This window comes from Plectropomus leopardus, chromosome 12, assembly GCF_026936395.1.
Source record: "Plectropomus leopardus strain MGB_pleo_1.0 chromosome 12, ASM2693639v1, whole genome shotgun sequence".
NCBI classification, from domain to species: domain Eukaryota; kingdom Metazoa; phylum Chordata; class Actinopteri; order Perciformes; family Serranidae; genus Plectropomus; species Plectropomus leopardus.
In genome coordinates, this window is record NC_142187.1 from 11,943,758 (window position 1) to 12,012,500 (window position 68,743).

The window sequence follows — 68,743 nt, forward strand, 5'->3', positions numbered from 1 at the left end:
GTTAATTGCTTGCTGTGTAAAATGCTAGATAAGATTAAAAAGTGTTCATAACAATTTGCTAGAGCCCAAGGATGTCTTCAACAGAAACCCAAATATATTAACTTTACTTTATCAGACAAGGAAGCAAATTCTTACCATTTATAAACTTGACTGTTTTTCTTGGAAAAATTACAATTAATTGATTATCAAAACGGTTTATTTTTCCCTAAATGTGTTTATTGAACAATTGGAATTTATTTGTATTAATTTACATATGGCTTTATTTTTGACAATGCTCATTAAGAAGTTAAGCTATCAACACTTAAAAGTCTAAAATCAACAAATGTTTCAAGACTTAAATGTAAGACAGTTGATTTTTTATTGATTCTCTAAATAAATATACATTCAAATCAGAAGCAGAGGTAAATCATTCAAGTTGCAAACTCGTGACAGGCCATGCCCGGCCTGAGTTACATGAGAAGCTTAGTGCAAAAAGTGGGCATGAGGAAGTCACACACACATTAGTGCCTGTCTAAGTAGCACGTGTCAATCTACTGTATTAGGCAGCTGCTGATTTCTTATTGCTGAGTTGTTGCAGAATCACACAGGGGTCCTCAGGGTTTAGTCTCTGAGTCGGAGCTTTTCCCAGCTTTGGTTTGAGGATTCACCATCTTCTCCAGGGCAGCGTAGCCTTGCACGGCTCGCTCGTACACGGAGTCTCCGGTTGACTTTGCGATGGCCGCAGCTCGCTCCGGGTAGTACAGGGAGGCGCTCACGGTCATCAGGCCCGCCGGGTAGATGAGCTTTTTAAGCCTGGAGCCTCTGCCAAGAAATAGTCCCAGGACACCGGTGAAGCCAATAACTCCTGCCCGGGGATAGAAGTCCTTCGGCGGGTTCTTCAAGTAGGCATAGGTGTCATCCCCCCACTTGACAGCGCTTTGAACTTTGGGTTTAATTTTGTTATAGGCGCCCTGACACCAATCCGTGTATGGCTCTGTGAGCTTCCTGAGAGAGGCGACACTCTGCTCCAGCTGACCCGCCTCGGGCTCCACATGCCGGAACTTCTGCTGAGGAGCGCTGTACAGCGACAGCTCGTCCCGGAGCAAAGGGGCGGTCGTCTCTGTCTCCCCGTCACCGGCAGCAGCAACCACGGTGATCGGCAACAAACTCACAGCTCCCGGCATTGCACTACCTGTCACCTTCAACATGATCCCTGCGGGCCATGCATTCGCTACGGTGTCTGAGGAGGGACACGACTAGTACTCGAAGCGGTAATCACTTCGCCTTTCAGCCGACTTTGGACAAACGCTTTACAGTACCCTTAAAAACAACATCAGGGCCAACCTATATCAAAGATAGATAGACATATAGATAGATAGATTTTATTTATAGCTGATCGTTCATTAAGTATATGTAATAGGCTACGTATTAAGTCGGATTGTTATTTAATTAAATGCGGTTATTTGATAGGCACTTGTTGTTCCTATGGGAACTCGTGTTATTGTGGAGTACCTTAATATATTCCTAATTATACTGAATCAAGGAAAAAATAGAGCACAGAAGCCTAAAATCTGCCACATGTTTATGCATCAGTAAGTATATTCTTCTTGTTTGGAAAAAAAAAACAGTTTTGGAAAGGCGTTTGCGGTTATCTAAATATATTTTTTAATTCAAAACTTCTCGTTCAAAAAGTATATTGTTTAATCGATTCGAATTTTTACAAGGCCAACATTTGCTTTAAGTACGAGACGTCCTCCACAACTGAAAGTAAGATTTTCTATTTATTTATGCCTATTTATTTATTTATGTATTTATTACTGCACTATTAAGACTTGCTTATTACACTTAGTCTATGTTAATAACATAGCTGTGATTTTTTTGTCGAGTGTAGCGACCTTGTTCAAAACTATCTGCCTCTCTACTTTTCGTTCATTCATTTGATCGAGGGTTCATCTTCGTCAGTGACGTCACTGGTTCCCATGGCAGCCTGGTCGTCTCCAGGGAAACGGAAAGCGTCAACAGGAACAGTCCAAACGTTCAATTAGCGATAGCTTTGTTTTTTACATATTCATGCTTATGTTATTTTGTACTGAATGGTTTGGGTTTTGTTTTGTTTTTTTCCAGTTTTTTACGTTTAGAGGGAGTAGCCTAGTTGTTCTTTGGGGATAAAGGAAACTTGTGCTGTCTTGAATGGAGTGTTTTGGAGTATCATCCGCTCACAACCTTCAGGCTCTGTCTGCTTTGTTATCACCTCAGCAGGATGATGATGATGAAGACTGTACAGTAAGATATTGATATTGTACACACGAATCACTCATCTAGTTTGCACAGATTTCGATAGTGCGTTTACTTCATTTGGTCATGGTAAATGTTAATACTCTTGCTACTGTGTGCGTGTCTCAAAAAAATATAAAGAATCTTTAACCCTTTAGAAACTAGATCAAAATCAGTTTTTCTTTTTTCAGTTTTTTAAAATGTATTTATTTATTTCTTGGTGCTGTATTCTGAGCATTTAAAAGCATTTAAACTGATGTAACCTAACAAAAACTGGTTTGATTTCTTTTGAAAACACGAGGGAAAAGAAAACAAGCAACTTGGTTAAAAAAAAGTCCTGCAAATTGGAAGAAAAAAATAGTAACGTGTGACAAGAAATTACTTGTAAATAAACTGTGAGGAGATTATTAGATGTTATACGAAAAAAGAAAAATGTCCAGAAAATTATATTTAGCATTTTTATCATATTTACAGAAAAAAATATTCTATATATAAAGGTAATTTTCTTGACTTAGTTTATATATATATATATATAGTTTTCTTTTATTTTAACTTTTCTTGGTCATTTTTGGGCCATTTTTGCTTATTGCCTTCTCCCCATGTTTTGAAAGAAATAAAGCCAATTTGCTCTGGTTTCAAAGAGTTAAAGGAAGACAAAAACTAGTGCTTTTCTGAATTTCCTTCTGGTTAGTTAACAGTTTGTTTGTATTGTTTTTTTCCTTGTATAACTGTCTTGAAGTGAGTCTGCAAAGACTGGATGACTTTAGTGTTTATTTGAACTAAAGCTTTAAGTCTGTGTTGGCTTACAATAACATCAGTTTATTTCAACAGAATGTGGCTGCTTGTGCACAGCTGGGTCCTGGACATATCGGGCCCCCACCCACAAAAGATATAGAAGGTAGGCTTTGTATTTCTTGTACATAACTCCTAAAAAATACCCTAACCCCTAAGTCATTAACTCAGATGGCTTGATGAAATATAAAGACAAACTTTGCTTGTGTATTGCTGTTTATTCAGTGTCATCTGCCTACGTGAAGAAGAACAGCAAAGACATCTGGAGCGAGGAGGAGGTGGCTGAGGCTTCCCAGTACGACGATCTTGCTGACCTGCGGCCACGACCAGAGTAAGACCACAGGGCAGAAAGAAACACGTGAACGGTTTACTGATGTATGAAGGGGTCAAACACTAAAAGCAGACATTTTCCACTTAGTTCTTTTTTTCACTCATTCCCTCCATCCAGACTGCACCTTTCATCAACCTTACTTCTTGAGTTCTTTTGATTCATTTGCTTTTATATTGATATCATATGCTTTTAACCTGGATCAACATCACTTTTCTTGTGCTGTATTCAGACATCTTGACAAGTATTTAAACCTTTGAACAAATTTGTTTGATTTCTTTCAAAAACACGGGGGGAAGGCAAAGAGCAACTTGTCCTGCAAATTGCAAAGAAAAAAAAGTACATTTAAAAAAATGGAAAAATGTCCAGAGAAGTATATGTTTATTATTTACTATAATTATATATATTTAAATTATTTTACAGAATTATTGCAATTTTTAAAGCAGTTTTTTCAGATCATTTCCTAGTTCTGTGTTTTTGTTTTTAATCATTTATTATTAATGTTCACATTTTTTGTTTTTGTTGTTCGGTTTTTCGTTTATTTATTCATTTAATTTTAAGTTGCTCATTGCCTTCTTCGCATGATTTTAAAAGAATGCAATCCAATTTGCCCAGATTTAAAAGGGTTAGCTCATACCTTTCTCATTATGAAACTTTGTATAATTATTACTTAATGCTCACCTCACTTACCCTTGTTCTATAAACTAATTTTAAAAATACAAGGGAAAGCAAGACTGCCTGTAGGCTACAGAAGTATTAATCACAAATACAGACCACATTTTCCACTCTCTGTTTACCTCAGCTGACACTCACATCTGCCTGCTTCTTTCTGTTTGTTGTTTGCTATTAATTCTGTCTAGTGTTTGAAGTGTGTGCATAACCTTTGTGTTCAGGTATGAAATCATCCTGAAGCAGAGTGTGGGGACAGAGGATCTGTTCTTGGGCTTAAACAGAAAGGACCCGTCTTCCATGTGCTGTGAAGCCATGCTGGTAACTTATGAAATGCCAACAGACCCCCCTTCCCCGTTTTTGATACTGAAAGAATTAATGCGACCAGGACAGCAAGAGAAGACAAGATTAGTGTTGGGTAGTTTCAGATAATTAAATGCAAGAAGTAGATCATTTCAGGCATAATAAAGAAATAAGCATTTTGAAACTGTTTATGAGCAGTGTAATAATGTTATAAGGCATAAAATCAAAAAGTTAAGCAACACAGATAAGGCAGAGGAAGTGTAACTATAAAGGAAATCAAAGCAGAGGTAAATAAAGAGTATACATTTTTTTGTTTTCCCATACAGAGACAGAATCCAGTCAGAGAGGAAATTGTTAGAGCAAATTGGTCAGTTTCTCTCAAAAACACGGGGGGAAAAAGGCAATGAGCAACAGATTTTTCCACTAATGGTAAGAAATTAGAGGACTTAGAAAATTACTTTTTTTTTAAAAAAAAAGCAAGGGAAAAAATATATTTATACCTATTAAAATTAGATATTTAAAACGATGTCTCAGAATCATTTTAATTTTAAGCACTTTTTTTCCAGGTCTTGTTAGCCTTTTTTTAACTTTCTTTTTCATATTTTTGTATTGTTTTGTTCGTTATACTAATTTGAGTTTTTTTTTATTTGTTCTTTTTATTACTTTCTTTGGGTCAATTTTTGGGTCATTTCTTCTTTTGTTGACTATGCAGCCACCTTGTATTTTTGGAAGAAATCAAGCCAGTTTGCTCAGGTTTCAAAGGGTTAAACTGTGAACAGTCAGTGTACAATAATAAAGATGCTGACTTTTTTTCCCTTCACTTTTAGGTGAAAATCAAACTACCAGAAACGAAAGCAACAGATGTGGTCCTGGATGTAAAAGAAAAGTTCCTTGATCTGCGGACACCAAAATAGTAAGGGATGCTTTGAAAATGTTCTCTTTCATTTTTAATCCCCTCAAGACGGAGCAGCGGCGGTTTTGACCAAAAGCTCCAGACATTTCCTTCTAATCAGAGGTTCACATCATGATCTGAGCTTTGATTGCTGTTTCACACCGCTCTTAATATCCTCCTCTCTCAGATGCACACTCTCTCCCCTGTGCTCTCTCCATCATCTCTTTAACCTGTCTCCCTTCCCTCTCTCCTCAGCAAACTGGGTCTTCATCTCCCACATCCGACCCACAGCCACGGGGGGAAAGCTCAGTTCTTCAGCGAGAGGGGGGAACTGGAGGTGACTCTGCTAATGAAGCGGCCCTTAGATTTTATCAACATGCACTGAGGAAGAATGATAAGAGACAAGTATTCAAAAGACACAGAGCAGATCTAAAACCAGCATACAGTAGAGAAGATGCGTTAAAGAAAGAGATGGTTAAAAATGTTCTGTGAATGCTGATTTTATGGTATTTTTCACGTCTGTCCCCTCTAATTCCATGAGTATTAAAATATGGTTTTCTAGTCTGATTAAGTGATTGCTTTATCAATAACCATAGATGGCAAACTCAAGTAAGCTTTGCCCATAATACACATAATAGGTGCCATTTAGAACTGTGGGCATTTAACCCTTTAACAGTCACACTAAGAAATACTTTTGCAAAAAATGAAACAACATTATAGACCGTAGAATATTCTAACAAAAAGCATCAATTTATTGAGAAAAAAAAACATTTTCCTAGTATAATGCATTGTAAAAGGTGTGGAATATAATAGAAATCTGAAAATAAAATATAAACATATTAACATAAATAATAAATAAACATATTAAAATAAATAAAGAGATGCAAATAAAAATGAGTCTAGTAAAAAAAAATCTGTATAGAATGTATGGTAAAAAATGTATGTAATTACTGACTGACTACTTACTGATTACTGATTATATCATATAGGCAACAAAAGTCACTGCAAAACAGTGACTTAAAATAGGCCAGTTGATGCAAATTTGCATCCAATTTTGAAGAAAAACGTATGATTCTAAAAAAATTTTAATCAAACCTCATCAACAGATGTTTCTTACAGTTTACTTAGCCTTAAAACATGCAATTGTGTTCATATATGTGTGTATATAGGCCTATAGTATATAGTAAATCATGCTCTTTCAGTGTGATGTGTCTTAAACATTTAAATTGCTTTCTATTCTTTAAAACAATGTTGAGGGTTTTTATTTTATATTTTTTTTTTAAATAATTTTGAGTTTGGGAGTGTTTTCTAACTGTTTATTATTATTATTATTATTATTATTATTATTATTATTATTATTATTATTATTATTATTATTATTATTATTAGATAATTGCCTTTTGGGATGTTAGGTCTAGTTTTTTTGTTTTGTATTTTTTTTTTTAAATTTTGTGTTTTTTGGGTTGTGTTTTTAATATATCATTTTGAGTTTTTCAGGATTTCTTTTTAGGTTATTATTTTTTTTCTGCATTGGTTATCTTTAATACCTAGCATACCTTTTCCTGATTTTACTCAGGCTACTAACTTTTTCCCTAAGTAGCCTACCATTTTTCTTTACAGGACCTTTACTTGTAAAAAGTATTTTCACAGGGTGGTATTAGTATTTTTACTAAGGCTAAGTAAATGATCTGAATACATCTTCCACCACTGCTCCCTAATGCTTAAAAAAATATTTGAAGTGCCTCCCCCGTTTTGCACCACCCCCTCCCCTATCATAAATAACGAACAGTCCCTAAATTAAATCTGAGGAGTTCAAATAAAGGTTGCTGAGTTTAAAAGTCAGACATCACTGGGGATGTTGGACAGTCATTAACACATTTCACAGGTACATTAACACATATTTATTGTCCAGGGAGCATCCCTGGCTGAGCAGTGCCACACCTCCGGGCTCCGTTACCGCAGCAGCGGTGGTGTGATCATGTGACGCCTGCATTTCCGACACAACAATACAACCCCGTATTGGTCTGCATTCACGCTCCCACTTTCCCCCCTCCCCACGTCTGGCTCTCGGTATGGCGGACGGCGAGAGGTCCCCGTTACTATCAGATCTGGGAGATGGTGCTCTTGGCAGCGGTAACGGTGGGGTGTCTCCCGGTGCAGCGCCTTACGGTGTGCCCAACAAACCACCTAGTGAGTATCCATGGTGCTCTCTCCTCCACCCGACTCCAGCCTCAGTTAGCCTAGCTTACATTAGCCTCCACTGACAGGGCATTCCTGTTAGCCTGCTAGCTCAGCTGGGGACGAGTATGTCGTGGCTGTGTTTGTGCAGGATGTAATATAAGCTCCTTAAGTCTGTCTTTATGATTATCTAACGGAGGACAAATGTGCTGTTTTGCTCTAATGCTGTGAAGCTGAAGGGAATCATCATTGTGCTAGCAAGCTAACCTAGCAACCTTTATATGTTAGCTTGCTAGCTAGTTGTGCTTAACACCGGCAAACCACGCGCAAAGCTTCGTGTTTGCAACTCAGAAATGTTATCAATAAAACAAAATTTTTATACATATGTTCAAACAAATTATTGCATGTATTTAAACATCCAAATGGTATCCACTGTGCTCGCAAGCTTGATAACTGTACCGCTTAGCTAGCTAGCATCCGAGAAACACCTGATTTGATTGACATATGAGAAAGCCATTACGGAGGCTGCTGAGGGATGCTGCAAGACAGAGCTGCGACCAATGGCAGCTCACACAGGGAGGGACCGTGTTTAAATGGAGTAATGGAAAAGCATGAGATATGGTTTCTAATTGTGTTTTGCTACCACAACCTGCTGCAAACACTCACTCTGCTTGCTAGAAACGTAGAGCAGACAGTAAGTGCTTTATGTGGCATCTGATTTCTGGATTAAACTTCCTTCGCCCATGAAACTAAATTACCCATTCTTTCTCAGATTTTCCTCAGTCTCTCACTAATACCTCTTATTTGTTGAAATTAACCCTGCTCAGCATTCCAGAAGTGTTTTTCTTCTAAAGCTCCTTTCACTTCACCTCGAGACCAAATCTTATTATCTTGTTAATCGTAACGGAAGAGGTTACTTGTCATGGGAATTGGGCTTTTTTTTTTCCCAGTCCATTGCACAACTCTTGTGAATGTGTTTCCTCAACAATCCATTCATTTGTCACTGGTCATACTACTTTTGTATTCACCGTTCTTTCCCTTCCTTGTCTCCCTGTACAGGCTTCCCTCCGTTTCCTAGCCCCACTCAGCCCTCGGTGCTCCTAGGGGAGGATCCTCCGCCCTACTCCCCTCTCACCTCCCCGGAGAGTGGCAGTGCACCTGTTATCAGCTGCAGGGTGTGCCAGAGCTTGATCTCTGTGGAGGGAAAGATCCATCAACACGTGGTGAAGTGTGGGGTTTGCAATGAAGCTACGGTAGGTTTTTTGTGTACCTGTACCACACGTAACACAACCAATCTGATTATACACTGTATGCTGTTGCGACATACACATGCACAAATACTTGACCAGTATTTTCTATTAAAAGGTTGTTTCACACAGAAAATATTTTCTTTCATAAATCTTTAGTGACTTCTATAGAAGTCACGAGGGTATACCCTCATGAAACTTTTGGTTTTATGTAACCCAAACTCTTACAGAGTTTTCCAGACATTTAATTTATTTGTCGTGGCCCACCACAATTAAAACATCTGCTGCCATGTATTCATTTTAAATGTTTGTAGCTGGACCGTTCATCAGGAGCACTATTAAAATATATATACACTTAAGTTGTTCTTTGTTCCACACTTTGTACTCTGGGCACAGATGGAGCAGCAGAACATCAGGCACAGTGAGAGTGGAACTTAATGGTTCATTGATTGATAGATCAGTTATCCACCCTGCCTCTCAATCACCTCAAACGACGGAAACTAAATAGAATTCATGTCGAGTTCTGGCAGCACTGCATTCACGCACCCCCAAAAGGATCCACAGAATGATTCAAAAAAACAGGACTCACATACAAGATAAAATGTGAAGTTTCCTGCACAAATGTTCTTAGGTCAAAATTGTTTTAATAAAACAGTTTTTTAATTGTTATTAGGGTGAGCTAACCATGTAAACGTACTGTGCATAGTATTCAATCATCACAAAAACATCTATAAATCATGTTATAAAGTTAGGCAGTCTCTGTAAGATTCCACTTTGAACAATGCCCACCTTAGACTGTATACAGAAATTTATTTGACATGTACTGTGAGTTTTTAGTTTGGCCCATGTCCCATCACTAACATGGCGGCAGTGGGCTTTATGACCTATACTGCAGCCAGCCACCAGGGGGCGATGGAGATATTTAAGCTTCACTGTCATGAAGCTTAAATGTCATGAAGGGAACTGTCATGTTGTCCATCTTTACATACAGTCTGTGATGCCCACCAAGTAGGATGTGCAGAAAATCAATTGGTCAGCCTGGTATAAAACAAGTTATTATCCACAATATCTGAGGACTCTTAACCGGTGTAATTTGGTTCATCCAAAACCTTGAGCACTTTCTTAATTAATTCAGTGAGTTTTGCCAGGTGAGTGCATTGTCATTTGAACTTGCATGTGCACTGAACAATCACAGTGAGTCTTATTTTAGAGTTGCTATATGTCCTCTTCCAAATTATGAAGTTCAGCTATTGAGCGCAGTGTAGACACATCACAGGATATATTATATGAATATTTAACACAAGCTAAACGTGTATCTTCTGATCTGTCAGGCCTGTTTGACAGTAGGTCTTCTTTGATATTATGAAGTCTAGTCACAGCCTTGTTTGATGTTATACTCAACAAATATTTTGTAAGCTTCTTGTGAGTCAATCAGCCAGACAATATTCAGGCTAAAAGCACATGTAAGAGTTTGATTTATTATCATCCTTGGTCACGTTCAATTGGATTTTAATTCACCCATGTCATTAAATTCAATAAAAAGTCAGTATAACAGGTCACTTGCTATAATTGAGCTACCTCTTAGTTCATATGACATGTTTACCATGAAGTTTTTTTTTCTCTGAAGTCTAAAATCAAAGAACCAGATTTAGTTATTTGTTTTACTGAGGCTTAGTGGAACACTAATTGAAAAATCAGGAGGAAAGGGGCCAAGTGTTGGTCCTAAAAGTGTTCCAACATTTCAAAACCTCAAGAATCAACTTCATCAAAGGCAGTACATGGAGTTTATTATATTACTGCAGGCATTGCAATTAATTTGATACAATAAATGATACAATGAAGTTTGAATACACTGTTACTGGTTGGGTCTGGCAAGACACATCAAATTACAAGACGCACAACTGCACTTCCTTATTCATGGAAAGCTGAACACACGTGATTTAATAATTAGGTTTTTATAACCTCATTGAGGAGAATGAAAAAATGCTGAATGATTGGATCAAGTGGAGAGTGAAAATAACAGCAACTGTGAGACTGACATGTACAAGGGGCTCCACAAATGTACATCAATAAAGATGCAGATCTGTGCACAGATGGAAGTTGAAATATGAAATGTGTCCAATACGAGCAATTCACAGATGGAGGGAGCATATGTGCATGTACAGGAATACGTCCCCAAGGTGTGCAAATATAGATTGTTGGACACAACCTTATAAAACATACAGATAAAGCTTCATTAAGACTGAAAGAAGAGTAAAGCATGCATTGTTAGCATTACAGATCGAAGCTGCATCATACAGACACAAAGTTAAGACCAAAATATTGGCAATCAAAAAAAAAACAAAAAAAAAAATCCAAAAATGTGTACAGGAATTTGTACAGGAGGCAAACGTATGTTTGATCTACAGCGTCTTCATTGGTTTTAATGGGGCTCTCTTCATGCCAGTCTCTAATTGTTTATTAGCCTGATAAATAGGACATATTACAACGCAACAATATTATCTAGCCCAGCTTTAATTTGACAGTACGGGTGGAATGACAATCAAGATAAGTAGTTGCAAGAAAACGGTATTATTTCACTGCCACTGATTTGTGTTGCAAAAACGGCCTTCATCGCAGTTAATGGTTATAATCATGAGGCCTTTTCTTTTCCAGTCACTCAGTAGCGACACAGGATTGTGGAAGAAATGGATATATATTAAGGCCTTAGAAACAAACGTTGTATGACTTGTTAAATTTCAAAGAACCGCATATATTTACATAGTGAAAAAGAGGTAAACTTGCTGTAAATACCTTTTTTTTAAAAATTTAAATTAAGAGATTGTGTTAAAAAGAGGGTGAATAATAGTTTCAACATTTAATTTATCAAATGAACCACAATTACAAAAACAGCTCTTAATGAAAATCTTGGGTCTCAAGCTTGATCCAGCAATGCTAATTAAATATTTATCACAAAATGAGAATGTAACATTAATAAAATATAAAATAATGTAATAAAATATATGTATCATAGAAACACCAACATCAGTATAATGTTACAGTTACAACAGTAGCACAAACTGCAACCCTCAAAATGACCATGGAGCTCAGTCAGCACCTCTCTAAATTATTTTTTGCCAAACACTGAACATAGCTTTAATGAGGGCAGGATTTATTGCAGGGCTGTTTTATTAGGCTTCATTAAAGTATTATAAATGATAACACTGACGCACGTATAAATGACAATAATTTTAATAACTAAAGGCAACTCAAATCAGACCATCCGTCGTATAATTATTACTTGTGATATTTGTTTTTACTCCCTATCATTACCTCCCTCCCTACAGTGCAGATACAAACTAGACTCCCACAGCCATCGGAAGTGAAATTCACGATGAGGCAGGAAACTAACAGGACTCAATCTGATCTGGTTAGTCAGACTTTAATAACACAGCGGAAAGAGCCATCAGCAGGACAGACAGCAGGATATTTTATTAAGTCCAGAGGAAGGCGGGTCAGTGGTATAGTTGTAGTCGAAGTTGAAGTTGAAGTTTCCATTCTCTGCGTGAGCTCAGAAAATGTCCTTGACAACCGATATTGACCTGCGGTATTATGTTTAGGCTGCACCGAAAAGACACGCACTTGTCTGGTTGTTTGAAGAATATACTCGTACAGTATGTACTTTATAACAAAATAATTGGATGATTGCGCATAAATACAGCCAGGTGTATTGAGATATTATTTAGCTCATGTGAATTTTAAGCATAAAGCAATGAGAAAATATTCCAAAAATACTGTAGGAGCTGACATTTTTGGACTAGATCTGATCAAGTCTGTGGCCAAAACAGTTTTGAAGTCTTGCTCTGTATATCCCTTTGTATTGGTAGCAAATAAGAAGCAATGCTCGATAAATCTGCGGCTTTCTTAACAATAAATGTGTTTTTGATTGTAACAAGTCTTATATAACAAGTCTTAAATCAACTATGTAAATTAAAAAAGAATTTTATGATTATGAGTGTTTATGTAATTTCAACAGCAACAAGCAGCTCCCAAAAATAAAAGGTTAGGGAACATGAAGCACACGTCCAAGGACAACGAAACGCAGTTTAGCATTTACCCAAAAGTTCCACAAAGTAGCAGATTGCAGAGTAATTTGCAGAAGTTTCCAGATGAAATAAAGGATAAATAAAAAGCGGAATAAACAGAATCGGGTATGAAAACACTAAATACATGAAGTATCAACAATATTAACATTGGTGTGAATAGGCTACAATATATACACAGGGTTCCCATGGTCATATAAAACCTGGAAAGGAATTCCATAATCTTATATTTCAGGCCTGGAAAAAGTCATTGAATCAGTAAAATTCTTGAAAGTTATGGAATTTTGCTTTTTGTAGTAAAAAAAATTGTTACGATAATATTCTTTGATAACATTCCACGTTATGTAACATAAAGGCAAATGTATTTTCTGCAGCTTTTGATGTTGCGTTTCTGTGTATGCGTCGATCGTGACAACATTTTGTTTACTATTATGTACATTTCATTTTCTCCTTGCATTGTGTTTCTTCCTCCATATATGCCAGCTAGCTTGAATTATTTTAAAAATAGAGTTTGAATCTTATATGTTCTTATCTTGTAATGCCAGGAATGTGGAGAAAAAAAATGTTGAAAAGTCATGGAAAGGTTTTAAATTTTGCCCATGAAATGTGTGGGAACCCTGTGCACAGTAAAACATAATATTGAAGGAAAGTTTTTTTTAAAAAGTGTCAAAAGTGTACGTACATGTTGCAGAGATTGGGTTCAAGTCATTGTTTTGCAAGTCACTAGCAAGTCTCAAGTCTTTGCACTCAAGTCCCAAGACAAGTTCAATGAAAAACATTATCTTTGGTATAATTTTTTACAACTGGAGCTCAACTTGGTTCAAATTAAGCACTGGGAATTTATGGCATTACATGAGCTGATTCAAGAACTTAAGGGAATTCAGTTGAACAACATTGTTTAATCTTTTAGCTGAAGGGAGTTATCAAGTATTTTTAGGTCAAAAGGCTGAATAAAGTCACAAGTCTTTGGTGATAAAGTCCACGTCAAGTTGCAAGTCTTTCTTATTTTGTCAACCTTAGTCTGAAGTTATCAAATTTGTGACTTGAGTCCAAGTCATGTGACTGGAGTCCCCACCTCTGGCTAATAGAATGATGATGTATCTTGAATGTATCGTCCCACGGGTTCCTTACCTGCGACTGCGGTACGGCCCCTTCCAATATCTCCCAGAGTGCCTCTCTCCCTCGTGTAATATTGGTTAAGACTCGTCCGTCAAGAATAATTGGCTTGTTATCTACTCCTATTCTAATTCGTTGTTCTGCTGTCTTCTTATCTCTTCCTCCTGTGTGTCTCTGTCTCCCTCTGCAGCCCATTAAGAATGCCCCAGCAGGGAAGAAGTACGTTCGCTGCCCCTGCAACTGTCTGCTCATCTGCAAAGTCACTTCCCAGAGGATCGCCTGTCCCCGGCCCTATTGGTGAGAAATTCTTTCCAAATGTGTGTGTCTGTGTGTGTGTGTGATTTCGGCGGTGATGCTGTAGGAACACTGTGTGTCTGTGTGAGAGAGAGAAGTGAAGCAGAGGAAACAAGGTGCAGTGGGAGCAGCAGTCCCTCAATTAAGGCTGTGCTCCCAGCGCAGTTTACATGCAGTGCTCAGCGAGCCGGATGAGGAAATAACAGCCTCATTAGAAGAGCCACATCATGTGTTTCACCTCTGCATATTGTGAATTATGAACGAGGTATCTGTACGGGTAATATGCGGTTTGTATTTTGTGTTATGTTGGGCCAAATATGATTCCGAAATGGGAATTATGTTGAGGTTTGATTTTCAATCTGCGCCTTGCAGCTAAAAAAAAAAGCTGCTTTAATTATGCACTAAATTCCTGCAGACTAAATGCACACCTAGCACATTCACTCATGTTATAATATCAGAGCACAAAATGAGTGCAGAAGTCTTTTAGAGACAGGCGAAAGTAAACTGGGAAAAAGTTCCATGAGTTATTGTAAATGTCACTTATATGGATTTGGGTTTTTTTCCATTTTCCAGTGCATAAAGAAAAGTGGTTAGCTGAAAGTTCAAATACAGTTTGAGAAAGAAACGTTTCAGTGCCTCCTGTCAAGAAATTAGCTAAACCAAAAGATGCCTATATGTTTTTTTTTGTTTTTTTTTTTAAACAGAAGGCTGATTCAGTCAGTGAAAATGAACAACTTTGGCAGCTCATGTGAACCATGCTGCTGCAGCCGAGTGTAATTGGTACGCAAGATAAGATTCCTTGTTTCATGCCCAAGGCATAAAATGTGCAAGAGCAACATTTTTAGCCATCTTTTTTTTGGGGGGGGGTTCTGCTGCTGTGTAAATATGTCTAATTTTAAACTGTTCATCAAATGATCTGTTGTCATAAAGATCTGAAACACATAAATCAGGCTCAGTACAGATCTGAATATAAGGCTGAAGGCTAATTAGGGTTTGCATGTTCAGATATTTTGTCATGAATGCAAAAGGTCAAAAAAAAAAATTTTGTTTTTTAAACCACGTCCTCATCTTTAAAATAAAAATATTCCAGTTAGTTGCTTTGAAATTATTGCACATTTTTACTCTTTGGAAACAAAGGGGAGAATCCTGCTCCTGAAATGAGTTTCTCTTTGAACCTTCTTTGAAAAAAAAGCTGTGAATTTTAATTAAACTAAGATGTTGAATTTGTTTTTATAAAAAATTAAAAAATAAAAACAACTTGGGATTTTGTGTGGTTCTGACATAACTGTTCACATTCCTGGTTTTATTACAATTGACCAAAGGAAACCCATTTAGTTTAAGTGATGTGAAAAGGTTGTATGTATTCCTCAGGGGCCACTTTTCCTGCATTAAATAGCTCGGGAGAGTTTACCTCCACTGCTACTGTTTTGCATTCAAGCCAGACATGCTGAGTAAACCAGACACATCTCTGTGCAGCTGTCTGATCACTGAGCCTGAGCGACTGTAGTTGTCTGAGGAAGTTGGTTGTAGAAAAGCACTGTTAGTGTTAATGATAGAATTGGCTGCTAATGGGAAAAAAACATGAAATAATCATCAGCCTTTCCAAACCGTCAGAATGAGACGCCTCCTCTGGATCAGGCAATAATGATTCGTTTGAATTCATTCTGAATGATATGTGTTATTTGTGATGTGAATGCTGACTTTGTCTTATTTTGTGTCCCTGTCCCTTTCCAGTAAGAGGATAATTAATCTGGGTCCAGTTCATCCTGGTCCAGCCAGTCCTGACCCTCAGCCAGCTGGGGCCCGGGTCTCCTGTGGACACTGCAGCAACACCTTCCTGGTACTACACTCTCTCTTCTGATGAAACATGATTATTTTTTCATACTTGTGACTTTGAATAAATATCCAAATGATTTAGAATCCCAACACAATCACAGTTTTAGTAAATTTCCCAGTTAAAGGAATAGTTAGTGTTTGGGACATTTGCTTTTCTGCTGAGAGTTAGGGCTCATTCACCCTTCAGTTATAGATAGGTCCATTTCAGTTGTTGTAATTGTCACTTTCTTTATACTTCATGTATTCTTTGTGATGGCATAGAGCCATTAGATGGTACTATAGGGCAGAGACAAAAGTTTCACTCAATAACAAATGAGGTGACAGTGGAGGAGATCTTAATAATGTACCTTAAAACGGAGGCTGCATGGGAAAAGGGTGACAAGCAACTTAACAAGATATGGCCCGAAAAATAGCAGGAAATTATTTTAAAAGTTACAAGAAAATAATCAGGAAAAAGAGTAAAAATCAAACAAAAAACAAGAAAATGGCCTCAAAAAAGTGCTAAAACAATTTTTTTCTGTCACATAATTTTAATAGTTTTAGATTTATAAAGATAGTTTTTGGTCATACCCCCCAAATAATATCCAATACTCCCTAGCTAGTTTCCAGATCATTTCCTTGTCAACTTTTACTGAATTTTTGCAATTTGTGGAACATTTCTTGCCAAGTTTGCTCATGATGTGTTTTTTTTCCTGTGTTTTTGAAAGAAATCAAACCAATTTTCTCAGGTTTCAGAGGTTTAAATGCTAGTGAAAGGCATCTGAATGCAGCACAAGAAAGCTGATGTCGATCTCGGTGTTGAACATCTAAATGGTTTCCTGTTGTCTCGCTTGAACTTTGCTACACCTTCCCCACAATTTCCTGTGCTGCTGCTCCGATTTGTCTGTATTTGCAAGCTTTCAGAAGGTGTTCATGAAATAAGTGCAGAATACGGACAGAGGACTCCATTTGTGTCCATTTACATATCTAATGTTAAGCACAAATTGAGCATTTGTTTAATTATACATACAAAAGCTGACGTCTAAAAAAGACATGGAGTTGTACATGCCATAACGTACCAGGCTATTCCTTGGATGGGAACAGTAGCTTCTCAAAGTCACTACAAGTCGCTTCTCCTGGACAAGAAATAGACAGGCACATAATACCCTTAAAACTACAGTGGTTCTTGGCAAAAAATTCCCGACATGCTGAACCTTCGCTGTAGGGCTAAAAGATTCCCTAGCGGTTTGTAAACAAAATGTAATTCTTAGAGGAAGGTAGTTAATTCTCGTTCCAGTAGCGATTGTGGCAATAAAAAGTGCTATAATCGGAGTGCTGTCCTGATATCGACTGCATTGATATTCACTTTGAGGATTCAGCACCCAGTCTCAGAAAGTTTAATTGCGGGGGAGCTCGTTGTGTCGGATTTTTACACTAGATGTAACAAAATAGTCTGAACTCAAAGGTCAGCTTCCTAGCTTTTTGAGTCTTCAATCACATCCCACACTCGTCATTCAGCAAATGGAGCTGGCCAAAGCATCAGTCACATGACAAATTTTCACTCCTAAGGCAGCTCAGGAACTCGATCTTGGTTTATTTCTTTTTAAAAAAATGGAATGATTTTTCTTTTTACCCTCTGTATATGTCTGCTAAATGTCATAGGATTTATATGATGTGAAGTTCTTTTGAAGATATATTGCCTGTAAAAGCAAACAAAAAAAAAAAATAGCCCTGTGATAGTCTGGCGCCTGTCTAGGATGTGAATATTCATAAATACAGAAAAGATGTATAATTTTCTGAGTATTGTTTATCATCAATGGCCTTTGTTGCATAGGTTTTATTTAAAAAGCCATTCACTGATTACCCTTATCAGTCTCTTTGACAACCAATAGGAATTGCAGCATCAGTTCAGCCACTGTTATTGAGTCGCTGGCACAGGTCCACACCTCTCAGGTTTCTTTGAATGACATATAAGACACAACTAATAAAATCACATTCCCTACAGAGAGCCAAGATCCAATAAAAGTGTTTATGAAGACGTGATACATTACAATGCACAATAGCTCAATAATAAAACTGCTTTGGCGTTTGCTTTTTTTTGGCTCTCTACTGGAGCTTTTATTTGTAGCTGAAATAACTTGTGACAGCTTCAGTAGACCTGCAAGGTTTTTGTTGTGAAATGTACTGTAGCACAGCCCCAACAGTGAATTATTGAAGAGCCAAAAACAACGTTTGCACCAGGCCAAGTAAATGTTGAGTTATTGGTGTAGATCAATAACCCCATCAAGTGTGCGCTGATATATTCGGGCTATTTTGTGCTAAAGGGTGAGGTAGAATTTTAACTCACTGCTGTTTAACAATGTGTGGGACAGGGAGAGATGGTTTGGATATTTGTTGAAAAAGGGGAGGGCTGCGGAGTCAGAGAACGAGAAGAATAGAGTTGGAGGTTAGATGGATGGTTCAGGGTGTTTAACATTCAGTTGGACCTTTCCTGCCTGCTTAAAGACAGGGAGACTGAATGAAAATACAAATCTGTGCCCTGGGTGGCGTCGCAGTGATGCTTTTGTCACAGATGTAGTGATAACGTCCTCTGTGCCTCCAATACAGAGTGTTTTTTTTTGTTATTTTAAAAGACGAATGCACAGCATGCTCAGTGTATTCTGCTCTGCAGGGTTTACAAATGTATCTCACCTCAGCGTTAGGGAGGGAATAAATGTCTACACCCTGAGAGAAGACATTTTATCTTTCTCATTTTTTGGGGGGATGGTGTGCCGCACCTGTTTGCGAGAGCTGGGATGGTTGTGTTACATTTCTTAAAGCATGTCATCAATCCGTGCAGCAGCAAGCATATTTAAATCAGACGTCTGTAATTCGACAAGGAATTTAAGGTTGTACATTGCCTCCACGAGACATTTATTTGCAGTCAAAGCACCAGCCCCATCAGCGCAGATTTGCATTCGCATCAATTTGCGTGTAGTGCTGAGTCGAATTGTCATTTAATGGATTGGTCAATCAACCAGAAACGTATCAGCACTAGATCATTAAGTCATTTATCAAGCAAAAATGCCAAGACTTGCTGTTCAAATTTGAGGATTGTTGCTTTTTTTTCAATTTTATATCATTGCAAGTTGAATATCTTGTATTTTTGATTGTAGGTCCAAAAAAAAAACAACCAATTGAAAGCAGGGCTGCTTATAACAATAACTGTCGTTACTGGTTAACCTGGGTTTTATTTTTTTGATTGTGTAGGCCAGGCATGTCCAAAGTCAGGCCCGTGGACCAGTTGTGGCCCATGGACTGATTTGAAGTGGCCCGCTGCTTTTCAAAATATACTACGTGACCCTTCACACAAAATTGGTTAATCATCAAGTTAATTTAGCATTTTTTCCATTTAATTCATGATATTTTATAGTTCGCAGACATGCACCACATAGCTGTGATGCAGGTGGAGCTGTTGTGTTTTCACAAACAGATGATATACAAACAAGCAAACAAACCGATAGTAAACAGCAGACATTTCTTGCTAGGTTCCAGACATCGTCAAAGCAAAAAAGCGTCAACAGTGAGGGCTGCTGCTTCTTATCGAAAGTTAAATACATTTTCAATAAAAGATGAAACAGTAAAAAATAGCTGACCCGGAGGTATTTTCATATTTTCTAATCTGGTCCCAAATTTTAAAGCCATGGCAGCCATGGTTTTTTCTATTAAAAGTCCTAAAATTGAGAAAAATGCTTATTACAATTTCCGACTCACTTCTTTTGTCCAGCCAACAGTCCAAAACCCAAAGACTATTATACATTTACTACCTCACACATCATCTGCTTTTACAAATGGCAAAGAAAAGCATCAGATTCTTATGTTTAAGAAGCTACAACGAGCAAATATTGGACATTTTTTTGCTTAAACGTAAATGAAACAATCAATTATCAAAAAGTTTGCGAATTTTATGAATTTTCCTTCAGTCAGCTGATCAATAAATGAATTTTCTTTCAATAAACTCAATGAACTAATCATTGCAGTTGTAGATGGAAATGGGATGGGCTTTTTTTCTTTATACTCATGCTGCAGTAAAGCAACAGATTTATACACAATAAATCTATTAGTCCGTGGCTTTGCTGCAGTATGCAGGTTTGATCTCTACTCCCAGTCAGTTAGACGGCAAATGAACCTCATCATACAGGGCCCTCAACATCCCCTCCATAAGTCAATCAGGTCACTAATATAGAAACCTCCTGGCGAGGACAAGCACATTTTTAAAAAATCACTCACTCCAAATGCCAGCGCATTACAAACAAGCAGTGAAGGACTTTGCACTTTTAACACCTGCACATATTTGCACTTTTCCATTTCCTGCATAACCATATTTCCCTTAATTGTTCTTTTCAATCTGATGTGTGTTTGTTAATGTGAGCAATGTCAAAAACAAATTTACATTGCCTTCTGATAGAAAAAAAAACATTTTCTGGTTCTGAATGTCAGCAGCAGCTTAAACACTGGTATTTTATATTAGAATAGAGGTCAGTGATAATTGTAGTGAATGTAAACGTGTTACTTAAGTGATAATTTGTCATATGTGTATACTGTTTTTTTGTTTTTTTATGGCTGAAGGTGACATGTCTTTGTAATTTCAGTGGACAGAGTTCACAGACCGGACGCTGGCCAGGTGCCCACACTGCAGGAAAGTGTAAGTAGCTCTTAGCAATTCATCCATCACATCCCTTCATTCTCACTGTACTTTTACATAGTGGATTTACATCCTCAGGCATTTAGCTGAAGCTTTTACTCAGTGAAACCTAAACAGAGTGAGCAGATGCTGTCTTCAGGGCCTGCATCTCATTTTCCTCCCAAACGTCAGAGTGTTGATATGTGTCTAATAATATCACTAGGTTTCTGATCTCTGGGATTTAGCTCAATGTGTGTTCTGCAGGTCAGGAATTAGACCTTTGATCTGGCCCAAAAAACTCAGGCCTGACCCTCCATGAACCTGTAGTTTCTGTTCAAGCCCAACTTTAGTCCAAACACAGCCGCAGATTTGGGCCCAAGCCCTGTTTAAAGCTGAATTGCCAAAAATCTATATGTACATTAAATATTACAACATTTATTATAAGCAAACGAAAGGCATGTTTCCTCGCATTGCTTCTCCTTTTTTATCTTCCCTCTTATAGTCCAATAGTCAGTCATCAGCACTTTGTCTTGCATACAACAGGTTCAGCAGTACCGGCTGTGCCCCCCGGTCCATATCTGTCTTCAGTTGAGCACAGCGACTAATGATGATGCGGCGCACAGATGGTGATCACCGCTTTCCACTGCATGTTACGCACATTTTTCCCACTGTTGGGGAAGCAGAAGCAAACCCCACCATCCAAATCGCCTCGCAGCCCCTCCCTCTCGCGCTCTCTCTTGTTTTCAGTCCCTCTCTCGTGCGTGCTTCACCTCTCTCCCCACGGTCTCCACAAAATATAACTCCAAAGAATCAAAGCTCTGTCAGGAATTTCCTTCAACTTTGCCGCACACCACATTCCTATATTACTATCTCCATAAGCCTCTTACCATAGTGAGCAAAGTTCAGGGGACTTTAGGCACGGGAATTAACAGGCATAACCAGATATGATGCCGCACCAATTCTTGACATGCCAGTCTCAACAATAATTATGTTAAATATGGCAAATCGGTGACATTACAGTTTTTATTTATTCATTGCTGGTTAGCTTAGAATTATGAACTTATGCAGAGCAGGCAACAAGGTAAAACTTCATACAAATAGTAAAAAGGAAAAGCATGCGCTTTAAAGAGTTTTTGACTGTACAATAACAAAATAATCAGAACAGAGCTTACAGGCATGTTTCTAGAATCTGTCATGCACACAAAGCAAAACAATTTCCCTCGTTTCTTACTCTGCAGCATTTAACTGCACAAGGTGCTGACAAGAAATGTCGCAGTGTGTCTGTTGTATTAATTCAATGCACAGGTGTGCCCTGACAGTCTCTCTGAACAGCTTTAGTCATCAGAATTAAGTTTGTCAAATATAGAATAGCCCCAGAACCTGGATTGAACCTGGACAGATGCTACTGGAAGTTGAATTTCTGCAGGTGTTTCACCAACATCCTTCATGTGTTATTGCAGTTCTGCACTTCCAGCAAGAGTTTACCTGCTTTGGCAGCAGTAATAAAAAAGTTTATACATTCCCAAAATACACAGACTGAAGTTATTGATCCTTTTTCACATAATATGTTTTGACAGCTCAAAAAAGGTGTAAATAATGCATTTAATGACTGCTTAATCCCAGGAGGTCAAAATGCTTGCCTTTAAAAAGGCTTACACTTACAGCAAAAGGTCATATCGTGTTGTATTTATTTCCTGATAAAATTAATTTCGGTACTTTTCTCTGCTGTTGGTCCTGCAGCTCCTCCATTGGTCAGAGGTATCCCCGGAGGCGGAGCTTGTGGTGTTTTCTACTCTGCTTGCTATTCAGCATCTCCACCGCCGGGCTGATGGTGAGTAGACGCCACCAGACCATCATACTGACATCAAAGAGATGGAAACCTTTTGTTCAGTATAATAAGATATTATCAATAGCCGGCTGTTAGGCTAAAAATTACATTGTTAACTTGTTTTATGTTTTCCAAATCTTTCCTTCCTTTTTTTATTTTGCAACATAAAAAAACATGTCATGCAGATAAAACAAAGGTAGCAGGACGAAGCCATATGATTACAATCTCTCCTTTTTGTCGTGGCTTGTTTAACACGGAGGGCGTGCGCTTCACTGCTGCTCTCCAGACATTCTGCGACAGGCCTCTATTTATCAGTGAGATACAGAACAAACACAACTGAGTCTTAACTGTAGGCTGTGGTCAGGCTGCTCCACCAGCTTAAACACCCACAGAATAGCAGAACAGCTTCTATAATTCCTGGCTAGTTTTCCATTATCCCTTTCTTAATTTACTCTCAGTTGCATGCGCATCAAAAGAGGTTCACAATGCATTTCATACTTTATGTTTTTAAGCTGTTTTTCTTTTTTTTTAGGTGGTTAAAATAAAAGTGCAACAGTAGAATAATCTGTGTAGACAGCAGTTGCATTGATACATTCTGCTTCATAACCAGCAGAGGGTGCAAGATGAGCATGAAACACACACATACAGAATAGACACACTCAACACAGGCTGCATATGTGCCTGCCAGCATGGAGAACAGTAAGCAAAGTGCAGACAATAAATATGCTGTATTGACAACACTGCATAATGCTGGTGTAGTGGCAATAATTGCCACACCATGAGAGCAGGTGGTGTTTAATAAAAAGGTTGTTTTAATTATAAGAATGGCTCAAGAGCATGGGGTTTTGACAGTTTAATCTCTATACTGCATCAATAAACTTTATCGGCAGCAACCCCAAGACAAGTAACAGATCAAACTTCATTTCCAGACTGCATTTAATTAGTAATAAGGGAGCGGTGGTTTTACAGTACATGAAGGTAGTTAAGAACTGAGGGTCTGGAGCTGTGGTGTGTCCCTCAGTCAGCACCATGAGCTAAGAAATGCGATTTAAAATGTTAAGGCCCCTGAGAGAAAGCCAGAACCATTAAAACTTGACACATCATTTACAGGAGAGGAGGGAAATATAATGTGATGCAGAGGTATATATTTCTTTTTTTAAGCATATTTGATGTTTTTTCATCCTGCATGAGTTGTTTTGATTACCTCATGGTTAGATACGACTGCCAGTCGAGCTCTCTTTAAGGAAAGATAAAGCGCATCTGCCTGACACTGTTTCTGTGCGGCCAACCACGCAGACACCTAACTAAAACATGCACAAAACCTTATCAGGATGTCTCGTCTGGGATTAAAAATGCTCGGTGGTTTATTCTAGATAGCATTAATCATCTGAGCCAGGAGTGCGTATCATTCAGGAGATCTCTGGGTGTCAAAACAGGAAATGATTATTTATTAATTATGGGAAACCGATGAGAAGGTATTCCTGAGAGCAAACCAAAAACATACACCAAAAACGCCTCCTAAATCAGGTTTCCTCTTCTTTTTTGACTTTTCCTATCTATTTTAGCTTTGCTATAATGTTGTGACTTTGAAACAGGAATTCATATTTCCATATTCTCAAAAAAAATCCCTGTGGGTTCTCTCAAAGTCACTTTTGCCATCTTCATTAAATAATTTTCTTCTGAGCAGCTGCACACTCAATACTTGATGGGAAAGCTATTTTCTCTCTTACCCCTCAGTCACTCTTGAGTATTGAATACTTCTATGAAAATGTGTGCATTTGAAATGCTACAATTCAGTGTCGCTGCATCAGTCTGGTGCAGGTGGATTAATCACGCACTCTGGATACATAAAATACACTAAAAGTCTGTCTTGCCTGAAAGCGTCTCTCAGGTGAATTTGTGTTTGATGAAAAATAGTAACGCCGTCATAAAGAACCAGACCGGTGCCTCTTTTAACTGTAAAAACTCGCTGGGTACTTGGCTGGAATTGGGCACAATTTGCAACAACAGAAATGGGTCACATAATAAATGCAAAGAACATCTTCAAGTGTAATTGTAGCTTTAGCTCTCTGGTTCCTGGTTGCAGGCGGCCTGATTGGACTTGAGCTGGCTCATTATAATCACCATAACACCCTGTGAATGTGCTTGTAATTCCCTTAAAAAAGCTTTTCGAGCAACATCTGATTTTTCTATGCTTCTTCTGTTGTGTTGTCTCTCTTCAGCTGAAGACTTTTCTGTTTGCCGCTGCCTTTTATTAAATCAAATAATGCATTCATTTCACACACTGCACCATAACTTTTTATTCTTGTTTTTTAAACGTGTCTTATTCTATTGTAGTTTTTTTTTCTTTTCTTTTCTCTTGGCTCTTTAATGACTGTTTTTTAACAGTATTTAAAGTCCCCCTCCACTCAAAAATGTGTTGTTTTTTTATGTTTATGTGCCCTCAAATGTCTGATCATGACTATACTGACTCGTATCTGTAAAAGGTTTGTCACTAGAGTGGTTTTTCACATTCCTGATTTCCGCTGACTTTCCTAAAACTAGACACTAGGTAAAAGCTAGATTAGGTACATCACTAATAAAACAGCACTGTCTAATACGGGAAACATAAATCAACTTGGGAACAGATTTCAGCGCATCGGCAAAGAAACCTCAAACCTCCAGCACCAAGCAGACTCGGTACAGAGAGCAAAGTTAGCAGTAGCATAGTAAACGTTTTTTACATGGTAGACTGTGCAGTTTTTCCATGTAAATGGACCCTGGAGCTTCCTCCGTCATCTACCAAAACACCATTGAAGCTCAACAAACAGATCAGCTCAAATGTTTCTCAACCACCAATGCTGTGTCAGTCATTGCCTGTTAGCCTGCAACCTAACAAACAACACAAATAAAAGATGCCAACTGCGTTTACTATTCTGACATGTCTGCTAACTGCATATTTTGGTGCACAACAGACTTCTTTTCTCAGCCTGACTCTTATTGAGGCTGAAACATGTATGGCTGAATTAGGACTGGGCCATATGAATAAAAGTGCTATCACGATCCAGTAGCTCACCTGGTAGAGCAGGCGTCCCACGTACAAAGGCTGTGTCCTTGCCATAGTAGCTGTGGGTTCGATTCCAGCCTGGGGCCCTTTGCTGCATATCATTCCTGTTCCCTCTCCCTTTCATGCTAAGTGTCTTCTATTAAATAACTGCAAAAAATCTATAAAAACAATCTTAAAAGTCTATCCATAATAATCAGGCCAAAAAAAAAGTCAAATCATTTTTATTTTTTTTTTTGGCGTTCAAATGCTGTTTTTCGATCCTGCGTGAAAGTTGAATTAATCGTGCAGGTAATTGTGGTTTGAACTATTGTTTATTGTCAGAACATACTGAGCAGACCCCTATGGCTCCTCTAGCTAAAGGTATGTGTCGCATGCTGAATGTTGTTTTAAGGTTATTAGGTTACTGTGTGTGTTACTGGCTGTTCTCGTCATTTCAACTTTTGCTACTACTTCTTCTTTTTCTTTTTTTTGGAATGGCGGGTGGCAACTGGCTTTTAAGGTACATTACTGCCCCCCTCTATGGATGTTTGGGTGTTTTAAATATATAGAAATATAAAATAGATTAGTTTTATATCTGTGGAGGAAAATTCTGCAGAGACAACTGTCGCTTTATCACCCAGCCCTGGGCTGAAGCCCCCTCTCACTGGTCCACCTTACGAAAGCGGCGCTAGCGAAAGCAGAAAGCGAATGTTATTGTAAATTTCTCAGTAAGGGAGAGTAGAGGAGATCTTTTTTTCTGTTTAGTTTTTTGTTTTATTTAACTATGCAGAAAAAAACATGTTTAACAAAATAAAAATACAGTTCTGCTCAAAAGTCTTAGGCCACTGTAGATTTTTTTTGGCAAGGTTGTAATGAGAATAGAATTATTTCTCTGTCTCTTTATTAACAAGAATACAGAGAACATGTGCAATGCACTAAAACACCTAAAAAAAGTCAGAGCAAAATGGCTTCTTTAGACTGAAGTCAATATTTAGTGTGAAAAATGAAATCATGCAACCATGACAAAACGTAGCTCAAAAAAAATCAATATTGAGCTTTGGACATGGTTTGAATGCAAGCTGGTGTAAATACACAGAAGGATGGGATTGTATATCTCATATTGTTTGCTCAAGAGAGGTCAAGACATGCGAAGTGAAAGGGGAGATCACACTAAATACTTAACAACTTCAGCCTGTTGAAGTCATTCTGAAATATTTGCATTTTTAATTCTGTGTACATATTTGCTGTGTCTTCTGGTTGTATTTTAGTAAAGAGACTACTGAAAAATAAGTATGTGTGACCATTATAACCTTCCTAAAATAAAATTGCAGTTGGCCTGAGACTTTTACACATTACTGTATTTTTACTTTTAAACGTATCCCGATGAGGAACTTTAAATGTCCTTTTACAATGTGTTTCTTTTGCACTTTGTATGTGAAGCACTTTGAGCTGCCCTGTTGCTAAAATTGTGCTATTTGAATAAACTTGCCTTCAGGCTGGAACGTGGGTGAAGGCTCAGACCTACCAGGGGATCTATGCCTCGTGGGCCGTGCTGCTGCTCCTGGTTCTCGTCACCTTGGCTCGGGCCTTCTACTGGGCCTGCATGAGGGTCAGCCAGCCTCTCCAGAACTTCACATAGAGCCCCCATCTGACCCGGCCGCTCCCCCTTTCCAACCCCGCCAGGCAGGAGGAATGATGGCTTTAAAGAAAGAAACAAAAAAAAACACACAAAAAAACAATATTTATTTAAATCCAACTCCAGAAATTGAAAGTTCTCCTCCTCCTGTCCCCTCCCTTTTAGTCAAATGTGTTTCTAAAACTGGATGGCGGTGGCTGCGACTGCTATATATCTATCGGTAATTATGATGATGATGCGTATAGCCTAATGTACTGTTTATCTGTTCTAATCTCGTGGCCAGTGTGGGGTTCATTTTAACATTATAACAATATTTTCTTCTTCTCTTTACCCCCTGCGCTGTTTATAAAGTTTGGCTTTCGTCTGTGGCACATCGGTTGCACTCTAGCAACTTCTAGGACGACGGCTTGAAGCAAAGTCTTAGATGTGAATACTGCCCTTGTTTTTGTTTAGAGGGACGCTCCCTCTTCAATCCTAATTTGACATATTGTTTAGTATTTGAGCATTTAACTTTTCTTTTTTTTTAATCGCGATACAAATTATTTTGTGAAAGCGGCGATGAAGTCAGACAAAGCTAACAAATCGATGCCAGTAGAAGACGAGTGGCTGGAGGGACATAAGCCTCCTTTTGTGAATCAAAAGATCAAGTAGGTGTTGAAATGTGTCTGAAAAATTGAATTCAGCAGTACGTGAAGGTAGGCTATGATGTTTTTGAACTCAGTGTTTCTGCTGAATTATCCCCTGGGACTGACTTTGATCCAAAGCAGCTTGAAAGCCTTAAAAGGAGGTGTGGTAGAAGGATTCAACACACACATACACACACACACACACACGTACAGTCACAGCCACATAAATGCATACAACAAAAGGAGGATGCTCTTTTAGAGTTGCAACGGCTCACAAACCAGTTTGTCAAAGGCATGAGCCTCTCTCTTCAAAGACAGACCTGCAAACAGATTTTCTCCATATTGTCCTTATGTCAGTGAAGGAAAAAGTGACACGCATGCTGCTTTCCATGAAAGTTGGATATTTCATTCTGGACCTGCAAACACATCCGTCATCCAAACTATAACTACAGCTTCACTTTTTAAAAACTTTTTAGCCTTTTATTATTTTATTTTCCTGACATAGCATAACTTCAATTGCATATTTCCAATTGACATATCATCAGCACCTAAATTTGGCATAATCCTCCCTCCTGTTTTCAAGAGACGGCTCTACTTAAGCACAGAAATCTATACGGTTCGACCCTGTAGATTTTTGCTCTGCTTTGCCTTTGGAAACCGACAAAAAATATGAAACTATTGGCTGTTACAACACTGATATCTGCCTCTTTTATACCCACAGAACTCTGTGAGTATAGGGTGTGTTTTGGAATTGCTTTCTGTTGTTGGTTGTAAGCTTTCATGCTTACAAGCAGCACTGCGTATTTGTCTTAGGAGAGGACTAAGAGCTGAATTTTAAGGGCCTGTCTATGTTTTGCTAGCTGAGGTTGAATCTGTGAACAAACAACAAACGGTGAGCTTCAAAATACAGCACTTGAGGCTTTTTTTAAAAAACTCCTGATACCCAAAGAATTTGGGATGTACATCCAAACGCACCACACTAAAAATAACAAACTGTAATTGGCGTGAAAGCACCAACTTTGGAGGTGTTTTCAATGCATTTGGGACCATTGGTGGTGAAAATGTTGTCATTGAAGATGGAGGCTGTTCTGAGCTTTGTTATTGGGTGTTTCCAGGTGGCGAGTCCACCTTAAAGCCAGTGGAATATCTACCATACAAAGCCCAATGCCAGTCAGAATAGGTCAGTAATATAAACACACACTACACTATACATTCTCACTCAGTGTAAGTCCCATAATGACTTCTCTGTCTGTGGTTCTGAATGTGGTAACATTTCTTTTGTTATGAATACTGTATTTTGTTTTTTGTTCTAATTGTAAATATATTTGTTGTTTATGTACAATGGAAGTGACTAAGCGAATTATGTTGCACTCCGAGCTTAACACTACTGCTGTGAATCGCTGCGGACGTTTTATTTCTTGTTTTTAAGAAGGTTATTTTTGCAACTCTTCACCTGTTACATATTTAATGATTTGATGAACTACTAACCTAATAAGCCTCTGGACACCCGGTCGTGTCCGAACCTTTAACCACAAACACATCAACATACTCACACCAACAAAACATTATGACTGAATCACATTACATTACTATCTCTCTCACACACACAAACACACACACACACCCAGCACCTTATACAGTAGTGAGAAACACTGCATACACCAAGTAAGATGAGAAGAAGTTACCCTGCTGGACTGAACTGAGGTCGCAAACAGTTCATATGGAAGTGTCATGTTATTTATTACACCTGCTGCAAAAAAGGCCACAAATAAGTCATTTATGAAGTCTGAATATCTTATTTACTGGGGGGAAAAAGTCTGTCACTTTCTTCAAGACTGGACCAAGGATGTTTTTCTTCTTTTTTTTTTAATCAATTCAACAATCTGCCAGTGTGAAGTTATGGTCAGTTCATTACTTTTTAAGACTGTGATGGGGAGAAAAATAAGACTGAAGGACAGAATTGACATGACTTGTTTGAGAAGACTATTTTTTGCAGTGGAGTGATCATGTTTTATTCATGACTGCAAAATAAATCAATCATGTTAATGCCAATAATCAAGAACCTGGCTGACGCTCTTTTCAGAGTTTGTTTACACACAAATAAAGACATGATGATGTAAAAAACAGCATTTCTTTTTATTTACCATAAAAATGACGAAGCTCATTTCATTGACTTTTTTTCCAGTTTAAGGCTTGAAGGACCAGTACGTAGAGTTTAGTGGAATGTTATAGTGAGGTTGCACTTTCAAATGCATTCTTTCCAAGTGTGAAGGAGAACTTGTGCCGACCTTCAGGTAACAAAAAAGTGAGAGACCCTCTCTAGAGCCAGAGTTTGATTTGTCTGTCCTTGGCTACTCAAACAAACAGGCAGGCTCTGTGACAGAGGACCTGTTCCATATGTAGATGTAAAGGGCTCATTCTAAGCCAACGAAAACATGCAACTCTAAGTTTCAGGTGATTATACACCAAAGAACGCATCATAAATATAATATTCCATTTCTGTCAATCGAACTCCCTTAATCCAACACCCTGCTTCTTCAAAGTAGGGTTAACCTCAAATATTAAAGTTCTAAAACTTGTAATTTTATGATGCAACGTTTTGAAGTAAACCTGCCTTGCAAAGATCTCAAAAGGCAAACTTTTGTTTCATAAATATTCTAGAAGCTTGCAATATTCAGTGTGTGCTGCTCCTTTTACTTTAATTTGTATGCTGCTTTTGTCCTGTAGCTGCACCACATTAAGTTTGGATATGGCTGCTAGAGGTTCTTAAACTTTGTTGGATTTACTTCCCGGGTATGAGGTGTACTGATTATGTGCTCTGGTGTTTCTCTTACTGGCCCCACTGCGAGTTCCTGCTTGGGTCATAGATTTTACATTGTGATGACGTCACAGATTTTTAAATTGCTTTTCTTTGCTCAAGAACAGTTTTGCAAATGTATAACCTCCATGGGTCAAACATTTATAATGGAAAGAGTCATATCTGGAAGGGGAGCAGGGTAGTCGAGAACATGCCTGTGACCCCTTTTTCTCGCATTTAATAAGCCGTTACAACCCAAATTATCAGTAAAATTGAACACTTAAACATACATCAGCGTGATAAGAGCTACCTAAATGGCAGAAACCATCTTTGGGAAAAATGTATTCAATGTTAACTCAACTTTTTGGTTTGGCCCATGTCCCATTTGCTAACATGTAGGAGGCAGGGTTTATGAAATATACTGCAGCCAGCCACCGGGGGGGCGGTCGATATGTTTTTATGTTTTCACTTTTGGGAAGCTGTATGACGTTCATCTTTATTTAACAGTCTTTGATTTCAATCATTTATCCATTACTTGTAGCTAACCACTTCAACTGTTGATAAAAGTAATCTCAGCTAGCTATTTTAACAACGTATTTAACTACCAACCCTAATGTTATAATGTCACTTTAAACACTTTTGCAGTGCTTTCGGTGTAAAATTCTCTCGTCAGAAGGCACATTTTGGGTTGGCAAACTGAGAACGTAGCTGGACAGAACTGTCCGAGGTATTATTATATGTTACCGCTGTGGCAGCATGATAGGCGGACAGTCAGCATCACTTGAGAATGCGGCTGAACAAAACCTGTCTCTCCCTATACAAGCAGGAGGGATGGTGGGTAGATCCAGCAAACCCAGGACTTTCATGTGGAAGTCCAGTGTTCGCTTCCCATCTAACTGTGATGTGTTTTTTCTACACCTAACCATGTGCCTCTTTTGCCTAAACCTAACCATGTGTGCCAGTATGTGCTTTTGTTGATGTCTTGGCGTTGGTTGCCATGTGCGTGTGTTGCAGAGTAATCCCCCCATCTGCTTGTGTTGACATCATGGTAATGGTGTCCTTGAACATCAACAACATATGCAGAGGGATACCTAGAGCGTAATATGTCGACGCGGAAATCGACTGCAAAGTGGCAATATGTGACGACTTGGGATGAGAATGTGTTGCAGTTTCTGCTTCTGAATTCAACCATTGCTCATAGCTAACACTTTTGATCACAACACAAAAATTGACTCAAGTTGGTTGCGTTGACTTTCTACTATTTAGGCAAAAACTATCTGCAGAGTAGGTTTGAATATAATATTGGTAACTGAAACCTATGATTAGAGCTGTCATTCCCTCTCAAGTGGGATAATTTCTAGTTATTGGAATAAGTAAAATCAAACCAGTGTTTTTGCTGAACCCGAAGGACTCCAGTTTTAGAAGCACTGATTTAAAGATTTTTTTTTTGCTATTCTTTAAAAAGAAGCCAAATTACTTATTGTGTTTAATTTAAAACAAAAAGAGAGCTTGCTACTATTCCCACTTAATATTGGACTAAAGCTCATCTTTTTCCCACACCACTTGGCCCCGGTTGGCCTCTTGAGTTTCATGCGGATATATTTTTTGCCTGGACACAAAGAGATGGAGGGATTAAGGACATTGAGAAACCTTTCAGAAACCACAGCTCCCTAGAGAACAGCGCGAACCAGGGAGGCTGAGAGACCAGAAAGTGGAGGGGAAAAAGGGGAGAAAAAACCCTAAGTGAGGAGGACAATTGTTCCATAACCTTTTGGTATTAAGTGAGAGGCCATTAGCCTGCTTTTATTCTGAAACACACCAAACATTCTAACGCATGGACTCTGCTACTGAAAGCGCTTATTTTATTGTCATTTTATTGACTTAATTTTTCACTCATGATATAATACCATTTTTCCTCCTTAGGGAATGTTGCTGTCTCTGCTCTCTACTTTTGTTCTCTCTTCCATCTTGATAGTTTTCCCCTGTGAGATACTTCAGTGACAATTCAGCTGATGTGGGACTCATAAGACGTGTAAGGCAGGAAGAAGAAAGGAAATCTCATTTGCTGTAAATCTTATTTGTGCCTTCTTTATATCGTGACAGTCATCATTACTTTCAGTCTCCCTTTGACAACGACCAACATAGGTTCTGTACTGCAATATAAAATTTCATGCTTTTTGCACATCTGTTCACAGCTAAGGAACCTTTTGCTCGTTGCTATTCGGCTAACTCATTCATCAGAAAAATGCTTTTTCTTAATGAGAATTATTTCACTATCTTCATGACTCGAGCCTTTAAAAATGCAGCAATACAAAAAAACAATTAGTGTTTAAATGGTAATGGCTTTGCATCATCCACATGTGAAAATGCTCTTTTTAAAATTTTGGATGATACATGTGTATCTGATGCCAACATTTAGAGAGAACCTACGGCCTACTACATTAAAAGACACGTGGCAAAATATGAGGCTGAATTACAGCGGGGCAAATTAAATCATTTTATTTTTCTTTACAGCCTCCCCCTTATTTTATGTACTGTATAACCTACGCATCTTAGCTATGTTCCTTTGTTTTTTTTGTCTCCCCATACACCCACACATTTTTCTTACTAAATACATATAACATATGAACATATGCAAACATAATCTTTCTGTTAACATACAGAAATTACCCTCATAATCTTCCTTTCTTTTCTTTATTATATTAGTGCCACCATAATTTTACCATTTTTGGAGGGATCTCCGCTATAGTGTGTCACCTCTTTTTGTCGTCTTCTATGTCAACTCTTGTACTTTGGTGTTTGAATATCCAACTGTGGAGCAGTTTATTTCTTTTTGGCCATATTTCGACGTGTCCTTGAGCAAACTGCTGAAACCTGCTTTGAACAAATGTGTCTGCCAGATTAATGTATTGCAATGAAATGAAATCACCAGTAGTTTGATGTTACATTCTCTCAGGTACTGTGTTTAATTTTAGGCATATGCACTCTACATCTTATGCTACTTTTTACTTTTACGTCAACACATTTCAAAAGGAAATATTGCTGCACATATCTGTGAGCCATAGTTAAAAGTTACCCCCGGAATGAATTTCTTTTACATAAAACCTAATAACTTAATAAAAAAAGAAGCATTGTTATCCAGCAGTTTACTCTATGACATGATGATGATGCTACATGTTAATTCATCATTAGTTTTATCTAATTATATCATTGAACACTAACGGGCCATTCTCCAAATTTTTACTTTTAACACTTTTGAGGAAAAACTCACCCACAAAATGACTAATCATAAATCTATTAGTAATGATTAGTGTTTATCTCGCATGACTCCACAAAAAAAGCAAACATATTGACATCTAACAACAGCCAAACTACAATAAAACATCTGTTTGCAGTATTTATTATTTATTTATTATTTATTTATTGGTGTAAAATACAGAGACAATGCATATTAATGAACATTACTGTAAATATGCCAGTTTAGCCAAGTTGGCCATGTACAGTATGGTATAATCCAAGTCTAATTTATTCAGTTATATGCTCAATACTTCCCAAGCATGTTTTTTTTTAAATAACAAAACAAAAACAAAATATTGTCAGGATTGGAGTCGTTCTTTGAAGAGAGCATAGTTTTAGTTTATGTTTAAATAGTAATGTTTTTGTGAAAATGCATACTTCTTTCACTATTGGTAATCATGATATAATTCCATTAAAAGTCAGGATACAATATTATTTGAATTATTGCCAATAGCTGGTGTGATTACATTTAATGAATAGATTAATTTCAATGACTTTACACACAGGAGGTACAGGCCTCTGTTAATATGTTTATTAGACATTCAATATAAGATAGGAAATAAATGCTCCTCAGATTTTCAATTTTCTTTGATGAAGTTTGGTTCCGTAATTACAGCATATGAACATTTAAATGCTTGTAATTGCCCAATAATCTGTTTGTAATGGGTTTGATTTGACAGCTGTAGTTACCGATTACTTTGCAGATTCAGATTCATACAAAATATATGGTCAACTAATACTCCTTGACCCCAAGGGGGTCCTCAGCGTTAACCTGCTACAGGAGAGCCACCAAATTACCTCTAGATGACTTCATTAAAGTTTTAATTTAAATTTTTTTAAATTAAAATGTGTCTAAAAAAACATTAACATGAATAAAACATATTAGCGAAGATAAATTGGCCATTAAAAAAAAAATGAAATGATGGGCTAACTTTTTACTATGACTCCTTTTACAGTCATGTAATCTAACCCCACCCCCTAAAATTGGCCCCACTTCACCAGCTGCAACATCAATTATTATAATACAATAACAATATTCTGAAATGTGCCATTCTGCATAATGAGTAGGCTACTTTTGCCTTAGTGTATTCCCATGCTTGTACTTTTACCTAAGAATTTGCAGGACTTTTAATATTAACAGTATTTCTATACTGTGGCAGGCCCATTACTAGTTTTAAATAAAACTACAGTCCTTCTTCCACCCCTGCTCAAGGGGTATATCCTGATACAATAAATTATTTAAATGCAGCTCAATCAAATCAACACTGTTTTGAAGCTGTTCTACAGACATACACACATACACACACCCACAAACACACAAACACACACACATCTGAATGTCTCTCTCACACTCACAGAGCTCCTCTTGCACAGTGTCAGTGAATGTTGCAGCAGTAAAAAAAAAAAAAAGTCAGCGCCTTGCTAAAGCCTTGATCCCTCTTACTTCTAACAGGATTTGACCCTTAAGTCCCCGACCATGACCCTCATCTGCTGCAACACCATCATCCTGTTTAACATACACTCTCACTATTGTCCTCCTGACACGCACACACGCATTTAGAGACCCCGACACACACAGGGACACATTTCAGGACCCAAAAACATCACTACACTCCCTCCCATCTTCCCACACACACTCACACACATTCACCCACTGTACTGCATGATGTAACAGCGCTTAATTTTACGCATAACACACAACCTGATGGATCCAGCTAAATGTAAATCGCGAACAACCGCTCCTGGCGCCACAAAGAAAAGAGGAGAGAAATAAGGAGATGACAAGGGATGGAGGATGGAGAGAGGAGGATGATGGAGAGGTGGCGGCGGTGGTGGGGAGGGGGTTAGCTTGCTGCGAGAGGATGATACGATTGAGCGGGTGAGAAAGAGGGAGAGATGAAGGGGAAAGAGAGAGGAGGATGAGAGGATGCAGAGAGACGAAGGAGAGGAGAGATTGAGCAGGCAGCTAAGCACCAGATTAAACTCCGGGGTCGTCAGCTGTAAAACAAACAGTCCTTTTAGTGGGGATCAAATCCAGACTTAACCCCCCCCATCCTCCTCCTCATCCTCTATCCACACACAAACACATACACAGTTCGTCACAGAGGAGATAATGCTGCATGCTGAAGGAGAAGAGGAAAAAAAAGCGGATGACAATCTCGGTGGAAAGCAAATTCCCGTCTACCTAAATTGCCCCTCAGGGAATGTGAAGTTTGATTATGCCCAGGCAGAAGCCCTTCATTATATTTGTTTTTTCCCTCTTCACAGCTTCTGTTGGTGATAGACTGGGCTAATATCTGGCACAGAAACACTACAGAGTAAATAAGGCAGAGGAGAGGGTTTTCTTCTTACAACTCTGTGTTTATATTGCATCTTTACAGTAATATTCCCCCGACAATGCCGCTCGCCTCAATATTCAGCCCGTTTGTTTAAATCTCTCTTTCTGTCATCTGGCTCTGGATGCTGCCTGGGCGGCTCCATCAGTCCGAAGGCTCAATTTCCAAACTGTCAGCTTTTATACTCACTGTGAGGCCTCTTCCTTTGTTGTGTGCTGTGTGCATTGAGTGTGTGTACAAAGATACGTCCGTGTAAATCCAGGAGAAGCAGCATTTTTTTTTTTTTTTTTTTTTACTGTGTGTGTGTGATCTTATACTTCTATCTTTGAGGGGACCCATTTCAGTTTTGGGGGGTAGAGAGATTGGGAGCATTTTTTTGGGAAAGTGAGGACATTTCTGTTGGTCCTCACTGCTTCAAATAGCTATTTTAAGGGTTGAAGCACATGGAAACTGATGAAATATTCTTCACACAAAGTCCACATTCTGGAGCTTCAGCAGTATTACGCGGTCTTAATGAGCGAGAGTTACTCAGTTGCCATGAAGTTTTGGTTGTCAGACCTTTTTCTTGCAAATGAGGAAACTGAGGAAACAAACTTGTTGTATAGCATCTGCTAGTAAAGACATCCAAAACTGAGAAACTGTTTCTTAAAGAAAACGATTTTCAAGGCCTTTAAAGCCTGATTTTATTGCTAAAGTTAAATCGTGCTTGTATTAGGGAACCATAGGGACAATAGGGACCATTTAGTTTCTAAAGCATGATGTTTATTTTAGCCTCATGAAACAAGTGACATGTTTTGTCCTCTGCACCGGCAATAGGTCGAACACATTATGTTTTTGAGCTTTCCGTTTGTCCGTCTTATCCCACTCTTATGAACACAATATATCAAGAACACCGTGGGGAAATTTCTTCAAATTTGGCACAAATGTCCACATGGACTCAACAATGAATTGATTAGAATTTGGTGGTCAAAGGTCAAGGTCACTGTGACCTTGCATCTGCCTCATTCTCATGAATAAGATACCTCAAGAACACCTTGTGGGAATTTCTTCAAATATGGTACAAATATCCATTTGGACTCAAGAATGACTGGATTAGAATTTGGTGGTCAAAGATAAAGGTCACTGTGACCTCACTTTTTGGCCATAACTCAAGAATTCATATGCTAATTATGAAAAATTTCATTTCTAATAAGATACAATTAAGTGGTAACATTTTAAATCCAAAAGGTCAACAATCAGCTTCACGGTTTCATCATAACGTTCTCTAAAACACTTCTGTGGCTATTATTCAAGGTCATATCTCAGAAACATATCTGGAACTTGACTTGTGCATGGAGACATTCAACCACGAGGCAGTAATTCTAGTTTCTCAAAATTTCTGCTGTGTTCTATGGTTATGCAGTTTAAGTGCTGTATTTATACTGATATTTCACAACAACACCACAACAAGCATAAGGCTGAACATATGTTTATTTCTGGATAACATGCTAGCAAGTTCCAAGACTCTGCTAATTGATTTTCATAACATATGTAGATTAATGCAAACCCATGGCCACCCAAAGCATGGATACATGGTTTGCAAAATCATCATTATCGATATAAAATGTTCTTAATATATCATAAATGGGCTTAAACATGCTAAATCAATGCTCCAGTCGATTACGTTAAAGTTAGAGGCGAGGGAAAGCATGAAATCAGTGAAGGTCCTCACATGTATATACGTGCAGTTTTGTGTGTGTGTGTGTGTGTGTGTGTGTGTGTGTGTGTGTGTGTGTGTGTGTGTGTGTTTGGTTTCAGGCTTTTTGCATGTGACCCAGGGTCCCCGGGCTGCTAAAAGCACAACATTCAACTCAATTAGTGGCATGCATAATTGATAGCTGTCTGGGAGAGTATTTGTATTTACACTGGAATTAAAAGCCTCCGGTGTCAGCTATCGCATCTTAGGGGTGATAAGTGTGTGTGCGTGTGTGTGCGTGTGTGTGGGTGTGTGTGTGTTTTAGGGGATGAATGTATAAGGATGCATGTATATTTTAAGTCTAAATGGATTGCTCCTGTGAGCCTCTCTTTCTGTCTCCTTCTCAGCTGCTGTGAAAACTAAATCACAGCTAATCCACCAACAAACACAGCAGCAGCTTTGTCGGGGTTAAGTCGTCCAGAATGATCTTGTAACCCACCTCTCGCTGAAATCACTTTGTAAAACGTACATTCAGATTTAGTTTATTTATGGTTTATTGTTTCCATCTGTTTTCTGATTAGAGCTGGGTATTATTTGACATTTCTGATACTAGTGTGAATCAGATAACAAGGTTTCGGCAACAATACCAAAATTAAACTTTACTAGTCTGTAAAATAGGCTATATGTTTTGTTTTTGTTTTTTTACATAATCCTTTTTTTATCAAAAGAAGTGGAAGTTCTCACATATTAAAGAAATAGTTTGATTATTTATTTATTTTTTTGCTTTCTTGCCAAGAGTTCAATGAGTTAGGCTAGATTTAAGGAATGTGTCAGCCCAATTAGCTTATTACCATAAAGAAACAGCTACGCATCTCTGTTTTTTGTGACAAATGAGATAACAAGTGTTAATTGATGAGTGTTAGAGGTGCCAGTTGGTGGATTTTGTTACCTTGGGGCAAAGCTAGGCTAGCTATTTCCTCTTTCTAGTCTTTTTGCTGTGAAAGGCAATAAAGAATTATAGATCCCTGGTGGTCTAGCTTAATATTTGCTGTACAAACGTGTTGACAGTGGTATGGATCGTATCATGCACCTAAGCAAAAACAAAAGAATGAAAGAATTCCCCAAAATGTCAAACTGTTACTTTAATGTTGTCTAAACACAAGCAGACATACAACAACTTTGCCTCAATAAATTTGTCTCAAATTGTAATTTTTTAAAAATTGAAATCAGGATCTATCTTATCAGAGAATAAGTCAACAAAATTATGAATTTGCCCAGACATCGGATTACACACTTTTGGTACTGGAAAGTTTTTAGTACTGGACAAAATTTTGTCGCTAACAACAAAGCATTTGCAAGTTCAATACCTAGATCATTTCTGATCAATTAGATCAATCTCTTTAATTTTTTTCCTAATAAGTGTAATGCGTTTTTACCTTAAAATGTAGAAAATGTATTCTGTTAAATGTCACAATACTTCCTTTTTATGTCTGTGTATTTATCCTCTCATGTATATGTGATTTTTTTGTTAAAAAATAAAATTTTGAATGTAAAATTTAAATATTTCCATGTTAAACAATTAAACATATCAAACATACATCCATAAATGTATTAGTAATTAATAATGATAATAATAATCATAATAATTGTAATAATAATAAGGGCCATTAAATGCTCTTACACATTTTTTCAGGGATTTACTTATAAACTACTTATATCTTGATAATGTGATTTCTTGCATTTTTCTAAAATTCTCTCCGTTTGTTTTGTAATTCATCCTCAGTTTCACTGGTGTGAGACAAGCACTTGAGACTTGAGTGCACTGTGACTGAAAACACCCCCCAAAATAAAACCCGATACTCCTCAGTATCTTTATCCCCTGTAATCACCATCATGTAAAATGTGTCACCACCTCTAACAGCCTCTTCAGCCCGTGTGGCTCAGTATTGAACAGCCTGTTGACCTTGGTCAAGGTCACTCCTGTCGAGTGAAAAGCAGCTGTAGTGGAGTAAAGTGTTGCTCTGGTATTGAGTTCATCACCTATTTGATTTAGTGAGGAGAAAACCTCCAGTCACCTTCACTCCACTCAATCATATCCTCCCCCTCGGCTCACCATAATACACACCAATCCTCAGCGTATTAGAGCGCCTTCACCTATTTCCTCCCGGCTTACTTTATTTCTTTTTCCTTGTGCTTCTTTTCACGTCTGACCCTTTATACTCTCACTTGTAATGATGGTCATCAAAGCCTTTTTTACTGTGCCCTTTGTCACTCTGGGTAATAGCAGCAGTTGACCTCCACTCAGCTCTGCTTACAAACACCTCCCAGAGAGCCTCCTTTTTAGTGCTGCAACTAAATTGATCTCCCAACTTTTTTGGGGGGTGGGGAATTGATTAATTGTTGAGTCAATAAAATATCCAAAAAGCAGGTAAAAAAGTGTCATCTACATATCAAGTCAAAGTTAATATAATTAATCTGTATGTTTAATATAAAATAAATCCCCCAAATATTCATTTTATAATGATATTAGACAATCATATTGCTGGATTAATGATAGAGCTGAAGTAATTAGTGCATTGATTAAGTGATTGAAGTAAAATTAATATGTAACTAATTGGATCATCAATTAATGATTTTTGAAGCTGAAAATGCCAAAAAAAGAGAAGTTTTTTATGCTTTAAATGTGAGAATTTGCTGCTTTTATTTTTCATATATGACAGCATGCTGGGTTTTGGGGGATAAAACAATGAAATGGAGGGGTTTTAGATCATTTTTGAGCGAAAAAAACCCCAAAATAAACATTTTTTTTGTTGGAGGGGACAAATGTTCTTAATATTGAGGGGGCACTGTCCCCTGCTCCCACACTGAAATCTACACCTGCGCTTTTGACACATAATTTATGTTGCTCAGTTCTTCATCCTCAACAGGCATCAACATCGTCATTTTTAGGTCTTTTGGTTTTGACTCTTTCTGGGCTGGGGGAGAGAGGGAGGGATATTGTGTGAGAGAGGGGTGGGTGGGGGTGTAAGTGTGTGCATGTGTGGTTAGGGGTGAGATCAGATAGAGGGTTTAAGATTCGGTCCATCCATCCTTCAGTCCTCTCAGACTTGAAGTGGGCCGGCAGACAAACTGATCATTGTTATTCATCTAACGAAGCTTTTTTCCCACTCCAGCTCCAATCAAGGTAACAGGACCAATTGAATTATTATCACACTTACACAGGAGCCTTTAATTAGCTCGCTCTTTGTAAACGAGATGATTGTAAGGGAGAATTCTTGTTAGTGATTAGTCGAATTAGATCTGAAATTTGTCTGCTTTAAAAAAAGAAAAAGAAAGAAAAACTCATTTTCGACCCTTTGTGCTTGACTGGCATGATGATTCTTACTTATTGTTTTTAATTGTAGCATCCAGAGTCATTCTGGCTGTCATTAGATTGATGGGGAATTTGCATGTTTGGGCACTTAGCAGATGCTCTTATGCAGTAGAACAGGCTTCAATTTGTAGTTAACTAACAAAAAAGCCAATAAAAAGGGAGGAATACAAATGTCAGAGCCAAAGTTTGGATACAATTGCAGAGGAAACATTACATTTTACTGGTATTTGTTTGCAATCCTCTTTCAGCATGATTGCGGTTTTATTGTCTAATGTTTTAATTAGTTTTTTGTTTTGGCCTTTTGAAAGCAGTACTTGTTTAAGTCTAAACATCACCCTAAAAGTAGGATGTCTTTGGCTGTAGCTCTCCTAGTTTCCTGATAATGTCCCTGTGACCCTGCAATGATCATGTGTGAGTGCACTGCTGCATGGCAAAAGGAAATAAAATAAGAGCTAAGGGGAGAGCATCAGTTTTTTTTTTTGTTGCTCCAAGATAAGAGGATATTACAGCTCGTGGAAGAGGGCTTATAGGAGAGGAGACATCATTCAGTGGGGGAAAAGGGTTATGTGAAGTACTTCTTGAAGAGATTAGTTTTCAGCCTTCCAGGGAAGATGGTGGGTGCCTCTGCTGCTCCGATTCGCCTGAGAAGGTCATTGTGTCTGTGGGTGGACAATGTGTGTGTGTGTGTGTTTATGGGATGAAATTATAGAAAAATATAGAAAATGCTAAGCAGGGTCTGCAGGGAATGTGATGTTTTTGCACATTCGCTGTAAAAGAGTCTGATTAGCTCTAATCACAAATCGGCTATTAAATTAGTGAATGTAATTTCAAGCACATTACGATCTGACAGAGATCTATAAACCTTCTTTTTTATTTACAATTATTATTGATATTGATACCGTCTGGAGATCAGGAGTCTGTTCTGGGCTTGTCATTGAATTAATAGGTGTGAAGATGATTTAATTTTCTAAGTGATATTAAGTGCAGAAGTTGCTGCAATCAGTTACATCTGCACTCTGTTGTGATGGCTAATTTAACACCACATAAAAGCTAATTAATATTTCTCTTAAGCTGCTTTTTTTTTTTTTTTTTTGCTTTTTCTCCCTTCTCTTAGTCCACTCCAATGGTGATCACAGTTATGAAGATGATGTGTTTTTATTTTGCGGTGTGTTCTTAGATGCAGTGTAGCTGCAGCTCTGCAGCAGGACACCTTTCATCGCCTTACTGGAGTCGAAGTAAGTGTGTGTTCGTGCTCCTTGTTCGTCTCAGTTACACGTGTTTGGGCTTGCGTGGGTTGTCTGTTGTGTAGGAGAGTCATAATACATTCGTTCTTTGCAGTGTGTGACAGCCTGTAGCATGATGCCATGGTAAAAGTAGATAAAAATCATGAAAAGCAGTCACCATGCTGCAGGCAGTCTCTGTCTTGACCAATCACAAATCAGTGTTGTGCGTTGGCTTGTTTGACCTGTCATCATTGGCGTCCCTTTTAGCTCAGTCACAGTCATTTTTCTTTAATTTGATTTCGCAAGTTAAAGGAGTAGTGTGTTAGATTTAGTGTCGTATAGAGATGAATGCAGATTGTATTTAGCTGAAACTTCTCCCAGTGAGAATTTCTTCAGTGTTCATTGTTCAGGAGGTTTTTACCGATAGCTGAATAATCAGCAGAGGTCCCCTTCTCTCCTGAACAAAACAGACCAAGTGATTTAAACCAGTAAAATCATGTTACAAATCATTACTTCTTCTACAATGTTTGGCGCGTCACAAACACCCAACACCTGCTATGTATGCTCACTTCTTTTTCTCTGATAACTTAATGTGTGCTCAACTTATTTCAGATCCAGACATTCAGGAGATTTTTACCATGAGCCAAATTATCCTCAGAGGTCTCTTACTCTCCAAAACTGATGGACCAGGTGATTTAAACTGGTGAAAACACTGAATAAAGCTGTTTCACGGAATATTGGAGCTTTCCCATGATGCTTGTCTGGGAGGGCCTTCTAATTATGGCTGTTGAAGCAAAAACACAAATGGCCGAATCTTTAGCCAGTGTTTGGTTTGTCCATTCTGGCAACATGGCAATGTCCATATTGCAGGACCAGCTCCTTATGTAGATATAAATGGCTCATTCTAAGGTAATGAAAATACAACAAATCTTATTTTTAGGTGATTAAATACTAAAGAAAATACACTTTTTACATTCCATTTCTACCAATACATCTCTCTAAATCCCACACGCTGGACCTTTAAAACCTTTAAAAGGCATGCCAATTAGAAGATCAATACATCTTTACGTAAACATGAAACTACATTCGACGGCTGGTTAGCTCAGCATAAAGAGTGTCTGTCCAAAAGTAACATAATTGTTCTGATGTTACCTAGGCAACAGAAAGCCTAAAAATGTCAAATGAAACCTTTAAAAAATGCTTCAACACAGAGGTGCAAAATTGCCCAGTTGCCAGAAGAAAAATGTTGGCATTGTTGTCCGCTTCCTGCAAACCACAGATACATTCAATTTTTTACATATCTTTTATGTTTTTACATGAATTTTTTCTGATTACATATCGTCTTCGGGCGCAAACCTTGTATCTCCACATTTGATTTATTTATTCATTTATTAATTTTTTTCAGAAATTAATTCCATTGGTCATCCTCTACGTCTATCAGTGGGTTTTACCATTTCTTGATCTTTATAACATGAGATTTTGGCCAAATGTATTTTAAAAAAAGGTAAAAATGAGCACACACATAGAAACTAAAAATCTTGTAACCTGTAATATAAATAGATAATAACTTATGAGGCCATTAAAATAAATGGCAGACAAAACACGCATCTCCACATTCGCTGTGACAAATCCTTCTATGTTCATTAGAGCTCGATTTAAGTTAAATATTACCAATATAGTGACCCATGCAAGTATCTCACCATACTCAAAGACAATATTTAAACTTTGATAATGCAGTGTACAGCCATTTCAAAACCACAAAACCACAGTGTTTATTCTAATTCCTGAAAAGGAACCATTTTGGACAGCAGTGATATACATATATATATATATATATATATATATATATATATATATATATATTTCTGCTGACTTTATGATTGGCAGGTGGAGTGAGTTGGTAGACAGTATGACACTGTGGCAAGATGACTGCCAAGCTGCAGACTACTGTTCAAGACCAGAAAACAAAATTGGTTGTTTTTTCAGACATTGGCAGCATTTTTGTTAATCTGTGATTGTGCCACCAAAAATGGGTGTTTAAAGCCAAAGCATGATTATTTCCTAACTATAACCAAGTGGATTCTGTGCCCAAACATTTGCATTTGTATTTATTGGGATCATTAGTTGATGCAAATACATCAGCTATTCTTCTTGAGGTCCACACAAACCAGAACCACACACTAATTACAGAGTTGTTGAAAAGTATAGAAATATTTGTGGTTTGCAGACACGAACAATACCAACATTTATTATGGCAACTGGGTTGCGTACCAAACTGATGAATCCCAAGACAAACTACACAACTGACAAATAAATTAAGAAGCAAATTTTCTTGCAGGGACTCATCAATACCACAATACTTCAACTAGCAATTAGTAGGATGTCAGTGAGTCTTTTATAAGACGTCCTCATGTCTCTCCAGCAGTGCTCTTCCCCGACTGGGCCTACAAACCAGCCTGGTCACCCGGCTCCAGACAGGTCCAGCTGTGGCACTTCCTGTTGGAGCTGCTGGGGCGGGGCGAGGGCGGGGCCATCGGCTGGGGAGGAGAGTGGGGCGAGTTCGTCATCCGGGACCCTGAGAGGCTTGCCAGACTGTGGGGGGAGAGGAAGGGCAAGCCACACATGAACTACGACAAGCTCAGCCGGGCACTCAGGTGATGGAGCCAACATATTCATACTGACACATAAACAGCACGCACACACGCACACGCAGAGTTCCAGAGAGTGTGTGTAATCCTCCCTCTCTGTGCAGCCTCTCCCTCAGGCTGATGCTGTAAATAAAATGTTCTCCTCACCAACATATGTTGTCATATTAAAATTTAAAATGTAAAAATGCCCACAGATGTAACACATGTCATTTGGGAAGCATCTAAAGTGCCCAGCAGGAACATGAGGGTATACCGTAGACATACTGTACTCTCACAGCCTGGCATAAACACACCCACACACACACTTCCTGTAGACACAGGCAGAGTGTAGTCTGACACAGAAAACATTTTACTTACAGATACTACTACAACAAACGCATCCTGCACAAGACCAAAGGGAAAAGATTCACCTACAAATTCAACTTCAGCAAACTCATCCTGGTCAACTATCCAGGATACCCGCCGCCACCACCGTCCAGCCATCAGGTCACTGTCTCGTCTCTTCATCTCATATCACAACTTAAAGGACCTCACTGTTTGGGAAAGTGGCTTCTCTTACATTTATTTAAATTATTATTATTATTTTTTAAAACAAACCATTTAGTCTCCCCATTGGTTTATTTCTTATCACATAAGATCCCATTGATCAGTTTCCCAAAACATGGGTCTAAGTCCTTTGAGAAGAGAAAAAAAACTTTAACCCCTTGAAACCTGACATCGCTTTTCCTGAGCTACTTTCAGACCTTTCACAAGAATTTAAATCTTTGAACCATGAGTAAATTGGTGCAATTTGTTTCAAAAACATGAGGGAAAAGGTAATTAGCAACAAATTGAAAGAAATTAGTAGATTTAGATTTAAAAAAAAAAAAAAAAAAAAATAGGGAAAAGATTTAGAGAAAAAGGTAAAAACTATGGAAAAAAATATATTTAGAATTATTATAATACAATTTTTAAAATTATGTTATACAATTATTACAAAATTGGGGAAGCACTTTTTCCAGTCTTGTTTGCCTCATTTGTGTTTTTTCTTTCTTTCTTTTTTTTTTTTTTTTTTTTTTCTTCTTTTCTTTATTTTTAGTAAGCTAGTCTCCAGATAATTTTCTTTCCGTTCTACTTATTTATGCTATTTTTTGGTCATTTCTTTGACTGCTAATTGCCTTATCCCATGATTTGGAAACAAATCAAGACAATTTTCTCAGGTTTAAAAGGGTTAAAGGAATTTTTTAAATGAGGCTGTATGAGGAAGTAAAAATAATTACCTTAGCAGTATTATTCCGTAAAAATGGGCCAACTGTAATAGAAACAATTGCTCCAACTTTATCATTTAATATAAAACTGGCTCACTTGAATAGAAATCATTACTGAAACTTTATCATTTAATATAAAACTGAGTGACTGGCTGATCCCCTACTGTGGAGGAGAGTCAGTGTGTTAAAGCTATATGATGTTCGCAGGCGTACAGAGGGCTTTAGGTTACCTGCTGTCCTTTAGAAAGCACCATCATTTATAATTGAAGTAGAAAAGCACTGCAAAAGTGCAGTCTATTCACAATGTAGTTTATGTAAATTGAAATCCCAGGAATAAAACTCATAAACATCATGTATTATAATTAAGTTTTCATTATATTTTTATTCTAAATGAGCCGGTAAGTGTACAAAATATCAAAAACACTTCTGACTATTAAGTTCATCAATGTCTTCATCATCTGGAGTGCTTGTTTAACTCCTCTACCTCCTCACATCCGCTTTGATCGACAGTATATTTAATAAGTCACTAATAGAGTCCTGGTGCTCCTAATGTTTTGTGCACTGACTTTATTGTATTGAAAGCTCCATGTTCCCATTTCAACCATCCCTCCATCTCATCCTCCATCCCTCCATCCTGCAGCTGCAGAGCGGCCCTCATCCCTTTCCTCTCCTCCCTGCTGACAGCGGTCTTCCTCTGTGTGGAGGAGCAGGGTCGGTGATGGACAGAGGTAAGAACACAGCCATCAGTGATTCCCGTGTACAGCGGCAGGTGCATCAGCAGGGTCCAAACACGGCTCACAGTGTGCCTACGATGATTGGCAAAGGCGTTCGTTCTGTTTTTATTGTCCCAGTGTTTGTTCTGTCTGTAGTCGGAGAGCGAAGGCAAACACCAGAGAGTTTTTTGCTCGAAAAAAGCTAGATATTGGATCTGAGAATGAAAAGATTAGGTGTTGTTCTGTACTTTTCTTATTGTCAACAAATCCCAGTAAAATGCCAAAATCAACATGTGTTGGTCCTTAGCTGTTGGTCCTTAGTCTGGAGCCCCTATGGTTTCTACAGAAGACATAAATTTTAAAAATGGGCTTTAAGGTTCAGCTATAGTCATCATACAATACAGAACTGCAAAATGAAATGCATCTGTAGCCCCCTCAACGCTACACACAGAGAAAATGTATGAACAAATGAAAAAAAAGAAAAGAAAAACTAAATTATATTCATAACAAAGATTAATAATAATAATAATATAAACTTTATTTACATGATCAAAATCAGAATTTGGAAAGTGCTTTGCAAGACATATGGGTATACCATTTGAGAGAAATATAACCAAAAAAATTTTTGATCCATACAAATTTACATGTGACATATTTATTGCATACATATATGAACCTGCATACTCACATAAATGCAAACATATATTTATATATATACTTTTTAAAAAAGGCTCAATAATTTCCTGAAACAGCTGGGCACTGCAGGTTGTTTTTTTGCAAACATTACTCAAACAGGAAGAAATTGTTTATTTTGGGGGGAACTATTTTCAGCCACAGACTGATACACATTTGATGCTCTAGTGACTGTTAAAAGCTGCAGGATTTATTTGGGTGCCTGTTTATAGAGTGAGATTTAACCCAGAGCAACATTGACTCATTGATGGGTTTTTAAAAGTTGACTGACAACAATGGAGCTCTACGGCTCTATGGAAGAGGACATATCAGGCTTTACACATATAATACTAAGTATTCGCAGAAACTGCAGTATTACCTGGATATCAAAACACTTTTCATCTGCCTTTGTCTTTAACGTGTCACTTTTCCATCCTCTCATATTCACACTGCATTGACATCACTTTACTCATACTCAATTGTGTGTTTGCTGCAGAAGTCCCGAAGTTTCTTTTAGTTCAAGGCACGAGGAGATTGCTTTCATGCTGTGTCTCACATGTATAATTCTTTCTGTTTCAAGGTGAAACGAGAAGCGTGTTGTTGGAAATAATGCAAGGATGCGGTTCAGTCTTGACCTTCAAGACAAATTCTGGAGTTTTTTTTTAAACTGAATAAATTCTGTGATATGTTTTGAGAGTCAACACCACAAAAAAAAAAAAAAAGACTTGCACCTTGAAGGTTGTAACACTGTAGGTGTAATATTTAGTATTTGTTAGGCCATTGGTTGGAACACCATCAATTAAGAACCACGAATGTTACAAATAGAATTATAATAATGAGAGAGCCGTGATATAAAATGCATCAAATAAGGTTTCTTTTGACACAAACATCTCAACTAAAAGTCCCCATACGTGTGCTTTTAGCTGCATTTTATGGTCTTCCTCTGCAGAATGTTTGTTTAATTGCAATGACGATAGCTAAGTTTAACCCTTTGAAAACTGAGCAAATTGGGCTGATTTCTTTCAGGAACATAGGAAGGAGGCAATCAGCAATAAAAGAGGAAATGACCCCCAAAAAAGGAAGAAATTTGAAAAAAATAATAATAATAATAATCATTTTTTAAAAAAAGTACAAGAAAATTCCCGGACGTTTTTGTAAAACTACCGAGGTCAAGATTAAACTTTTTACTTTTCCTAATGTTATTGTATTACTTTTGCCAGAAAATTGTAAAATATGTAAGTTGCATTGTGCAGCATCAACTAATATTTTCCTGCGAGTGAATTAGGCACACTCAATTTTTCAAGTTAATTCTGGAAAAAATAAGTTTTGAAATGTAAATGTTGATCTGAGCTCCTGTTGGGTTTTTTTTGTGTTTTTTTTCCCCACACTTGAAACTCATGATGACAATTTCTTTTGCATCGTCCAACTGATGTGACTCTTTGTTTCCTGACAGCAGTGCAGCCTGCGCCTCACCCCTTCTTGCTCCCCTGCTGCCTCCCTAAGCCCATCCTGACACCCCGGGCTCTCCACGGCCACTTCCCCTTCATCTCCGCCCCTGCTCACCCGGGTGTCAATCTGAGGGAATCAGGCCTCCCACCTCTCCCCTCAGCCCTCCACGTCAGTACCAACGGCTGGCCACACAAGAGCCCCGCAGGGTGGCGTCTGAACCACATCAGTCGAAGCCTGTTTGGTGGGGTGAAGCAGACTGATATTCAAGGAGAGGAGAGGAGAGCGGGGAGTGCTGCACAGATGGGGGAGACAGAGTGAGGGAGAGGAATAAGCTACAACAGATGGACTGCCTCAAATCTCTCAAATACACACTCTTTTTGTGTTGTGTTTTTTTTTAGATCACTGTACAGTAGTTTATTATTCATTCAGTTATTTATTAACTTGGATCATGATGTGTGTTTTGTGTGTGTTTCTTTTTTTAAAAAATACTGAGGAGGCCACTTTTCTTCTGTCAGCACTTCACGGCACAGTCGGGGAATTGCACTTGTACACAATTAACAACATGGTGCTTGCATTTGAGTAAATAAAGCAGAGCACTCAACTTACATTATTCAGCTGTTTGTCTTGCATTCTCCATCCTACTTCATGAAAATAATAAGAGCTGCATAAATGATGCATTTAAAAGTACATGGTGAAATTTTCATGATAGAAGCTTTCATGTCTTCTCTCCAGCATCAGGACCAGCCGCTGGTGTCTGCAGTCAGCACTCCCACACAGCAGGGGGCAGCAGCATCTTTGGCATCCCATAAACTTCACAGCACGGCTTTTCCCGGGAAAGAGCTAGAGCTGAGATGGGCAAAATTATAAAGAGGTATCACTCTGTTGATGTTTTCCAGGTACCACGAATTTAAATCTGTTTACTGGGAAAATGCAAGATATGGTTTACTTGTACACGTTTGTTGTATGCAAATAGGACTTTTATTTTTAAATGGACATCTTTATATATTATCATTATATTAATCTGTGTTTGGTAACTTCAACTGTATTTAACTACATAATTTATGCTGATTTTTGGTACACTACATTCAACCACTATGCTATCTTTCAGTAACAGAAATACACACTGTTTGTTAGGGCTAACATGTTTACGTCTACTTTCCTCTTCTATTTTCTCTATACTAGGCCAATCTAGTAAGACTAGTCCAAAAAAAATTGAAATCCTTTATTTGTACTTTATTTAATAGCAATGATAATGTTTTTTTTGTGTAAGAAAACATACTTTTCAAACCCACTTGCGGCTATTGGGGTTCTGGGGATAATGTTATTTGAAAAATACAACAAACAAACAAACAAACAACAACAACAACATTCAATCGTTAAATCATTTTGGACCAGCTCCCCCCCTCTCATGAATAACAAGCAGTCCCTAATGGTCAACTTTTGCAGACCGGAACCCGGTTCAGATTTTACTTGGCGTGTGACTCTACTTCTTATTTTGACGATCTCTGGCTCAGATGTCATTTTGGCGCCGAATATTTTAAGTATTTTGTCATTCTGCAGCGCGGGAGTTGGTGTTTTTGTGTGTGGATGTTGGACTCTGTGCTGTTATTTAACTATTAGTCTTGATTTAGTGTCAAAATCAGGTGAAAGAAGAGTTAACAGACAACATGCAGCGGAGCATCGCGTGAGTACAAAGTTGAGAACCAGGACTGGTTTCTTTTTAGCACGCTGTTAGTGACAGTTAGCTTATTGACTGCTTAAACTTGTAACAACTAACCTGCAACCTAGTTAAATGTATTGTGAGTTGTGTTTAAAGGTCTCAAAGTGTCGACAGGGTGGTAACGTTAGCTTGACTTTAGTATAAACAGCGCTACCTGTAATTTAGCGCTAGCATACATTTGTCTGTTTAGGTAGGTTTTACTTTTTGCTACAACAGCGGAGACTAACACCAAACTCCTGTCGTTTAAAAGAGACGTTACCGTGTCTGTTAGCTAAACTGAAACCGTTAGCTTTTTTGTTTTGACGCGACAACGAAGAAGAGCTAGTTGAAACTACCACAACACTAGCTACGTGAGGCTTGCTAACTTATGTCTGCTAAGTTAGCAATGTGGAAATCAGCTAAAGTTACGCACTTAACGGTAATTTATTTACTAACGAGCAAACCGTTTCACCGCCAGCCCACTAAGATGAAGTTACACACACACACACACACACACACACACACACACCAGCTGTCATGCGTGTGGTGTTTAAAGGTGCATTTGTATTTCACACTGATGATCAGTATGCTAACGTCCTTCAGACATTAACTGTTGTTCTTCCTCTTTCATCATCAGATCCTTCTTTCAGCCCAAGTGCAAAGACAAGGATATTCAGAAGAAAACCACAGATGAACCAGTGAAAAAGTAAGATTTATAGCCACACCGATTGGGAGGTTTATGCACTACACCCATGTTATGCAGAGCTGTTACTACAACATTTTCTGTCAGCTGAGTGTCTGCAGGAGAAAACCTTGTCTGCTGGCACTGAATTTGTAGCTGTTGGCACTGTCATGCAAATCTCCCTTCTGGTCTGAACCCATTGATTTCCCATTGTTTTGTCCATACTAGCTCATGTTTGTGGAACTGAGATCTCCTTTTTTTTGAAGGATTATGCCTCTTATTACACATGTCAGATTAGTAAAAGAATGGAGATATCATTATCTGTCTAAATCCTTATAAAGAAAAAACCTGCATTTGTCCAGAGAAGAATATGAGAAGAATATTTCTGTAAACCATATCGGTGCATCGGCTTAATTTTCAAACACACATTTTGTGTTAAATCTCCACAGACAGTTTAAATGCGAGCAATTATCTTTGAATCACTCTGAATCATAGATCTTTTTTGCTTCGCAAAACTTTTTGTAGCAGTTAATCTAAGAAGATGATAACTTCTGTTTCTGATCTCTGAGCTGCTTTGATGATAGCGTTCATTATCGCCAGACTGTATCATCTTTAAAGTCTTAAAACCCGTCTTTAATACCCTTTATGTAATGATCTTTTCATCATTACGTTGACCTCTCTTTTTATGACTCAAGCCTTGATTTTATACGTCTCAGCTGTATTTTACTGCTTTTGCTATTGATTCAATCCTTTCTAGAATGCTGAATATAACATTTTGTGGCTTTACCTTTAAACAGTACCATATGAATGAGGCTTATGGCTTAAATATATTTGAATTACATGGTGTCTTAACTGTGTGTCTGTGCTCATCCCCAGGCCTGTCAAAAGCCCCCTCAAGGTGCAGAATGGTGTCCAGGAAGCTGATTCACCCATCAAGAAGGTTGCCAAACGCACCCGTCAGATCCTGGACAGCGACGATGACGAGGCTCCGGTTGTGAAAGAGCAAGTCGTTACTAAGGGACAAGGAGACAAAGAAGCTGTTGGTAAAACTGGAAAGGTAAAAGGCAGTTTATTCTTTCTTCAGTTTCGGACACCAGAGTCTCTTTGAATCTTTCAGTTAATCACATAACTGGAATATTTGGTGACATTTGTAGGAAAACAGTTTGATGGAATGTCATTAGTTGTTTTTCACATATGAACTTGTTGCTCTTTCGCACATGTAGCACACAACGGGAGATTTTACGTGTCAGATGCTTTTTCGTTTACTGAGAAAACTCTGTTTGGTTTCGGCAAAGAATGAGGGAGGCAGGATGTAATGCAAAAAGTTTGCTGTCAGCATTGCAGTGTTTTGTTTACATAGCTGCCTTGTAATTTGGTCATTAACAACCAGGTCTCTGGTTGTTCCTTGAATTTGTCTGCAGGGTTTCCCACACATTCACTAATTTGTGGCAGCCCACCTTGATTAAAACATCTGTCGCCATGTATTGATTTTGTATTTTTGGAGCTGGACCATTCATTAGGAGCGCTGTATCAGTATATATACTGTTTGGTTATCATTGCACACTCAGAGCATAAATCCTACTCTGGGCACAGACTGAGCAGCAGAATGCCAAGTGCAGTGAAAGTGTTAATTACGCTGGGTCTAAAAGTTAGCTTTCACTACCTCTGCAGCAGCTTCTTCTCTCATCCATCGATCTGATCAGCTGCGACTGCATTGACAGATCAGTTATCCACCCCGCGACTCGAACTCCTGACACTCCTTCTGAGGAAAAAAGAAGTCGTGTTCTGCCTCTGCTACCTTTATAGACCCGCAAACACGTCCACAATTTGAGAAGGCACACAGAATGATTAAAAAAGGGAAGTTTGTTGCCCTCTGACCCCTGCTCCCAGGCCCGTTCGTCGGCTACTGCCACACATAGATTCCAATTTTTTGGTAAATCTTGGTCTGACAATCATCATCATCCCTTACAGAGAGAAGTTTCTGAATCTTGTCATCTCTCCAGTTTGATGTTTTCGGTGGGGACTTTGTGTAAATTTCACCTCTCCTTCACCCTCTGATGTTCGTAGTCTTTGAACCAGTCAGAGACATTGTCAATATGTTCACTCACTTACTGTGAATCCTCCGCACGTGGAGCTGCTCTACTCACACATGGACTCAATCAGACATTAGACAGACTTTGTATGAGTGAGCTGGCAGGGTTTCTGTTGAATGTCGCGTCCAACTGATTCGGACATTTGCGTTCTCGCTTACAGCTCCTCCAGTTAATGTCTACGGCTACAATGCATGTGTGAGAGTGGCAAACAAAGCAGATGTACTATTATGTAATGAATGTCTGATGAATTACCACAAGGCGTCCTTTGTGCTCGTACAGTCTAAAAGTCATTGAAAGTGCGTCTAAGTCATTAAATGCTCCAAATCCACATTTTACCCACACAAGCTGAATCTAATGAGACTGTTAGAGCTCCTGTAGGCGTATCAGTGCCCGTTGTTTATTCAATGGTGGGAAAAAACACTGTTGTACAAAGACACAGTAATTGTATGGTGAATCACCATGTCGAATGTATTTGTCAATAAGCCACATAATGAAAAGACCTGATTATCGGTTTTGGCTGTTGCTCAGCCACCTGTTGTTTGATAAACACTTCTCTTAACTGCCCCGTTCATTTTGTTTGTAATATGTTAGTAATTATTCATTATTTGTTCCTTTGAGGGAAGAGATTGTGATGGGATTCACGGTGTTTGTCAGCATGACGCACCCTGCATCACTTTCATACGGTTACAATTATTGAATATGCTTTGTGACAAGGTATTAATACATACACTCTTGCAGTGTTGGCCACAGAGCACCTCCACTAGAGATAAATGTAGGGCAGCAACTAATGATTATCTCTATCTGTGATTATTCTTTTTTGTTTTTTTTGCATTGTTGGTCCATAAAATGTCAAAACAAAATGTCCATCACAAGTAGAGGTCTTCATGGTTCCAACATTTTCTGGGTCAGACAAACCTTAAAGTCCTACAAAGACATAACGGGTATTACAACGAATGTTATCAACTTTCCCTGTTAACCCCGGATTGATTCCCCAGTGTCCGTGCACAAAATTAAGTGTTCAACGCATCATTTGACTCTTAAAATTAATCAAGTGCATGCGGCCTTCTTCCACTTATGAAAAATATTTTAAAAGTATTACAGTATTAAGCAACACTGTTGCGTCAATTCAGGGAAGAGATGAATGCTGGCCAAAAATGACTTATTTTGTGAATTCACTGGTTAACGTATTTATTTTACCACTCTGTTTCTCACGCGACAACTGCAACGAACTTAACACTTGATTTAACAGATTAAATGTTATACTCAAGAACCGCATAAGCACTGTCCAATAATGAAGGATATATGGAAATCACTTTAGTTTTAACCAAATTAAAGTAAAATTATTACTTTTTTCTTTAAATATTATTGGTAATAAATGCCAATAGACTAATCAATTACTCAGTGTTCTATTAGCTGTCGCATACCAGCAGTGTAAAACAGACTTCAGCAAATCGGGACCAAGCATAAAAAAGTATTTCAATATGGTATGGTTTAAAGGAATTATCTTGCATTTTATAGTAGACGTCATCCTGTGATCAGTAATATAGTGATATAATAATAAATGCTGCCTGTGGTTCTATAGAGGTCTTCATTTAGAGCCAGTTGTCACAAATGGATCAGAGAAGACTCCAAAAAAATGAAAAATATAACAACATGCTTGCTCAGATTATCTGTATCACTAATACTGTAGGTTTAAAAAAAAAGAAAAAAGAAATGCAACACGATAAATAGGTAAAGCATAATTACACAGCTTCATGCAGCGGTATTTCTAATGTAACGTTACAACTCAACAAGCTGAATAAAGTGCGTTCACACTGTATTCTCTCAGCTGAAACTCTGTATTGCTCATAGATTGACTATCGACCGACAGTGACACTATTTCCAATGGAGAAAATTAGTGAAAGGCTATTTTTAGCAGAGTTTAGGCGGAAATTTGAAACATTGCTTGGTCTTGACCAGATTACATCTGCAGCATAAGTTACCATAGCAATCTAGCCAGGTCGTACCTGACTCAGCCACTGATCTTGCGTCGTAGTACACCCTTCAGGTCTCAATATCGAGAAATTTCAGAGACTTGGAAGACTTAATCACAAGTTTCCAGATCTAATCAGAGAAATCTAACTTACAGATGTAACAGATGAGAAACATCTACGATAGAGTCAGGATTTCTGGCACAATTTTGCCTGTTCTCAAGGTTCATGGAGAAGGGTAATAGTCAAAAGGTCAAAACTTCAACTCTAATTAGCAGTGTTTCTCGACCTTTTTTTTTCGACTTGTGCTCCCACAGCTCATCAGATAAGCTCAAGTCCCCTTTCATGTGTGTATTAAAATATGTTTTTTAACATTATTGGTTACATAAAAGTGGACACTTACATTTTTTTCAGTGTTTGGCAGGTTTGCAGTTGTACTACTTACTATTAGTAATGACAGAAATTGCGACGTTTATCCAGTACTTTTAGCACTTTTTTGACGTCTTTGCTTACTTTCTAACTAGTTTTTCTGATCATAGCATGTTCTGGTGTTATAGCTCACAATGATTTGGTGGGAGAAATATCCTAATGTGGTTTATTTGTTATTGTGTGAAAATGAAGTTCAGCATCACTGCTATTTGTAATCATATTTGCATTTATTATTCTCCTAAACACAAATATGTGTAATTTTTTACCTTATTTATTTTTCAATTAGCTGTGGTAATTAATCTTTCCCTTCACCCCCTGGCAGCTGCAGAAGTACCCCCTGAGGTATGCTATGTAACCCTGGTTGGGAGTCACTGTTATAAAGAACAACTTAATTGCGATACCTACCAACATATTTCTGCAAGTGACCTTCATCAGGGTCGTCGTCATCACGGATGCTTAAATTATGACCTTCTTAGCCACAAGCTACATGTATATTACCCACCCTTTGTCAGAGAGTCTAGGGGATACTACATAGTTATTAAGGATTGTGGAGATTTCAGTTTATGCAAGAACAACCCTAAAACTATGATTAATTGTGACTATTGAGAAATTTCATGTGTAGGCCTCAACCCTGACTTTTAGCAGTGCCCTGCCTGCTGAAATGTTCCCTGCCTCCTCTTATTCTTTTCTTTCCTTCCAGCAGCCCTCTCTAAACGATGCGCTTCATTGAACAACAAACTTGTTTCCTCACTGATGGAGGTGTGTGTCGTTCAGAGGCGGCAGTATTGTTTTCCAACACTGACTGAGATACCCTGCCTCATAGATTTTGTCGGGGTTTCTGCTGCTCTGTATTTTGCTGTCAGCTCCTCCGTACTGGCAGGCCATTGTTTGACTCAAAACAAACAAAATCTCCTTTTTCTTTTTTTAACCATTACTACAAATTAAAAAAGTGAATACTGTTGTTTGCCTTCGGCAGAAGATGCCACATTGAGGACGGGTGTCACAAACAGTCCACAGTGATCCAGATCATATTGTTTTGATCAGCTGGACAGCGGCCATTATCAGTTTGTGGCATTTTAATAGCCCCTTTTACACTTCCTCTGCAAGGTGGGAATATCGCACTGTTTAGCTGCCTCGCTGTTCTGTATAAAAGGTATGACAGAGTGGTCTTGCCTTTAAGCTACCACAGGAGGTACCAGTAACAGCACCAAAACAATGTCTGTATAAACAGGACAGCCGGCTGGAGAGGATCAATGTGTGTGAACACAATGCGGGAAATTATTAAAAGTGGCTACTAACGGTTAGTGGCTAACTCAGTGAAGAAGAACAGCAGCCATAAATGCTTGCAAATTGGGAAAACAATGAGATTTGGGTGAAATCAGCTGCCATATAACAGAAAGTAAATTATTGTTATTATTGCCATGTTACGCCATTGTTATTATTTAGAAAGCACTGCTGATGTGTCAGTTTTGTTGTGTTATATGTCACACCATCCCGCCGCTTTAGTTTCCATGATGCCGACATGCTGTCTAAGTCCATACACACCCGAGCTGTAGGATGTTGCTGTTGTTTGGCTCTGTGTAAAAATGCAACGGAGGTGTAAAGAAAGTAGCAGCCCTGAAGTGCGATCTCTGTGGAAAAAGGGCTCATGCCAGCTGTAAACTAAAACGGTCAGTGTTAATCTAATTTTATAAATGGATATTACCTCAAGTCAAACCACAATGTACAGTAATCATAGCCATTACAGACTGTATTCTGCCTCTCAAAGTCACAGTTAGGGATGCACGATAATATCTGCACATCGTCGCTATTGGCAGATATTTGCTTTAAAATGAAATATCAGAATTAGCCAACATGCTGATTTCTACTGATATCACAAACCCTTTTTTTACTGACAAAATGACCATGTGCAAAACTGATGTATTTTTCTTACTTTGCACAATGAATGAAAATTACATAAAAATCATTGTATTTTATGTCTCGACCTGCTGTTGGGCCATCGTGATGAGAGTATGAATAATATGATGTTAACTCTACTTCAGAGGAGACTTGATGATCACTAAAATAAGGTGGGAAAAAGTGGATATATAGATATATGCACTGGTTATCTGCCAAATGAGTTGTTATGTATCGGCATATTGGATATCAGCAAAAAAATCCAATGTTGTCTGTCCCCTGTCACAGTAATTGCCAATACCAACACTGCTCATCTTTTTCAGAAGGATGACGTCTTTAAGGCAGTTCCCACCCCTCTGTCCCCTCCACCTGCCCCAGCGACCCCTGTGACCCCGGCAACCCCGGCCTCCTCGGCCTCACCTGGGACCCCCAGCACCCCAAACTCCATCTCCCCCTCTGCGATTGCTAAACGCAAGACTGGTCAGTATGTGCTCAGATTTGATCTTTCTTTAGTTTTTTTCCAGGTTTTTTTCCACCCTTGGCTTACACTAAATCTGTGTTTTTCAACTTTTTCTCCAACTTGCAGCATTTCTGAACTTTGACACCAGTTGAGAATTGATCGTTTTTTTGCCTCGAGCTATTTTACTTGATTACTTATTAGCAGGAGCCTAATGGTGCTAAATACTCATTATTTTACAATGAGGGAAAAACAAGACATTTATCACAAACTGAATGCATGAGAGGTTTGTTCACCAGATGAGGCTGAAGTAAACTTTCCACCCTCCTGTTTAATTTATTTCTTGACTCTCTGGAAGGGTCTCAAACGTTAGACTGACAACCAGACGACTAGATTGTGTTGCATTATTTGTCATTGATTTCATCTGCTGAGCCACGAACACACACCCATCCAGCCCATATTATTATTTTTCTGCGTGTGTTTGCATTGTGATAATATTATTACTGCAGCATCGTCCATCGTCTTGTGATGTATTATTTCTGCTGACTGAGCTTTAATGAAACCAGCAGAGTAAGTCGTGTTATTATTGTTGCTGATTGTCGATCTTTATTTGGTTCCTTTCTGGGTTGCAGGCTTTGGTAATGTTCTTGAAAAAAAAAAAAAAAAGCGTGAACGTAGTGATAATTATGCAGTGTGTACATGGAAGCTTGAACATTTACACGTGCAAGATAAGAGCGGAAGAGTGCTGCAGCTGATGTCTTCTTGCCATACATGTTTGTTATCTGTGAATTTTAAGTAAGGTGCATGAGTAACTATCTGCATTTAGCATAAAAAAGAACGGCCAAGCAATTTTAAGTGGCTCTTTTGTACTCGCTGTACTTTTCATGTCACACCAGGAATGTAGGATTTGAATAGAGAATTTAAGCTACTTAGAGCTACACAGATTTCTAGTATCGCAGCTTTGTTTTCATTTGGGAAGAAACTCCTATTCTTACTCTGTTTCCTTCATCCTACTTTTGCAGCAGGAAAGCGGCTCATTCTCTTTTCATCATCCCCATTCTCTTTGTGTTTGATGACTGCAGTGTTTGCTTTCAGCAGTGGTGCGTTGCCACAGTAAGAGCCCCGCCGCCGCCACCACCACCACTGGAGAAAACATCACATTAAAGCAACTCTAATTTGACCAGAAATTGCATTCTTAATGTCCGGGGTTAATGCTTTCATTATAATATCTAGAAGAAAAACATCACCTACCTGTGCTAGAACCCTAACAAGGACCAAAACACAGACAGACGTGGAACCAAAACTCAAATTACCCTCGAGCACCACTGCTGCATAAAATTACAGAGGAAATTACACTGGAACCTTAAGCTGCTGTGCTGCATAATATCTTTCAGGATGGAATTAGTGTTTTCATTAGCAAAGTACGTATCTTTGATTCTCTTTTTTTCTTTGCCCTACATCTGCGGTAAGAGAACACACTCGGTCGTGTTTTCATCTCCACATCCTCTTTCTGTTTGATCACGGCATGATTTCAGTGGGGATGCCTCTCACTTCTTCTCCTTTCTTCCTCCATTCCCTCCTCCTTTTGAAATTAATGCCTGTCCTGACGTGTGCAGCGAGAAAGATGTTCCCCAAGAGGAGGCTTGATGAGAGCGGGAGTGGCAGCGAGAGTCAGAAAGACGAGGCCGAGGCCAAGGAGGAGAAGGGTCAGCAAAACAAACGACCCCGTGTGGAGAGCAGCGGCAGCAGCGCAGGTATGCCTTCACCTCTGCTATGAGTCTGATAACAGTGCACAGCTCGTGCACGACTGTGGAAAGTCGTGGTGAGAATGGGGGGAAAAAATGGAGGCTTTCTGGGATAATCAGAGTTGGGAAGTTACACAAACAACTTTTGATATATTGGGGGGGGGGCACCAATTATGCATTATAAGTAATTATTATTACTTTGGAAATAAACTCTACATTTAGTATTTTCTATTTTCCAAATTAGAACAAGAAAAGCAAAAACAATAGAGTGACAATATCTATGAGAACATCTCTTTTTTTAAATCATTTTACTATACGTACAATTTTTTTCCAGCTCATTGCTGCACACTGGCGCTGTCCTCTAGCCATTCATATCCAGATATTTGCTGTGTGTACATAACCTGAGGATAAATGTGGTGGGTCCAACTCTGCTTGCTGTTGTTTAGTGGACTGCTTCCCTTGACTGTCTATCAGCGCTTTATGGCACGGCACCAGCTTAAAGGTCCATTGTGTTAGATTTAGTGGCATCTTTTTGGCAGAAATGTAGTATTATATTCATAATTATGTTTTTATTCATGTATACTCACCTTAAAATAAGAATGATTGTGTTTTTGTTACCATAGAATGAGGTGTTCTATCTACATATGGAACTGCCTCTTGAACAGGCTGTTTGGAGAAAGTTTCAGTTGTGCAACCTCACTGGTAGATGCCACTAAATTGCACAACATGAACCTTTAACTTACCTTCAATTGCTGTAGCTTTGTAACTTCCAGAACAAAGGGACGAAAATAAAACAACCATTAAACAAACCTATTAAACACACAACATTCACTTTCTTGTAGGAACTTAATCTTGTGGTAGTAAATACAAATACTTTGTGGCAAGCACAGAAAGTTTTGGACTTACGAAACAAGCAGTGTTAACATATACCAACCAAAATATGTGTTGGCAAAATCCACAAAAAATTTACAAGAAATATCAGTTTCTTGTGTATTATTTAGGGCAGCAACATACACACTACTTAAAATACAGGTAAAAACCCCAGAACAATATCAAATTGTGGAATTATTTTTTTTTTAATCAGAAAATATCTTTAAACTTGCAGAAGTACCACTTTCATGGCTACATGATGGCATTAATGAGTACCCTAAATGGCACTAGTGTTTTCTGATCCTTTGAAAAAGCACTCGCTTATTTTCCACAAAAGCCCACACACTGGTGGTGTCTTAATGAGCATCAACTTGACAGAAAAGCAGTAATTTGATCACATTCGCTCCCCACATTGGCACATTCCAGGGACTGTACCTCGACTGCTTTGTTTGGTGTGTGACACATTTGAGCATTATTAAAGATGAAGCAGAGCTGAAACAATTAGTCAATTAATTGCATAGTTAATCAACAGAAAATGTATCAGCAGCAAATTTAATAAATAATTCAATGTGGCAGTCAGCTCTCGAGCAAAAATGCCAAACATGCTTTGGCTCCAGCTTCTCAAATGTGAGAATTTGCTACTTCTCCTCTTTGTTAAAATGTAAATTAGTAAGATTTGGACTGTTGGTCAGACGGGACAGGTGATTTGTGGACGTCGTCTTTAGCTGCTGCAAATTGTGACAGGCTTTTTTGATTTATAAAAAAAAAAGAATCATATTATCAATTCATGTCGATCATCACTTGTTGCAGTCCTAACATAAAGTGTACTGGCTGATGTGTGTGATCCAGAAAATAATGGCAGGTCAACCTATGAAGTCACAAGGCCATTAGTCTGTAAATAAGAGAGAGAAAAATGTCCAAAAACAGAATAAGGTTCAAAGGATTAAAAACAGAGATGCACCGATTATGATACCAGTGTTCAATATAACCATTTGTCTGACAGCTGATACTGATGTTTATTTTATGTTTGTTGTTGTTATGTTGGTATTGATTCCCCCTCGTGTGCCAGGTAAACTAAGAGATCTTCCTTATAAAAAAATAACTGAGCTGTTTCTGTTTAGATTAAAGTCCTTATACATGAAAAACATTGAATATATCATAATTCCCTCTCTAATATCTGTTTGGTGTTGCTGTGAAAACATCAACACGTCTTTTTTTCGAATCGTTCCTTCTCAGCTTCATCTCGTAAAACTATATTTTTTAAGATTACATTGAACATTTTAATTTACCCTCGGCCAATAATAATTTTTACCGAATAAACCTTGAACACATCATAATGTAACTCAATGCAACCTCTCCGAGGAGTTAGTTTTGGCCACCGGCTGCTGACAGCCAACCTTAAATTGCTCCTCTCCTGCTGATTTTAACACAGATTTGTTGTTTATAATGAAGCATTATCAGTTAAACAATAAGCTGCATCTCCTGATGCATCAATAGTAAGTTTACTGCATCATTTCATCTTAACGGCTTCCCAGGGAAGATCTCTATTCATCCATAAAAACATTTTCTAATTTCCCCAAGACGACGATACACAGTTTGAGCTCTTCTTTTTAAAAACAATAAGAAAAACACCAGCCACTGCCATCTGTAAATGTCCTGGTATTTGCCAGTAGGCCAATGGCAGTCGATAAGGCGAGTATTGGCTGATACCAATGTGAAGCCAATGAATAGATGCATCCCTAATTCAAGACGGCCCCAGTTCTCATCGGTCACTGCTTATAATTCGGGCTGTTGTATAATTTAAACCTCAGTTTTGTTCAAGAAATGGAGTAGTGGATGGAAAAAGTTGAGTTTTTAGGGAAACTTGAGACACTCTGCTCTATGACAAAGTTTTGCTGTCACACCCTTCACTGTTTGCTTAGAATTTTAATTGTAAACAACTTGGAGCAGCATCTGGGCCTCCATTTTCACCATCATTGAGAGGCAATCTCGGAAATTTGCATCATCCACCACAGCCACTTCAGCTTTGACTAATTTGTTTGTCTACATTTTTACATGATGCCTTATTCGGGGAGAAATTACAGAAAGCAATCAATTTTGCAAAAGCAGGCCACATCATTATTCTGAAGTGAAATTATTGAATTTTTCTCACAGTCAGCTTCTCGAAACCTGGTGGGGTTTTTAGGCGGCATGTGTACCAACAGCAGACGGGAAAAATGGCCCCTCTTTTTGAAAATTGGCTTGTAAAGTACTAAAAGCGACTGTTGGAAAAACCAGTCCAGTCCCCCAGTCACTTTAACTTTCGGATGAGAAAATTAAAGTTTCATGTCTGTCTCCTCGCCCAGCCGGTATCATGACCCCGCTCGGTCTGCTGAGGCTCGCTGCTACAGGTTTGTCAATAGTAATTTCTCCCTTACCTGACTCTCGGGTGAAAAGGAAACCTGAAGAATATAACCTGCGGCATTTATTGAAGAAGGCTGTTATGTTGAAAACCATCTTCAAACATGGGCTTACACAAAAAAAAATGGGTCGCCCTCAGTAAACCTGCTGGCATTTATCTCTTCAATGACTCCACTCCCTCTCTGTCTCACCCTGTGTAGGGAACACCGATGAACCCATGGAGGAGGGAGCAAAGGAAGAAAGGGTTGAAAAGGCAGTGACCGAGGCTGACAGCCATGATGATGATGATGATGAGGAGGTGGAGAAGGAGAAGAAGAAAGAGGAAGAAGAGAAGGCCGAGGAGGAGGAGGAGCGGCTGAAGAGAGAGAGCTCTGATGAGAAAGAAAAGAAAGCTGAGGGGGCGGAAAAGAAAAATGAAGCAAAGGAGAAGACGGATGATGAGAAAGGCCCCGCCGTTGCCAAGAAAAAGAAGGAGGTGGTTGAAAAGGACACGCGAGAGGGAGAAGAGAGCCCAAAAAGTCAAACAGCGAGAAAGCAGAAAGAAGCGAAAGAGCAGAAAGATAAGGAGCCGCCCAAGAAAGCCCCCATCAGCAGTTTCTTTGGTGAGGAGGAATTTGCATAGCCCTGTGCTTGCATACACACAAAAAAGTGTCCAAAAATGTGCTACTCTTTTATCAGTGAGGAAAGACAGCAAAATATTTCTTTGCCCCAACCCCCTGCTCCACCCTCACCTTCAGTTTTTAATTAATTATTTTTTTTACTCAATAGCTCCAAGAAAAGCTGCAGTGAAGGCAGAGAAGAACGAAGGGGAGAAAAAGACAAGTGCAGAGAGGAAGACTTCAGCGGAGGAGAGCAAAGACGCAAAAGGGTAAGGAAAAGTACAACAGCTCAGGCTTGACAAGCCGGACGCCTCAGCTCTGTCTCACCTGTCCGACACAATGAACTCTACACTTCAAATGTTGCACCTTTCAGTCGACTTTGACCTCTGACCCCTTCGGTACATGCAGATGAGACACTTATTATTGTCTTTTTCATTACAGGCTACCTGATTATATTGATCCATTACTTCAGTCAAGGAGGTTATGTTTTTAATCCAGTTTGTTTGTCTTTTTAAACTAATCTTGCACATTGTGTTAACTCGCACTACGTATAATAATCAGCCTTTTTGCACGGCCAAAACCTACCACTTTCATGCTCACACTGGGCCCTATTTACTAATATGTGCGTAAAAATGTTCTTACTCTGCGCATAAAATAATTGTGCTCTCAAAACTACTGTCAGATTCATGACATGTGCGCACCGGCTCATTTTGTTTTTACCTCTGTGGTGTATCATGGAGAAAGCAGTTAAGTTCCTTCTACCTGCATATTAAGACCACACACACACCAATGTGGGACCATCAGTGAGCATCTGTGAATGTAACAGTAGTCAGAAACTGCTGATAAGAGGTTTGTCGCTTGCTACCGATTACTTTAAACGTGTCAGTGAATGTCAATCAGCAAGGTTAAATATGACATCCTAACACCTGCCTTGAGGTAGATCCGAATTTCCTACAGTCTGGTGATGATAATAATAATAATAATAATAATAATAATAATAATGATAATAATAATGATTATAAAAAATATAATGACAGTAAAATAATAACAATTTCAAGGCACTAAAAATTGGTGGGAGTAGCCATCATTACAGGCAGATTTAATTCTCATATACTCCACTGTGAGATAGGACTTGCACACTTGGGTTTTATAGTGGATTATTTTAATTATGATAATAATTTATGAGGACGAAAGACCGAGGATGAAATAAGTGCATGCATTAGTAAATTAACAGTTTAAATATTGTCTATTAAGGCTTTTTTTTAAATGAATAGTTTAATATTAACATGCTCTGCATTTAGTGAAAAGGCGTGTGTTTACATTTTCTGAGACAGACAGGCCTTCATAATTTGTGTGTACGCCTGGTTCGAGGCAGCTCCATATTTGTTTGCAGAGTACGCAAAAATTCAGGAAAGAAAATACTGATGAATCCTGTATTGCTACTGAAATGTTCATATGCACGGTTTCAGCACAGATTTGTGCCTATGCGCTGTTTGTGAATGAGGCCCACGGTTCAGGTCAGAGTGAGGCAGCTCACACTGAAGGATTTTGTCCATTAATGATTCCAGTAAAATGTAATTCAAGCTTGACGGCTGCTTAAATGAAATGTTTAAACAAGAAAGACTGCATTACATTGTGCAATTTGTTTGGAAGGGAAAACAAGAAGGGAAAAAGACCATGGAGCTGCTGGTGGCTGAGTGAAGTGCTAAAAGTGCTTTTCATGTATCACAGCACAGTCTCAATTAAGACTACAGTTTTAGCCTTAACATGTAAACTACAAAAATGCACACAGAGTGCAAACCTCTGCCAGGCGCTGCCTGAAGTGATTGCAGCCACTCGAGATAATTCTTGTAATTTCAGCAGACGCATCACAGCATCTATTTTTTGACGGAGCCACAGCACATTGTCAAAAGCAGATTAAGTTTTCCTGCTAACAGGCGCAGCATATAAAATGCAGATGGGCCTGCTATACAGTTATGATAATGAATTTGATGATGATGTAATGTTAATAACCAAAATACTGAAAGACGCTTCTGAAACACTCCTGGTTTGTTATGATGCCGTCCAGAGGATGGTACGCAACCAGGTTCCAGCTGCACCAGGTGGAATTGTTTCTCATATATCGTCATATATCTTGCCTAACTTTAGTAGATCATAAGAAATTAGGTATGAAATCAATCTGCAGATGCTCCATTTCAAAATGACACCAAACTTTTCTTCAGTTTTTGACTCAGGACAAAGGCCTAAATGTGGCCTGCAGCTGACAGTAAGGCTTGTTTTTAGCTGAGGCAGTATCCAGAAAACTTGTGCAACGATTGGTCAGTTTAGAAAGGTAAGAATTCAACAGTCAGTGACAGTATTAAACAGTCAATAAAACGTTTTTTTTTTTTTTCCAAAAGTTGTGCAAATTACTGCAGCCATGAGGTGGTCCTTAGGCATACAGTCATAAATGTGCACACGTAACATTAGGCTCATGGATCTAGTAGTTTGCGAAATTAGTTGGGTACGGACAGACACACACATGAACACGCACATGACCAATCACATGATCCCCTCCACGCTTACATCTTGTCAGATTATTATACGTCAGTAAGAAGGGTACTCAGAAGCCGAGCCAATTTTTCAATCCGCCTCTTTACCCAGTGCATTACAGTTCATATCAGATCTTTTCACAGACAGAATTTAGGAAATCAGCTCGTGGAAGTTCCTGACATGCCAGAAATCCATCAAGTTATACGACAGAAATCAGAAATCAAAGCAAATTCTGCCTGATTCTAACATACTCAAACCATTATACCAATACAGGTCTAAAATCATTTTAAATCCATACTGTGTCTGTCAAACATGAGTTATCAGGGTACAACAGATTTCAGTTACATTTTCTTTGAAGTTAGGCCACGGGAAGGCTTTCTTAACACCGTGTCACCGTTTATGATATTTCCCAACAACATCTGCTCTTTCTTGAATTAAAAAAAAATCCTCAATATGAAATGATTTTCCATTACTGGTTCTATATTAAATGTAGTTATTTAAACATGAATCTTTATGGTCTTTGCTAAGGTAAGCACTCTCTAGTGCTTTAAGCCAATCCATTTCTGTGTTTAATATTAATAATACTACATCTTTACATTATCTGAGACTGTTTTAGGTAAAGCAGTGTGATTATTACATGTGAATAAACCAGCAGCAGAAGCAGCAGTGCATTACTGCTTTGTCACTTTGAGGTCATGTTAACTATTCCAGCCACAAACTATTTTTAGCTCCAAAAGAGAGGAAATGCATTTTTCATTCTCCTAACTATTTATTTTGTTATCACTGCCTTGTGCGCGACAGCATAGGAGTGATAGGTGTTGCATACAAAAGAAAGTTCACAGCTAGAATACTGCTCCTTGTAATGCATTCAGGAAATAATATTTTGCTTGACTATAGTCTCTTGCACCATGTGTAAAGAAGGTAAAGAAACACCTAAAGTCTGTGTAAAATGAAAACATGTTACAAAGAGCCTTTACTACATAGTACTGAATAGTAGAATTAGACAGTGACTGTTTTTTCATCATGTTCCTGCTTTAAGATTTTTTGGGTGGGTCTGAAACCATAGGTTGATGACACACTGGAGCTATACTCAACATAACCCCGCCCCTGACAATGTAGCAGTATAAAAAGGAGAAGCATTATTAGCATAGTCCCGTGATTGGGCGTGGCCTCCGCTCCTCCAGCGGACACGCCCTCAGCGTTTCAGATCAGAGAAAACTGTGCATTTTTTCATGATTTTTAGATCTTCTTTGACATACTTTGTGATTTTTTTGGTCATTTAAATTTAGTCAGGTGTTTAATAACACATCTTTCTGTGATGTGACAAACTCAGAACACATTATCACTTTACACAGACTTTAACATCCTGTATTAAAAAACTATCATTTTGTACAATAAATTATTAAAAAACATTGTCGTCATGGGAAACACTTCTGTATTAAATACATTTACTTAGTGTAGTCATACTTCTTCTAGTGTGAAGCAACCAGTGAAGCTTTCTCCCAAAACACTCATTACATTTCTGAGTATCTCATTGTTATGATAATAGTCTGCATGACTTTCTGTCTACAAAGAGAAATGTGTTGGTTTGATCGACTGTAACAGCTGCCACCATCTCTCAGTCAGACTCTTAATTTGCTCAGTTTCCTGTTGTGTTCTTTCTCAGTGAGTCAACCTCGGGACAAACAGACTACGATCCGTCCAGGCCCAACTACCATCCTGTGGACCACGCCTGCTGGAAGCAAGGCCAAAAGTAAGTCCAGCTCAAGTTTACTCAGCCAGTTCACCTCGATGACCAGTTACACAAATAAGTTTGTGTCAAATCTGCTGAAACCGTCACTGCTTTCTGAAATAAGTATGTGAGACAAATAATCTGTGAAAAAAATCATGTTCCTCCTCTTCATACTGCTTCTAATGGCATTTGCTCAGATCTACTGCATTGCCTGTTTCTCTCCTCAAATGGTTTTGAAAACATATTTTAGTGTACTGTTTAGCTGTAAAAGTGGAAAGTTTGTAACCCAGCTGCCATGTTGGAAGCAGCCTACCGAAGCACCACCCACTGGCCAGACCAACTTTCACATATTACAACTAAACAATACACTAAATTATGTTAATGAAAACCTTTGAGACAAAGGTAATGTATTTAGAAAGTCTTGATTTGATCAGCGCTGCCTAGTTTGGCTGTAGTTCATGA

General features: G+C 38.3%; 5 protein-coding genes across 7 annotated transcripts in view; 4 read left to right on the top strand and 1 right to left on the bottom strand.

Moving 5' to 3' along the window:
• Window positions 1-339: 339 nt before the first annotated feature.
• On the bottom strand, window positions 340-1,187 carry LOC121963811 (MICOS complex subunit MIC26-like). The gene has a single exon (XM_042514056.2). The coding sequence runs from the start codon at window positions 1,185-1,187 to the stop codon at window positions 594-596; it is 594 nt and encodes a 197-aa protein (XP_042369990.2). The 3' UTR covers window positions 340-593.
• Window positions 1,118-5,804, top strand: dnaaf6 (dynein axonemal assembly factor 6). 2 transcript variants are annotated; one of them, XM_088085116.1, is made up of 7 exons: window positions 1,118-1,250; window positions 2,118-2,262; window positions 3,085-3,151; window positions 3,271-3,376; window positions 4,267-4,363; window positions 5,173-5,258; window positions 5,493-5,804. In XM_088085116.1, exons 2-7 carry the CDS (start codon window positions 2,170-2,172, stop codon window positions 5,620-5,622), a joined length of 579 nt encoding a protein of 192 aa, XP_087941242.1. In that variant the 5' UTR covers window positions 1,118-1,250; window positions 2,118-2,169; the 3' UTR covers window positions 5,623-5,804. The 2 variants fall into 2 exon arrangements, with proteins under 2 accessions (XP_087941242.1, XP_087941243.1); XM_088085117.1 differs by lacking the exon at window positions 1,118-1,250 and adding an exon at window positions 1,277-1,571.
• A 1,386-nt stretch (window positions 5,805-7,190) lies between these two features.
• On the top strand, window positions 7,191-29,374 carry pip4p1a (phosphatidylinositol-4,5-bisphosphate 4-phosphatase 1a). Its single transcript, XM_042498154.2, has 7 exons — window positions 7,191-7,427; window positions 8,475-8,668; window positions 14,051-14,157; window positions 15,889-15,994; window positions 20,601-20,653; window positions 22,373-22,463; window positions 26,981-29,374. Exons 1-7 carry the CDS (start codon window positions 7,310-7,312, stop codon window positions 27,122-27,124), a joined length of 813 nt encoding a protein of 270 aa, XP_042354088.1. The 5' UTR covers window positions 7,191-7,309; the 3' UTR covers window positions 27,125-29,374.
• Window positions 29,375-40,926: 11,552 nt separating this feature from the next.
• LOC121951711 (ETS translocation variant 3-like protein) lies at window positions 40,927-50,030 on the top strand. Of its 2 annotated transcripts, none has more exons than XM_088085296.1 (6): window positions 40,927-41,036; window positions 42,403-42,460; window positions 44,871-45,102; window positions 45,456-45,582; window positions 46,984-47,071; window positions 49,182-50,030. In XM_088085296.1, exons 2-6 carry the CDS (start codon window positions 42,403-42,405, stop codon window positions 49,493-49,495), a joined length of 819 nt encoding a protein of 272 aa, XP_087941422.1. In that variant the 5' UTR covers window positions 40,927-41,036; the 3' UTR covers window positions 49,496-50,030. The 2 variants fall into 2 exon arrangements, with proteins under 2 accessions (XP_087941422.1, XP_087941423.1); XM_088085297.1 differs by having other exon boundaries at window positions 49,185-50,030.
• Window positions 50,031-50,685: 655 nt separating this feature from the next.
• Window positions 50,686-68,743, top strand: part of lig1 (ligase I, DNA, ATP-dependent) — a 62,803-nt gene continuing 44,745 nt past the window's right edge. The window contains exons 1-8 of the mRNA XM_042498151.2: window positions 50,686-50,861; window positions 51,514-51,582; window positions 52,435-52,615; window positions 58,270-58,426; window positions 60,020-60,157; window positions 63,619-64,020; window positions 64,187-64,286; window positions 68,216-68,302. Coding sequence (XP_042354085.2) covers window positions 50,845-50,861; window positions 51,514-51,582; window positions 52,435-52,615; window positions 58,270-58,426; window positions 60,020-60,157; window positions 63,619-64,020; window positions 64,187-64,286; window positions 68,216-68,302 — 1,151 coding nt within the window. The 5' untranslated portion in view covers window positions 50,686-50,844. The remainder of the gene's footprint in view (window positions 50,862-51,513; window positions 51,583-52,434; window positions 52,616-58,269; window positions 58,427-60,019; window positions 60,158-63,618; window positions 64,021-64,186; window positions 64,287-68,215; window positions 68,303-68,743) is intronic.

Bases quoted from the DNA above. Each gene is read 5' to 3' on its own strand.
- LOC121963811 (XM_042514056.2), bottom strand. From the start codon at position 1,187: ATGTTGAAGGTGACAGGTAGTGCAATGCCGGGAGCTGTGAGTTTGTTG.
- dnaaf6 (XM_088085116.1), top strand. From the start codon at position 2,170: ATGGAGTGTTTTGGAGTATCATCCGCTCACAACCTTCAGGCTCTGTCT. The intron at 2,263-3,084 runs GTAAGATATTGA...TTATTTCAACAG, and splicing joins ATGATGATGAAGACTGTACA to AATGTGGCTGCTTGTGCACA. The intron at 4,364-5,172 runs GTAACTTATGAA...CTTCACTTTTAG, and splicing joins TGTGCTGTGAAGCCATGCTG to GTGAAAATCAAACTACCAGA.
- pip4p1a (XM_042498154.2), top strand. From the start codon at position 7,310: ATGGCGGACGGCGAGAGGTCCCCGTTACTATCAGATCTGGGAGATGGT. The intron at 15,995-20,600 runs GTACTACACTCT...TTGTAATTTCAG, and splicing joins ACTGCAGCAACACCTTCCTG to TGGACAGAGTTCACAGACCG. The intron at 22,464-26,980 runs GTGAGTAGACGC...ACTTGCCTTCAG, and splicing joins TCTCCACCGCCGGGCTGATG to GCTGGAACGTGGGTGAAGGC.
- LOC121951711 (XM_088085296.1), top strand. From the start codon at position 42,403: ATGCAGTGTAGCTGCAGCTCTGCAGCAGGACACCTTTCATCGCCTTAC. The intron at 42,461-44,870 runs GTAAGTGTGTGT...ATGTCTCTCCAG, and splicing joins ATCGCCTTACTGGAGTCGAA to CAGTGCTCTTCCCCGACTGG. The intron at 47,072-49,181 runs GTAAGAACACAG...GTTTCCTGACAG, and splicing joins AGGGTCGGTGATGGACAGAG to CAGTGCAGCCTGCGCCTCAC.